General features: G+C 36.4%; 5 protein-coding genes across 6 annotated transcripts; 1 reads left to right on the top strand and 4 right to left on the bottom strand.

Moving 5' to 3' along the window:
* Positions 1-838: 838 nt before the first annotated feature.
* On the bottom strand, positions 839-11,598 carry atp1a1b (ATPase Na+/K+ transporting subunit alpha 1b). Its single transcript, XM_082175229.1, has 22 exons — positions 11,449-11,598; positions 9,262-9,375; positions 9,109-9,168; positions 8,808-9,011; positions 8,158-8,271; positions 7,865-7,999; positions 7,633-7,750; positions 6,359-6,627; positions 5,968-6,276; positions 5,706-5,840; positions 5,179-5,374; positions 4,910-5,085; positions 4,691-4,827; positions 4,454-4,604; positions 3,482-3,650; positions 3,256-3,410; positions 3,031-3,154; positions 2,702-2,847; positions 1,574-1,704; positions 1,365-1,466; positions 1,188-1,279; positions 839-1,074 (listed from the first exon to the last, which is right to left on the bottom strand). Exons 1-22 carry the CDS (start codon positions 11,458-11,460, stop codon positions 1,046-1,048), a joined length of 3,078 nt encoding a protein of 1,025 aa, XP_082031355.1. The 5' UTR covers positions 11,461-11,598; the 3' UTR covers positions 839-1,045.
* Positions 11,599-21,126: 9,528 nt separating this feature from the next.
* Positions 21,127-25,844, bottom strand: mab21l3 (mab-21-like 3). Its single transcript, XM_082175963.1, has 7 exons — positions 25,351-25,844; positions 24,976-25,116; positions 24,800-24,871; positions 24,053-24,344; positions 22,676-22,857; positions 21,932-22,126; positions 21,127-21,789 (listed from the first exon to the last, which is right to left on the bottom strand). Exons 1-7 carry the CDS (start codon positions 25,396-25,398, stop codon positions 21,556-21,558), a joined length of 1,164 nt encoding a protein of 387 aa, XP_082032089.1. The 5' UTR covers positions 25,399-25,844; the 3' UTR covers positions 21,127-21,555.
* Positions 25,845-26,524: 680 nt separating this feature from the next.
* Positions 26,525-29,037, top strand: dnajc28 (DnaJ (Hsp40) homolog, subfamily C, member 28). The gene is made up of 2 exons (XM_082175964.1): positions 26,525-26,952; positions 27,758-29,037. The coding sequence occupies exon 2, from the start codon at positions 27,789-27,791 to the stop codon at positions 28,920-28,922; it is 1,134 nt and encodes a 377-aa protein (XP_082032090.1). The 5' UTR covers positions 26,525-26,952; positions 27,758-27,788; the 3' UTR covers positions 28,923-29,037.
* A 2,352-nt stretch (positions 29,038-31,389) lies between these two features.
* rcan1a (regulator of calcineurin 1a) lies at positions 31,390-47,288 on the bottom strand. 2 transcript variants are annotated; one of them, XM_082175969.1, is made up of 4 exons: positions 46,835-47,288; positions 33,436-33,609; positions 32,725-32,884; positions 31,390-32,588 (listed from the first exon to the last, which is right to left on the bottom strand). In XM_082175969.1, exons 1-4 carry the CDS (start codon positions 46,955-46,957, stop codon positions 32,419-32,421), a joined length of 627 nt encoding a protein of 208 aa, XP_082032095.1. In that variant the 5' UTR covers positions 46,958-47,288; the 3' UTR covers positions 31,390-32,418. The 2 variants fall into 2 exon arrangements, with proteins under 2 accessions (XP_082032095.1, XP_082032096.1); XM_082175970.1 differs by lacking the exon at positions 46,835-47,288 and adding an exon at positions 34,566-35,742.
* A 1,254-nt stretch (positions 47,289-48,542) lies between these two features.
* On the bottom strand, positions 48,543-60,532 carry sona (SON DNA and RNA binding protein a). The gene is made up of 8 exons (XM_082175942.1): positions 60,375-60,532; positions 57,022-57,151; positions 56,533-56,725; positions 56,377-56,435; positions 53,767-56,229; positions 53,209-53,645; positions 50,499-50,582; positions 48,543-50,403 (listed from the first exon to the last, which is right to left on the bottom strand). The coding sequence occupies exons 2-8, from the start codon at positions 57,047-57,049 to the stop codon at positions 50,401-50,403; spliced, it is 3,267 nt and encodes a 1,088-aa protein (XP_082032068.1). The 5' UTR covers positions 57,050-57,151; positions 60,375-60,532; the 3' UTR covers positions 48,543-50,400.
* Positions 60,533-60,948: the final 416 nt, after the last annotated feature.

Below are 60,948 nucleotides of genomic sequence, written 5' to 3'. Positions count from 1 at the left end.
AAATTAATTAGGCTGAAATATGCAGTGCATACCTGCAAAAATATCATTTGCAACCGGCACAAAAACATTGTTGGCACATTTGGTGTATATTAAAGTAATAAGCCCTAAGAAACCGTGTTTTACAGTGAATTTATAACAGCTAAGGGGCGTTGTTAAAACCCCCTTAACTGTTATAAATTCACTGTAAAACACGGCTTCACAGGGCTTATTGCTTTTATAAAATGGTTATTCCATATTTGTAGCAAGGTTTCATAAAATAAAACAAAGCAAATAATATGTAATTATATTAATACAAATATTATTCTTCTGCCAAATGTAGTTCCTCAGAAACAGTTGCGCTTCGCAAGCAGAATGGTTGCCAAGCAACACAGACGTAGCAACATACGAAGAGTTCAGATGCAAAAGCCTCTAAATGCCATCTGAAATTTTCTCATAGAATGATCATTTTTATCAAGTTCGTATATTTAAATTCAATATTTTCACTTAAATGGCAATAAAGATTACCTATTAATTGTCATTTAAGTGAAATTACTGAACTTAAATATACGAGCTTGATAAAAATGATCATTCTATGAGAAAATTTCAAATGGCATTTAGAGGCTTTTGCATCTGAACTCTTCATACACACTCAGTGGCGCAGCGATACTGTATGTTTTCGGGAATTTGAAAACAACTTCAAACACGGCTCAACAAATCAGAATCAAGGACCAGAATGAACCGTTTTATAAATCCATAATGACCATAAGTCCTTCTATGCCAACAAGATAATTACAAAATTAAATACAAAAATCTTACTATCACCTATACAAGACAAGAAGTTATTGAACGAGACCACATCTTTAGTGAAGTCGACACAGTTTATTCAAATTGCACAATTAAAAACTTTTCCAAGTCTATCTTAAGCATGGCATGTAGTGTCAGCAGAATCTCAGTACTACAGTTGTTCTATATAAAAATATTTTTAAATGTACAGGTTAATTTCAGAGCAGAAAAACTACTCTTACGCCACAAAGATAACTCACTAAAGTTGTGCTAACATGATGGTCTAGTAGTATGTCTCTCTTTCCATCCAACCTGCAAAGAAATAAAACAAATACTTTTTTTATTTCCACAGTTGGAAAATAGAAAATGATACGATTGACAATCTACAATACAGTGCAATTGGTTAGAACAAGGGTGCAGATTACCTCCAGGGTTCCTTCTAAGGATAAGCTTTCTGATTTCATCATAAATAAAGATGAGAAGAGAGTATGGGAAGGCACAGAACCACCAACTGAGCCTGTATATAGAGCGCAGAACATAAACCAAAGAAGCAAGCAAGAAATAACTGTATATTTGTTTTATACAAATACATTTTAGCCTACTTGAGTGGGTACATCCTGAGAGCCACATCCATGCCAGGGCAGTAAGACAAGAACGCCGCTAGTGCTGTTTCCTCAAACAATCCAAAGATCAGGATTTTGTTCCTGTAGTTGTAGGCCAAAAATGTGGTAAATAGACAATAAATGAATGAAAATCTCCTCAAGAATGTGGCTTATGCTCATTCAGAGCTCATTTGTTCACCCAGACTCACTTCATTCCCTGCTGGAAGACAGAATTCCGTCTGGTCTTGCAGATAATCAGATCGGCCCACTGCACAATCACAATGCTGGCGAAGAATGCTGTGTGGCAAGTGAACTCCACAATCTTTCTCTGTTCATATGTCTGAGAAAACATAACATTGTGTTGGTAAAATACTAATCTAAAAGTACTGCTTAAGAAGACTTCATGAAATTCAACAAGTTGTATATAGCCCCCAAACCCAAATTTTAGGGGCTCGGCGAGGAGTCGAGGATCGAGGAGTGAGGAGGCTTCCAGAGGCGCTATGAGCGAGGATGCACAGGTGTATCCTATGCGGAAGTGTTTTATCGACTAAACGTGACGCACAGTATCAATTCTCCTCCCCCTTACATAAGTCACAATAATTTTAATTTATACTTTACCTTTGCAGTTTATATAAACCATATATCTCACATATTTCAACAGGGTATCTTGCTTTATTATTATTTATTATAAATTTCTTAAATAACCAAACTTCAATAACAGATCCTTTGAGCGCTGCTGATGACGCAGTGAAGTGACGCTCAAGTGATCAAGTATTCCAATGTATAAAAAAAGCTTTCATTCGTTTCCTCCGCCCTCCTTTTCTTTCCTTGCAGCCTTCCCTCGTGTCCTACAGGGGGTGGAGCTGAGACGTGAGGAAAGGAAGCGAGGAAAGGTAACGAGTTTTCCCGTCAGTCTAATTAGTCATCTCCTTCACCTGTGTCCTGTTAATTATCTAATTTAGTTCCATTTGTTTGCTCTGTGTATTTATACCCTGTGTTCTCCCTCAGTCTTCATCTGTTCTTGTTAATGTTTAGTGTGGTTTTCTCCTGGTTCCTGAGTTTTGTTATTAAAGATCATTATTATCATCTTCGTGCTATTTCCACTACCGTGTGACGTAACACTTTCTTTAATTTTTTTTTCCAAAAAGTCACAACATTTTTACAGTAGTATATACATTATATACAGCCTTACTGTTGTGGGAAAATAGAGCAATACTGTTGACACAAAACACAGACATTTATCCAATTAAATGCTCTCTAGAATGACAATGTTTCTCCCCCTAACTAGCATGTAGCAAATCATGGTTCACAACTGTAACATAATTCATAATACCTACCCACTGTTGCCCGTAGCTGTCCTCCAGGTCATTTAGATATTTGTCATCCCAACCTACACGAATTCCTAGTAGTCTTGATGGTAGAAAGCCATTTTCGGCAAGAATGACAAAGTATGCAAAAAATCCAGCCAGAGCCTGAATCATACCTGTAGAACCAGACAAGATCTTGCATTAAATTCTTGTTTTAATTGTAAAGCAATATTGACGTGATCTAAGGATTTTAAATGGTAGCATGTTAGTCAGCAAAAACTTGGAATGGGATTCTCAACATGCTAACAAAATGCTAACCATTTAGACGACTAGAACAAAACCACAACATGGCCACCTACCTATCTGTCCATATGCAATGCTAATAAGTCTTTCATTAACCAACTTGTCTGTTTTAGGGTTTCTGGGTTGTCTCTTCATGATATCACTCTCAGCAGCCTCATATGCCAGAGAAATAGCAGGGACCTTGAAAACAAAACAAAAAATAATAATTAACTGTCATCTTTTAGTAGAAAGACCAAATGCAAGTGTGAAAAAGAAAATAACCCAGTGTGTTCTGCACTGACCATGTCTGTTCCCAGGTCAATACACAGAATGGTAACAGTTCCTAGAGGTAAGGGAATGTTGGCGATAATGAAGAACAGGAAGGGTGTGATCTCAGGGATGTTACTGGTCAGGGTGTAAGCAATGGACTTCTTCAAGTTGTCAAAGATCAGACGCCCTAGTGTGGAGAGAAAAAATTAATAGAAGAGCCCACAACATTGAGAAGATATGAATAAAGGTCTGCCGTACCTTCTTCTACGCCTGTGACGATTGAGGCAAAGTTGTCATCTAGCAGGATCATGTCAGCAGCCTGTTTGGACACATCTGAGCCCGCAATGCCCATAGCAACACCAATATCAGCCTTCTTCAGTGCAGGAGAATCATTCACACCATCCCCTGTTACAGCCACAATGGCTCCCTTTGGAACAGAAATTATGTTTTAACATTAACTCAAAATTGCAATTTGCTTACTATTTTCTAAGGGGTGAATGGAAAACTTGTATTTGTATATTAGGATAAATTAGAAAAATGTTAAGATATCAGTTAAGTATGCTTAACCCCAAAGTTGATATTAATACTGTTTTGTTTATTTTTCATTCTGCTTTACAAAGTTTCTCCTCGATCCTTCCACCATCTTTTATCTTTTTAGGCAATATTCTTTGTAAAGATGCTTAACAATGTTTAGCAAAAAATAAAAAAGATTATACAAAATAATGGTTTAATTATCTTCAGGTATGTATATCAAATATTAATATTACTATTAAAATAAAACATTTAAATTATAATAGTTTGCAAAAGTAAATTTAGAAAAAGAAAAAAAATGCTTTGGCATCATTAAAGTAACAATATAAAACCCAACCATTTAATTTTGCAAACAACTTATTTTCACTACCAAATAATGCAATTAATTAATATGCTGATTTGGTGTTCAAGAAACATTTATTACTATTAGCAATGTTGAAAAGAGTTGTGATGCTTAATATTTTTGTGGAAACTTTTTTTCGGGATTAAATAAAAATATTAATTTCTTAAAAAAAAAAAAAATCTTACTGACAAAAAATTGTAAATGCACATAATACTTAGTTGCCTTTTTATTTTGAAAAGGGGGTCCCTCACCAAATTTTGGGGTCTATGGAATCAACTGTTCTAAACAAAATGTCTAATTGAAGTATAAAGGTCCAAAACCCATTGTTAAGGTATATTCAGAAGTTCAGTCAGTACCTGTCGCTGACACCCCTCAACAATAATCAGTTTCTGCTGTGGTGACGTTCTGGCGAACACAATTTCTGTGTGGTACTTCAGAATATCATCTAGCTGTTCAGCCGTGAGGTCCTTCAGGTCTCCGCCATGAACCACACAGGCCTTTGCATCTCTGAAAAAAGACATTCACTGAGTTTTGAGATTTATGTCAAGGCAAGTTACAGTAACATTTATTGTAAAACTAACACACTGTGATACCTGGGGTTGACCTCATTGACAGGTATATTCAAGCGAGCTGCAATGTCTTCCACCGTCTCATTTCCCTCCGAAATAATCCCAACACCCTTTGCTATGGCTTTTGCAGTGATTGGATGGTCACCGGTTACCATGATAACCTAATAGTTCAGAAATATTTGTGTAAACTATAATTATGTAATAAATTCAGGCACATGTGCTGGACTCGCATCTCTGCTTTACCTTGATTCCTGCACTTCTGCATTTGCCTACAGCATCAGGTACAGCAGCACGTGGAGGGTCAATCATTGACATGAGACCCACAAAGCACAGATTCTCAGTAGGGAAATTCACATCCTCAGCATCAAACTGGAAACCTTCTGGAAACTGATCATCAGGGAGGAAGAAATGACAGAAGCCTGTTGGAGAAGAACGTGAATGATCAGTCCACAATTTGCTCAGGCGAACTCTCAACCTTTATTTGAAGAAGCAGGGTTTTTTTTCTCTTTTACCCAAAACTCTTTCTCCAAGGCCCCCAAGCTCCAGATAAGCATTCTGAAAGGATTCTTTCATTTCATCATCCAAATGCTGTTCCTTCCCTTGGATCAATATAGTAGCACAGCGTTCCAAGATTCTCTCTGGGGCTCCTTTCATGACCAGCAAGTGTTTAGACTCTGCGCCACCAGTTGGGTTCTTGTGCACCGACAGCTACCAAAGCAAGCATCCGATCATTTCAAATGAGATGTATTTTATTAATAGTATGTGAAAATTCGGGCTGTCGTTTGAACATTTTTATTTAGTGTGATTACTTAAGAAAAAAAACACACAAAAGAATGTTCCTACCATGGTTGAAGTAACAGCTTCATGTTTTTGTAAATTCACAATTCAACACAGACCCAATTAATTATTCATTATTATTTTATAATTTTTAATAATATTGTATTTATTAAAAATATATTCTTTATTTATTTTCATTCCAAATAAAAATCCGTATTGTTTTTGCAATATTTAGAGAGATGTAAGATCCTAAATCCAGTACCTGATATTTGTTTGTAGAGTTGAAAGGGATTTCCGCCGCTTTGTTGTACTTTTCTCTCATTTCTTTCACTGATCCACAGCAAAGCTCAATGCATTTCAGCAGAGCAGATTCAGACGCATCCCCAGCAACATCTCTCTAAACATTTAAACACACAAGTGAGATATTTCATTTAAAATCTTACAGTTTCCACAATGAAGAGGTGACATACATATATCTATCACATCAAATACAAACCTATCTATCCATCACATCAAAAACAAACCTTCAGAATTGGCACATTGGTCTGTTCGGCCAGGAACACAGCCCTGTTGCAGAGCCCAGCAACACGTGCCAATGAGGCCCAGGTGGCCGAGCTGCGGTCAAAAGAGGTCCCGCTCTGATTCTCTGTGGTGTCAGCCTCATGGATCTGGTTATCAAACCACATGTGAGCTACAGTCATGCGATTCTGCGTTAATGTGCCAGTTTTATCGGAACAGATGGTTGAGGTTGAGCCCAGGGTTTCAACGGCCTCAAGGTTCTTAACCAAACAGTTTTTCTTAGCCATACGTTTAGCTGTGAGGGTGAGACAAACCTAAAGAACGAGAAACAGAGAGTAGGTGCCATGCAAATATAAGGGCCTAACCTTCAAACAAAGTAAGTTTGAATGAACTTACTGTGACTGTAGCAAGAAGACCTTCAGGCACATTGGCCACAATGATGCCAATAAGAAAGATAACAGCCTCCAACCAGGAGTAACCAAGAACAAGAGACAGAACAAAGAAAGAGACACCCAGGAAAACAGCCACGCCTGTGATGATGTGGATGAAGTGTTCGATCTCAATGGAGATGGGGGTGCGCCCAACCTCTAGGCCAGACGCAAGTGTTGCAATTCGGCCCATTACAGTACGGTCTCCGGTGCTGATGACGACGCCACGTGCAGTACCTAAAACAAATGAGAAGCAGAGGACACCAAAGTATCAGGCTTGTATTTTAAAAAATAATTAATAAATTAAAACATTTTGAATTCCTATTAAGCAAAAACACATTCAATTGTTCAAAAGTGACAGTAAAGACATTTATAATGTTACAAAAATGTCTATTTCAAATAAATGCTGTTCTTTTGAGCATTTCATTCATCAAAGGATCCTGAATAAAGTGTCATGGTTTCCTAAAAATATTAAGCAGCACAACTATTTTCAACATTTACAATAATAATAATTTAAAAAATATTATATTGAGTGCCAAATCAGCATTTTAGAATGATTTCTGAAGGATCATGTGACACTGAAGACTGGAGTAATGGCTGCTGAAAGTTACATTTTAAAATATATTAAACCTTTTAAACAATTTTTAAAACTATAATAATGTATTATATATATATATATAACTGTATATATATAAATGATCTATAACTGTAATAATATTTCACAATATTTCTGTTTTTACTGTATATTTGATCAAAACTGTAAATGCAGCCTTGGTGAGCATATTACTTCTTTTTGCAAAAAATCTTACAACCCCAAACTTTTTAACAGTAGTGTATGTAAAATAAATCATACTTACATATGATACAATTTAAATATGTGATACTGCTATATTACAACAGTTCAATAAACAAGAAGTTAATATTATGTGAATTATATTTTAGACACAATATCGCCAGCTACTTTGTCTATTTTTGCTTCGACAAAAAAAGTAGTTCCAAATAAAACCACAGGAGAATTAACCACTGGTGTTCCTGAATCACAGTTGTTAAACTAATCGAATCAGGAAAGAAAATGTTTCAATGACTCATCATAAAGACAGTCACTTTTTCACCACCTAATGATATAATGAGTAATAATAAAAGTAAAGTGTATGACTTTATTTACAATGAAATCTTAACAATTATGAAAATAGAAGTGAAACACTTTACTGAACATCTGTAGTGAATGAGAATATAAAATACCTTCTACACAATTGGTGGAGAAGAAAGCAATATTCCTGGTCTCTAGAGGATTATCATTTGAGAAATCCGGGGACCGTGTCTGAGGCTCTGATTCTCCAGTCAGAGAGGAGTTATCCACCTTAAAACATCCAATTTAAAAGATATGCTTACATAATGCCACTGCCACAGAAAGGAAAAATGAAGTTCACACAACACTGATCAGGTAAAGTAAGAAATACAGGCTCATAATAACCTTGCAGCCATGTGAGCCCACGATTCTCAGGTCAGCAGGGATCCTGTCACCACCTTTTACTTCCACCAGATCACCAACCACCACTTCTTCAGCGTTAATTTGCTTCTTCTCACCATCACGGACAACCAACGCTTGCTAGAAAAGAAAAAAAGTTTATAATCTGAACAAAAAACACACAAGAAGACAAAACTACAATGCATTTAATCTTGTAGATTTGTTTATTAGGTTTAAAGACAAAAATGGTCAATTGAATGGCAATAAAATTAGGACTAAAATTAGGAAGAAATATGTACCTGGGGAACCAAATTCTTGAAAGAGTCCATAATTTTTGAGCTCTTAGCATCTTGATAGTACGAGAAACATCCGGTGATGATCACCACAGCTGATAACACAACTCCCAAATAAAGCTGCATTGCACAAAGAGATAGACACGATTAGATATAATACATCCAGGAAAGGAATAGGGATGCACCAATATAAAAATTTGTCTGATACCGATAACCAATAATAACTGATATATTGGCCGATAAATATAAATCCAAATTTTTATATAGCTTTTGAGAGCCTGATTACAAAAACAAAAGTCTCAAGTAAAGCCATGTCCCAAGCACACAATTATGTTCTCATTATAATTTTATGTAGCTTAAATGACAGACCTGCCCTCCACATGTTGCACATTTAACAGTATTTTCCTTTTTTGAAGTGATTCCAATCATATTTCAAGCAATTTAAAAGCATCATGGCAAACAGAACGCATCTGAAGTGTCTCAGCTGTAGGAAATAATCTTTTATTTATCGACTTTAATATATAGACTAAATGTTCTGATCAGGCCAATAACAATAACATTAAAAATTAACATATATTGGCCGATACCGATATGTTGGTCGGTATATCGTGCAACCCTTTAAAGGAACACACATATTTTTCAGCATTGCCTCTCACATTGTCATTGGCAGGCTCATCCTCCATTGCTGCCTGAATGCCATATGCAAGAAAGCATAGAACGGCACCGGTCCACAACAGCATGGAGAAACCTCCAAACATCTGCTTACAGAACTTCACCCATTCTGGGGTAGTTGGAGGTGGAGTGAGGGCATTAGGTCCATCACGGATCAGAATCTCTGCCGCACGGGCGGTTGTAAGACCCTGATGAAGTCACAGAGAAGACAATGTTAGTTATTGTTCACTAGTGATTTATTAAGAGTAATTTTATAAAAGAGAGAATAACACTTGGAAGACTTACTCTGCTCAAGTCTGTACCATATTTACGGTGGAGCTCTTCCAAAGTCAGTTTGTGATCATCCTGAAATAAATATAATTCCAAGATTTTTCAGTCTATTTCAGAAAAATGATCAGAGTGTATTATACTGAAACAAAACTTGAAGTAAAGACTTACCAAATTCACTTCCTTTTTCAGCTCATCCATATCACTCTCCTTCTTCTTGATTTTGTTCTTTTTCTTCCCTCCTTGCTCTGACGTTGCCGCCAGCTCATATTGGTCCCGTCCATCCTGAAATAGATGTTTGAAACATTAAAAAATAACTTTAGGAGTTCTTGGCAGTGACAATTGTTTACTGAGTTAGGTTATAATTCACCCAAGGAATAAATGAAATAAAACGAAATGAAATGACTATCTTTCTTCAGTGGAGCACAAAAAGAGATATTGTGAAGACTGTGCTGGTTGCTCTTTTTCATGCAATTACTTCATGCATGCTTTCTTCAAGCTTCTAAAAAGGATTCACACCATAAAAGTGGTTTGTACGATTGTGTGCTATATTCCAGTTGCCAGAAGTCATACAATATATTTAGGTGAGAAACAGACTGCCATTTACACTGTTTTTCACTGATAATATTCTCCTCCAATAGAATGTTAACTCGACCAGGAAGTTAGCTGCGACCAGATCATTGCATCAGTGAATTGCAATTGAGAACCAAATCAGACTGCTTCTTGTAATTGGACCAACAGATACACTGGAAAGATCTGGCTCAAAAGAATGATTTGTATGGCTTCAGAAAACTTGGAAAGTGGTTGGACAGACTACTTTTGAGACATTTTGGTGCTTTTACATCCTTTTTGAAGCTTGGGCGATTTAGGTCTCGTTCATTTTAACTGTGTCAAAAAGAGGATAGAAAACAGTCTTCAAATGTTCTCTTGAGTTCTGCGGACGTCACATAAGTTTAGAACAACATGAAGGTTGATGAAAATAACAACAGAATTAAACATTTTTGGTCAACTATACCTTTATTAAAAAGAAAATGAAGCAGTCTATAATGCAAACTAATAAATACATGTTTTTCCATTATTATTTATTATATCATATCTCAAGTGGTGAAGATGAGGGCAAGCCCAACTCTCTGATTACTAAAACACATTCAACTTACTGCCAACCTCCCGATTTCTCAAGGGTCTTTGATGTATATCGAAGGGATCAGCTTTCTCTGGACATGATCTAATACATGGAACAAACAAGTCTAAAAATGTTCTGTGGCACAGAGCCAGTCTCAACTAGGGACATCGAAGCAACTATGTCACCTTGGCCTCTATCCAATGAAAATAAATGAGCAGAAGCAACAAAGCCTTTTCCCTCAGTACATTTCCTCTCCAAAAGAGAACATGAGTAGGCAACGGTGGGAGTATCATTAGTTAATCTCAGAATATGTGTGAGGGTCACACATTCACAGATAAACACTAGCACAAGACTTGTACTCATGTTTTATTTAGCTGTGTCCAGTCAACCAAAGTTCACTGCAATTGTTGCTTCAGGCAATAATGTTATGCCACCTTCAAGGTGACAAACAGAGGAGTGTGACAGGAGCAACTGTTTGTGAGAATAAAACATGTTTCATCAGTTGCAATCAATCCCACTTAACACCCAATCAAACACATTTGTTTGGTTGTACAGTGAGAGAACCTATGAGTCTACACTATGAAAATAGGTGCAGCACATCATGAGGCAAGCAGCTACATGTTGACATCTTTTTTCTATTCTTATTAAAAAGGATTAGAATGTTTTGAGGTAATTCTGGTGTACTGACCTAGATAAAGCACACCATGTTCTTAATGGGAGGAGAGAAAACTCCACTCAGAAACAACAGCCTGTGACTGTGAGACTAGTTTTAGGAAGTGCGTACGAACACGTGCAACTATTACATTGCGCAAGAACAATTACAATACATTTGAACAGTCGAAGCACAGTTTTAAATCATGATTCCTCACTGAGTATGCTAATATGGCCGGAAAAAGCGATGAATAGTAATACTTCATGCACTCCACAGGTCATACTACAGCCTACTACACTCCCACAAACTGAAATATACAATGCAGTCATAGAATAAGAAACAATAAACCACTCCACAACCCAACAAAATACATAATGACTACACAGAATCTGACATTTTTATTCCATTAAGTTTTCATTATCTAGTAGCCTATATTCACCAGCAAACTTAAGATATTTAATATAATACTTTTTTTTCTGAAAAGAACTGTCATAAAAGCATCTTGACCTCCATTAATCTAAATATCAAATATGCTTAAAATGAAACGCGTATTATTATTATTATTAAAACATATTTTACTTACCCCAAGTCCCATTTTCGCTTGTGAACGGAGACTGCGCTACTTTATGTTCACTTTCTAATGTCTGGAGCAGAGCATCAGATCAGCAGCGCCTCTGCTGCAACTCAACTCATATGCGAGTCTCGATAACAAGTCTGTGTAAAAACTGAACAACCAATAGGAAGAGAGCAAACTCTGTGTGTACCCCGTGTGTGTGTGTGTGTGTGTGTGTGTGTGTGTGTGTGTGTGTGTGTGTGTGTGTGTGTGTGTGTGTGTGTGTGTGTGTGTGTGTGTGTGTGTGTGTGTGTGTGTGTGTGTGTGTGTGTGTGTGTGTGTGTGTGTGTGTGTGTGTGTGTGTGTGTGTGTGTGTGTGTGTGTGTGTGTGTGTGTGCACAAGTGGAGAGAAGTGGAATATCTAAGGTTTGACTTTGAATCCACCGAGAACGTTTTATATTATTTTTTGCAACTTTTTATATTACTCTAATAATTATTATAAATATGACAAAGCTTGTCACTTCAATAGCTTGTCAGAGATAGGCCTATAATAAATAGAACTGAATAAAATAAACTTTTACTTGAATGGTAAACCATACATTTTACCAATATATTAATTTGTAAGTCAAACAAAACAATGATATACGGTGTCATAATCTTATAATGCACAAAAATAAATCTAAATAACAGGGGAATAAGGAAATGTACACTTAAGAGTATTAACAGTAGCCTATAAATACAGCAAGAATATGATCGCAAACAACTTAAAGGGTTAGTTCACCCACTTTCAAGATGTTCCAAACCTGTATGAGTTGAACACAAAATAAAATATTTTGAAGAATGTTGGTAACTCAACAGTTGACGGTAGTCATTGACTTCCGTAGTAGGCCTTTTTTTTTTTCCTACTATGGAAGTCAATGGGTGCCGTCTACTGTCGGATTGTGGATTTTTATATATATATATATATATATATATATATATATATATATATATATATATATATATATATATATATATATATATATATATATATATATATATATATCTATCTTCTTTTGTGTTCAACAGAATAAAGAAAGTCATACAGGTTTGAAATAACTTAGGAGTGAGTAGCCTAAGTAATTTTTCATGGGGTGAACTAACCCTTTAATACAAAGATGTTCCTGAATCATTAACACATGGAATAATGTATGTGTGTAGGATACATTGGTGTACAAAAACGGCAGATTTTAGAATAAAATATATTTTTTAACCATAAGTCTTTATCTCATCATCATATTGTTCTATTAAATGAATCAGTATTTTGTTAAAAGCAAAGCTAAAAAAAAAATCGGGAAAGAAATTCAAATATACTTTTCATCATTGGTTGCTTTTGCCTCCCTTGCATGTTTTACTCTGCTTGTAAGGAAACCATGACAATGTGGGAAACCAAGAACAACGCCAGGAAACCTACAAGTGGCTAAAAGATAAATATGCTGGTGTTGAGCTGGAGCCAGTGAGTGCAAAGAAGGGTTACCATATAGTTTTGAAGTTATCCTATAACATTATTGGTATTATGCAACATTATAATTGTTAGCTTATGCCTAAATATTAAATTTTAAAGCTGTTGCTCTGTAAATCTGAACGCTTAACATGAGGTCTTAGGACCAATTATGCAAGAGCTTTGGCAGTAGTCTGTGTATATGGCTAAGCCACACTTTTCTGACACCAAACATTCTTAAATGCCTGAGAAATATCCATCACATGGAAAAGAAAGAGCTGCAAATGGTGTGAAGCAAGGCCACTTCAATGGGTTTTCCAATTTCATTTGATGCATTGCTTTTATTTTATGTGTAAGCCTGTCATTACAAACGGTTATATCACTCAAGCACCCGGTGTGTTATCTGTTTATACCAAAGGGACACAGGTGCTACCTTATAACAAATGCATTGTAATTCTCCCCTTTCAATCCCTTTGATCTGATCACAAATCCATTAAAGGCATTTCTCTCATTGGGACATATCAAAGACCAGCTCTTTTTTCTCTTGATCTCCGTCCAGCTTGCATTCACCATCTCCCCATTTCAGATGTCCATAGAAGTCCAAATATAGACCACACATCTTTTTAAACAGGTCAGATACACTGTCTTTTCATGGATCCTATTATAAACAAACACAAACGTGTCACGCTATAGACAAGGTTTCAGATAACACCATCCATACCCTGGACTGAGATACAATGGCCACTGTAACGGTCCTGTCGGTTGATGGAAAAGCCATTACTTCTTTCTAGAAGAGCATTAGTGCTGGTGGGCATTCTGTCTGTGGCTCACTTTACTGATGCCTGTTGATAATGATGTGTCAAAACCTGTTAGACAATGAGAAAATGAATGATTGGGGATGTGATCTTAGGCATGACAGCAAACAGAATAGCACTTCATATTAACATGCATGGCATACTAAACAGCATGTTTGACAAAATCCATCTTTATAAAGGCAAAACAGATGCTTTTATGTGCATAAAGTGGAACTATTTATTTTGCATTTAATATACAATGGGAAATTGACTAAATTGAATCCTAAAAGCATGGGGTAAATAAATGTAATGGCTATGGTGTTGGATCTAAAATGTCAGTGTTGAATTGTATTGGTTAAAGTTTCATTGTAAAAATCCTGTTAAATTTACAGTAGAAAATTGGCAGCTGTTTTTGCCACAAATACACTGTTAAAAATCTGGTGACAATGGCTATTACATACCATATTTTAAAACTATAAATTATATACTAAATTTGGGCTTTTCACACCGTATTTTCTTACTTCTGCAGAACACAAAAGAACATATTTTGAAGAATGTTGGTAACCAAACAAAGTTGGTGACCACTGTATGAAAAAATGTTTTTTAGACATTTCTCAAAATGTCTTATTTTATGTTCCACAGAAGAAAGAAAGTCCACCACGTTTGGATTGACATGAAGTTGAGTAGATGATGACAGAATATTCATTTTTTAGGTAAACTACCCTTTAAGTGTTGACTTTGGATTAGATGTTCTGGCTAAAAATCCTTAGGAAAAAATATAAACAGACACAAATGAGTTGTGTCGAGCTGTAAAAAAAAAATATTGGCATAGGTCTTGTAAAATTCTAATGAGAATGTTTGAGTTCATATTGAATCTCAGACTTTTTATTAGACTTTGGCATCCTGGCATCTAAGGATCGTCTGCTCACAATCCAAGCATGTAAACAAACAAAAAAATATCTTTGGCTTTCTATATTTATCTCTTTCGACATGGGCTGGGTTTCCTAAAGACCCAACTTTGCTGTCATACTCCAGTTATCTTACTCCTCACATACTCTGGGTTTCTATCTCTCTTTGCATATTGTAACTGTCAGTCTATATCTGTGTCAAAGACAGATGGTTCATCTTCATGTCAGTCCCGTTGTCACACCAGCCTTTCTAGCTTCTTTCCTCTGCACCCCATGCATTTCTCGTTTATCAGTGCACCTGTCACCACTGTCTGTCTCTCTCTCAGACTATGCCACTCCATCTTGTCTTGATCCTGAACATCTTCGATTGAAGCCCTTTGATGTTAGCTCTGTCTCCAGCTCTAAAAAGATGCAACAGATGTGAAAGTATATCTCAACACTGAATGTAACAGATGATCCAAATTTGTCACATGAAAGGAATAGTTCCCCAAAACTGAAAATTCATGCTTTACGCAGCCTCACATTTTTTCTAAACCCCCAAATATAATCTGATGTATTTTTAAAAATATATTTAAATATATACAAAATACACAAAAAGGGACAATAAATAAATGAACAAAAATATTAAATATTTAAATATTTCTAATATATATTGATCAATTTCAATACATTAGGAAAATTATTATATTTACATCAATTATTTTTATTTAATTGACTTTATATAGTTGTAAGCTGTACACTTATATTTAAGCCTATAAAATAATAAAATAATTTCCACTCATATATTTTGGATACATTTTAATATATTTTCAATACAGATCGCAATCATGCTGTACATCAAACGCATCCCGCCGTGTATTAAGAATCTACTAAATACAAAATTAGTTGATTTCTTTGGATAATATTCGTATAGAAATCTCTACATGTTGTACATTTTTACTTAAATTTTGACTTAAAAAAATTACTTACATTTTGATCTTTTCATACCACAAATACATCATATGGCTTCAAAAGCTATGGAATGCAGCACACAAGTTGTACAGACTCATTTTATGATATTTCTGTGGTCCTTGTTTGTGCTTTTTGGAGTTTGGCAGCCAACAGTCATTAGAAAAGGTCATGGGTATTTTCTTTTTTTTAAATTGAGATTTATATATTTTCTGAAAGCTGAATAAATAAGATTTCCATTGATGTATGGTTGACAATATTTGACCGAGATACAACTATTTGAAAATCTGGAATCTGAGGGTGCAAAAAAAATCTAAATATTGAGAAAATCGCGTTTAAAGTTCTACATTTCTGTTGACTGCATCCACTCACAAAAATATTTTTTTATATATATTTAAGGTATGAGATTTACAAAATATCTTCATGGATCATGATCTTTACTTAATATCCTAATGATTTTTGGGATAAAAGAAAAATCTATAATTTTGACCCATACAATGTTTTGTTGGCTATTGCCACAAATATACTCGTGCGACATATGACTGGTTTTGTGGTCCAGTGTCACATATATAAAGAAATTACAGGATAAAGGTTTAAAATGACATGAGGGTGATTAAATAATGACAAAATTATCATTTCTGGGCAATCTATTCCTTAGTTCGATAGCTATATCTTGCACTCAATGGTAATATTTATACAACATATGGCTGATAGTAGCAGCAGAAAGTATGTTTGCATTTGACGTTTATGGGAAACGAGTCTATTCCTCAAAGCTCCACATAATAGCTCATGCCACCCAGATGACATAATGTCCAGGGAAAACTGTCTCACACTGAAACCATTATGCCATCGTACCAGCAGGATGTTACGCACAATTGTCCCTTTTCAAAGCCAGCGTGAAAGAAAGCGTGTAACAAAGAGTGAAAGAGAGGGTCACTATGTTTACCGCCATCCAAGGGAATGTTCCCTCAACCATTCACTGAGGCAGTTGCAGGGTTCTCCTCTTTTTGTGTGCACTCACTAAACTCAATCTTCCTCAAGGCCAAGGGTAATTCATCCCTGGACTCATACTTGCATGATGCAAAACATGAGTCGTGCACAATTTTTATTGGATACTAGTCGTAACCAATCTAGTAGAAAAGAGATGAAATAGATAGAATGATAGAGAGAAAAAGAAAGGGTGAAAGAGAGATAGCGGGAGGATGAGGGTCTCCCAGTCAATTGCAATGCATGAGCGTGCGCCTGGCAACCCAAACAAAGAGCCGCTTGTTTCTTGAAATTCACTGAGAGTGGGGAAAAAAACTGCATTAAAACAAATGGCACAACATATAAACAAAACCAGAGGAGCTATAAGCACAAAACAGGCCCAAAGGGCAGAACTTTCCAATGTGTTTGAAAGAGAAGAGTGGGGAAGTTCAGCACTTCCAGAACTGAAGACGAATGTCAAAACTATAATTAACAAAGGTTAATGTTAGTTAATGCATTAAATAATGTTTAACAAATGACTCTAGAGAGAGCCATCTATTGAAACCATTCATTTCAGTAGTTGGTGAGGGACTCGGCGGATGATTTGAAATCTGCCATCTTGCTTGTTGGTGCTCAGTTCTGCTGATGAACACGCTTTTAGCTGGCAGAATTGTGTAGTTATAGCATCTACTGAAGCAGCAGGAGATAACTACGGAAGCTAACAAGCTAAACAACTGACTACCTGAGTAAAACACACAGTAATATCACATATTTTAGCATGTATTTGTTTGTTTTTTTGTTGTTGTATTATTTTAATTTAGCTGGTTAGCATGAGAAGTAAGCCCCGGCTGCAAGCTATTTTGTTTTTAGTCAAGATGGCGTCAATTTGCTAGTCACTCTCAGTTTAAACATCTCAATCACAGAGTCCTTTTGAATGAAAGATTACAGCTAAACTAAAGATGAAAGAGTAGAGATATATGAAAAATATAATGTAACAGACATGATGGAGCTGTTTGATGAAGGAATATAGAAGGAAAACTTGTCTGCTTATTTTAGTTTAGCTAGTTAGCATGAGAAGTAAGCCCCCTGCTGCTAGCTATTTTGTTTTTAGTCAAGATGGTGTCAATTTGCTACTCAGTCACTCACAGCTTAAACATCTCTGTCCCAGAAATGTCCTTATGAATGAAAGATTACAGCAAAGCTAAAGATAAAAGAGATATATGAAAAATAGGATGTAACAGACAGATGATGGAGCTGTTTGATGAAGGAATATTATAGAAGGAAATCTTGTCTGATGTTTAGTTTTCACAAACTCACAGTTCTGGCACCATGCAATCCTGTCACCTCAGGGAGAGAAAACATTCAATTTGTGCTGAGAAAAGCTAGATTACAGACAGTTTTTCACTATAAGAAAGTTTATGGCTCCCGGCCTCAGTTTTCCGCTTATCAACTTCTGCACTGAAGAGCTACAGAGAAAGCAGAGTGGATATTACTCAACACTTCATAAAATGTGGCTGTTGGATATATTGACAGATGTTTTGGACTGTTATTGTCAGATTGAACCTTAAATGAAGGTTAGCTTCTCAAAAATATACACTCATATAGACAAGATAAACAAACTCAAGAAGGCCTGTGTCATAACCATGCAGCATGTCTGGTAATGTAGGGGAGCGCGGGGCACAACCTAACGCGGGGCTAGTTGTAACACGCTTGTTCTAAATACTTCCGCACATGCTTGGATGATGAAACTTTGTGTATTTACTAGTTGCCATATCAACACTATATAGAAAAAAAAATTCCGCCAAATTTTTATTTTTTTTTTGGAAGATATCCATAGACATTTATTAAACCATAGCAAAAGTAAATTTCTTACTTAAGTAAATTTTTCATCTCTATTTTTTGCGTTTATTTAAAATAAGACAAATCTGATATTATTTTAATCTCCAAGATGTTATTTAACAGTTGAGATAGTTATTTAATGCTTCGCTAACTAGCAGAAGAAACTAGCAGGGTTTAAATCCCAGTTGTGCAGGTGGGGCATGTTGTCACACTGCATTACAATGTGCCCCTATTAGAAATATGCTATTATATTCTATACTTTTATTAATTTTATTGAGAAAACGTGAGAGAAAGGCGAATAAAGACTGAGAGTCAATGTTCAGAAATGACTAATTATTTATTTGTTTTGAACTAGCTGTGTTTTTCTGTGTTTGTAGTCAAAACTCAAAAATGAGTTTATATTTAATTATTAAAAATTGTCATTATTTTATATGAAAAAGTTTTTTAATTGTATTTTATTTAGAAAATATTTTAGTTTGTTTTGTATATATTTTTTATTAGATCAGATAACATTTTAAGCTGTCATATGCTATGTTAGAATGTGCCCCTCACATGTTACAATGTACCCCACCTATGGGGCATGTTGTCACATTTCACTTCCATTCCTTCAGGGGTATATCAAGAAAAAAGTATATACTGTATTAATAAAACAAAAACACATAATTGTACTAGACATGTGGGAAATTAATGTGGGAAAAAATAAATACTCTGAACCAGTAGATTAACACAAACTGAGAAAGTCAAAAAGCGTTACTTTGTGCCCCGCTCTCCCCTAAGTACTGACACATTTATGATTGATTAAAAACCAAATACTGTCTTCCCTGACTATTTTTGTTGATTAATTATACACTCCTAAAAACAAAGGTTTTATCACACTTATTCAGTTGTGTTAGCACTTAGTTTCATTTCCATGGACTTTGTTTGTATTCATGAGTCACGTGTGTTCTTTGTCTTTGTTTCCCGCCACTCTTCTGTTTCCATGGACACTAACTATTCCTCTCAGCTGCTCATCATTTAGTTCGTCACCACTGTGTATTTAAGTTCTTTGTTCACTATTCACTTGTCAGTTATTATTTTTGTTGGTGCACGCTGATATGCCTGCTGCCTTCTAGTTTAATAATATTTTATAATCCTGTCGCCCGTCTTCATCAATGGTTCCATGAAGAACCGTTAACATCCACAACCCCATTACTGAAAGGTTCTTTGGGGAACCAACAATGATTCTTTTATGGAAAACCCATTTTTGGAATCTTAATGAATGCCCAACAAATGAAGAAGTTCATTATAATCTAGAGTCTAGAGTAGACTGTGCATTGTCCATTAACCTTATTTACATCAATTCATATCAGTATTTATCTACACTGTAAAAAATGTCTAACCTCTCCAAGTCAACATTTTCTAGTGACTGGTCACATCTAAATTTTTAAATTGCCCCAAGTGCAATTCTTGTTGCAATAGTCTGTTAACATTGGCTCAATGAGAAATAATACGTCAGACTTATTGCAAAATTATCAGTCACTAGAAATTTTTGACTTGGGGATGTAATTTTTTTTTACAGTGTACACTAAATAAAATATTTGACAATCAAGATTTTGCAATTTCTTTTAGCAGAATTCAGCTTTGTAATCTGACTTTTTAATATCGCTGAACTAGAGTGATTGAGATTTGGTGATTGAGATTTGTAAATTACATTTGCTTTGATGTTGTTTTGTGTCAGTTTTGGAGCTTGTCTGGTGTCTAAATGCTATTTTTGTATATAGTGAACATAGTGATATAGAATATAGAATATAATGCTATTTTTGTATATAGTGAACTTCCATTTAAATGGAAGAAAGAAAGTCAAATGGGTTTGAAATGACATAGGGGTGAGTAAATACTGACAGAAATCTTCTTTGGGTGAACTAATCCATGCATGTCAGATCACTATGTCTCAGTTAATCTGGTTTGTTACCGTTTTGTATCAAAATATGTCCTGAAAATTAAAGTAATAGTTCTTTATTACTGACTTTTGCAAATTGCAAATTAACCTGGCTCACCATGTTTAAGATCTAACAAATATTGCTGTAATCACAGTGCCCTCTGCTGGAGAACAGAACTAAGGGTTCCTGTCAGATGTTATGAAAGACCAGCATGTAAAATAATCAATTATCTTATTTGAACAGATCTTCTTCAATGGGCCACATGAGAAGATTTTATTCAGTGCTTTTTCTTTTCTTTTCTTTTTTTTTGAAAAGCATAGGGGACATGATAGGTGGTTTGGAAATAATAAAATGAAACAAAAATAAAATAAAATAATAAAATGGTAACACTTTACAATAATGTTTAATTTCTTAGTATTAGTCAACTACATTAGTTAACATGAACAAACAATGATCAAGACTTCTACAGCATTTAATAATATAATTGTTAATGTTAATGGTATGTTAATTTCAACATTTATTTATAATTTTTTTCAAATCAAAATCTGTATTTGTTAAAATCAGTTAATGCACTGTGAACTAACATGACCAAACAATTAACAACAGTATTTTTATCAACTAACATTAACAAAGATTAATGAATGTTGTAAGAAATGGTAACACTTTACAATAAGGTCTCATTTGTTAACATTAGTTAACAACATTAGTTAACATGAACTAATAATGAACCAAACTTTCACAGCATTTATTAATCTTAGTTAATGCTAAGTTCAACATTTACTAATACATTATTACAATCAAAAGTTGTATTTTTAACATTAGTTAATGCACTGTGAACTAACATGAACAAACAATTAAATGTATTTTTATTAACTAACATTAACAAGATTAATAAATATTGTAACACATGTATTGCTCACTGTTAGTACAAGTTAGTTAATACATGAATTAATGTTAACAAATGAGACTGTAACGTGTCAACAATAAAAATAAATAAAAATAATAATAGTAAAACAAAGTGTGAATTGCTGATGAGAAAAATATTTAATTCAATGATTTAATTCAGTGTCTCTCATGTCATTCATTCACAATGTTGGCCTACTGTAAAAAAGCTGACATCATAATTCTGGTGAAAATTTCAGGATAAGACAGACAAAAGGAGGAAATACATACATACTTACAATAATCACAGCCTATTACCATGATCATCTCATCAATATGATGCAGTCAAAACAGAGCACAGCTAACATAGATCTATGCCATCTAACCCACAGAGGAAGTTTCTAATGAATGTATGTTCCTGGACTGTCCAGGAAATTATTGATCTTCTTTGCCACGTCATCAAGCTCATTAGTATTGCTGTATTTCAGAAGGTTGTGGGATCGTACGAAGTAATGCCGGAGATAATGCTGGCTAACACACTTATGTAGCTTTTGCACCAGCCGTAATACGCATTCCCTGAAGTCTCTCCAGTCCCTGGTGCAGGGGTACTTCTCACATGTCCAGAAAAGCAGTGTCTAGATGATGTAAGGACATTGGGAAAGTGTGTAAACTTCCTTTTGTATACAAGCAGTATGGTGTTTAACCAGCCATATTAACTGAAATCACAGGAAAGATGATAGGAGAAATGTAAAGAGGCTGTTTTGGTTGGGCTGGTACCTGTAGATGGTAGGCAGTGATGACGGGTTTGCTTCCAGGGCACCAGACGTCCTCCTTGAGCTGTCTGACCACCCGATAACACTTCCTGCGGCAACCGCCGTCCTCATCTATATTACTCAACAGCACCTGCTCTGCCCGTGAGAATGACAACAGCCAGTGGTAGTTTGATGTGGCCATTAGATTGAATCCAAACGACTGCAGGGAATTCATTGAGATTAATCAACATTGTATTAAACAGTACCCAGGCAATTTTCTGTTTACTAGTCAGTTAATAACTGATATATAGTTAATAATAAATTAATATTCAAATATACAATATATACAATATATTCAGTATATTATAAATATAAATAAATACATTTATATATATACAGACACAGACATACTAGATAGATAGATAGATGATAGATAGATAGATAGATGATAGATAGATAGATAGATAGATAGACACAAATATAACACAAAATAGCTCAAAATATATCATATAAAAATAAAAACAGGTTAAACTTTATTTTAAGTTGTAATTATGCAATTAAGTACCGAGTAATGTACTTACTATAGGGTTTAGGTTATGAGTAGGGTTTGGTTTAGGGTTAGTTGCTTGTAAATATGTATAATTTTTTACTGTTATTACTGCAGAAAGTAGGCTACATGTAACGTGCAACAAAGACGTAAAATGAAGTGTAACCTAAAAACATATTATATATAAATTATTTATGTAAATTCATATATACATCCACTGACCTTAATACATCGCGCACGCTCCATGGAGGGCCATCTCTGAAAGAGCCGGGGCCACCGAGCCCTCTTTGGCCAGTAGTTCATCAGCTCCACTGTAGGAACCAGTTCCACCTCAATTTGTGCCTCTGATGTTTCCACAGCAACACGTATCACTGATCCAACTGATTCCAGCATACTCACCTTACCTGTGAAAGAAAGGCAAAAGAAAGTTAAAACACAAAAGAAACTAGTCTATGCTGTTACACTTTAGTGCACATTCATGCTTAAAAATGATTTGCTCAAGTGGGATCTATTCCTGGATCCACATACTTATTGACCATTTTAGGATTCATTTTAAGGACAGAACTTGGGTTAAGGGCTTGAACTACATTCTTATCAAACTATCATTTCTCTCTGATCTTGTTTTTTTTTTTTTGGATAGGAATATTCACATTGTGCTATATGGTGTCCATGTGTTTGCAGAAATGTGTTTACCCTCAACACATTGAACCTGTGGGTCAAATGAGAAAACAGTGACTTTAAAAGCCCTGCCTGTCAACTTCACTTCACACTGTTTCATTCTAAAGATTTCCTTTGCTACAACTCATCTGTTATAATAGCTGCATACAAGCTTTTATTGATTGCATTACAAATACTTACAGTGGGATCCAAAAGAAAACACTTACATTTTTCTAATGTAATACAATGGTTTTCATTACAAATTATATTCTAAAAACTGTAAAGAAAAGTTCAATTGAACAATGCCGTTAATGTGGCTAATGTCAGAAATTAACTTAATATAATTATTAAATAAATATTAATTTAGCAAATTCTTCCAAAATCCTAAAACATTTAGTATATTTTCAGGTTTAAATTATATTTTGGATCTCTGATTTTCAATGTGGCTTTAAAAACCCTACTGTATATAAAACATTATAAATTAGTGAGTCAGCAAGTATTGTACCACGTAACAAGATTGTAGGTAGTGTAACAAACAATCAAAACAATAAAACGATGGATGGATGGGTGAGTGGGTGGGAGGATGGATGGATGGATGGATGGATGGATGGATGGATGGATTGATGGCGGATGGATGGATTGATGGCGGGTGGATGGGTGAGTGGGTGGATGAATGGGTGGATGGATTGATGGATGGATGGATGGATGGATGGATTGATGGCGGATGGATGGATGGAGTGAGTGGGTGGGTGGGTGGGTGGATGTGTAATCCCAAAACAGTTGCATATCAATAGAATATTATTAGTTGAGTTTTTTCATCATTCATTAGACAATGTGTGAAAAATTAAAAGTAACCTTGAAAAACGGATAGAAATATAACTAAGAAATCTCTTCTCTCTCTTGCTGTGTGAGTAAACAAGGGGACACTATAAAAACACCAACTTGTTAGTCCACAGGTCTTTATGGATGTCTCCAGATGCTCTTTGAAGATGTTCACCACCTTGGCTGGCACAATATCACCCTCAATGGTCATGCAAGCATCCTGCCACTCCTGACTCGGGTTGACGAAACTCTCCAGCTCCAGCCACTGGTAGAGCTTCTCTGGCTCACGGACCGGTGAGAGGAGACGAGACCCGCTCAGTGAGTAGTAACGCCACTGACGTGTTCGCCTCACCTTATAACCCATCAGGCCCTGTAGAGGCACTGAGATCAGGTACAGAGTTGGAGTGAGCACCTGCCAAAATGAGCCATAAATCTATCAGTATTTACACAAAGCAATGAAAAAGCAGATGTACAATGTCTTACTTGTACATTCATGTTAAAGGGATACTCCACTTTAAAATGAAAATGCTGTCATCATATACTCACCCTCATGTTGTTTCAAACCTGTGTGAATTTCTTTCTTCTGCTGAACAGAAAGGAAGATATTTAGAAGAATGTCAGTAACCAGACAGTTTCTGGTCTCATTGACTTCCATAGTAGGAAAGAAATATACTATGGAAGTCAATGAGACCAGGAACTGTCTGGTTACTGATATTCTTCTAAATATCTTCCTTTCTGTTCAGCAGAAGAAAGAAATTCACACAGGTTTGAAACAACATGAGGGTGAGTATATGATGACAGAATTTTCATTTTAAAGTGGAGTATCCCTTTAAAGTTATACTACAGCGGTTTGGTTTTGTTGCTTACTTGGATGGCGGGGTTGTATGCACATCTTCCCCGGAGTAATGCAGACCATTTTGAAACTAAAGCCGTCTGGTCCTAAATCGGATTGTGGACACCAGAGGAATTATAATGTTACAAAAGCATCCATAATTAAATGTTACTATTTGCATAATAGACAAGAAGTCTACATGAAGTATTACTTTGAGGCTGGCATTACGAACTCCAGAGTTTGCAATGGACTGGAAACGAGCATCCTTTGAGCTGACCTCAGCCGTAAGATCGTTTATGATTTTCTGCACATTTTCTACAGACTTTGAAACCTGCCGATGTCTGAGATCCACCTGACAATAACACATTCGACCGCCATTAATACAGAAGAACAAAATTAGTATCTTGTAAACAAGCCCAAACAGTGTCATTAAAGCTATCTGATTAAATAAAATAAAATGTAAAATTCTTTAAGCTACCCAAAGTTATTTTTTAAGCTATCTAACTGCAGATAAAATAAAATATTAAAATAAGATACATTTAGATCTTAGTGCTTAATAAAACCCATGACAGCGTAAATAGGTCACCTGATTTTGCAAATAGTTGTCCAGATCTTCATCTGTGAAGTTGGTCATTTTACAGTCTATCCTTAGAATCTGTGTTCTCTTCGAATGCTATTTTTAAGTCTTCTTTCCAGCAGCAGAGCTTGACATAAGGTCTTTGTGGTCCTTTTTTTGCAGTTCTTTTGTGTCCCAGTGTACGTGTGACACAGATTGCACGAGGGAAAAGCACTTCAGCAGAGACCCATTGATCTCACAATATTGATTTCTGAGATGCTAAAAAGCTCCCATGTTCCTCTGGGCAAATGAGTTCACCAATTGCTTACTCACATGGCAGATCACACACATAGAGAAATTTGAATGTAAACATTTGTTTCGTTTTAATCTAGCCTTCATTAGATCTAGGTGGTATAAACAAACATACAACTAGACAACGCTTTCTAAAATTTTTGCTTTTATGTCAGTCTGAATATATCAAATATAAGCTAATTTCAGCAATATCATCAAATAGATGTTATATAAATATAATAAAAAATAAAAAATAATCTAAGTCCACTTTTTTTTTAAGCTAGCAAATTAATTTTAGGATTTTTAAAAAATAAAACCAATCCACATTGGGGTCCAATTTATTTTATTTTTTTTTAATTATTTTTTTATTTAGCCTGGAAATAAACAAAGTTTAGGACTTTGAAAAAATTTAAAACAAAGAGGGGTTCTGGCATAAAATGAATAAGAAAAATTCATGAGTTCATGCAGCTTGAGCACTGTTATTATAGTAAAAAAGGGACAAACCAAATATAATGATAAAATGATGATCATTTTTAATGAAATGGACTTTTGGACCCCTCAGTATGTCATTAGCTCATTCACCACAATGCACTACATGTGCATGAATTGGCTGGCTTCTTACACAGTCCAATTTAGTAGAGTTCATGTGATCGCAATATGGAAAAACATTGTTCCAGTCACTTGCACTCCACCCATTAACACACATTAACCTTCTGCTGTCAGTGGTGGAGAGAAAGTGAGCTAATGTCATCTGGGTCTGGCCAATTATTAAGGCAGTGTAATACTAATTCATTAACATCATAAATAGGCCTAACACTTATTTATGCAATTAGATGGAGCAAATGATGAACCCTGCTGGAAAAAAAACACCTCAAACCAGCCTGGAAAAGCAGTCTCTCAAAAGCATTGTAAGCCTATCACAGAACTATTGGCAACAATGGTCTCTATAAGATCAACTTAGCTCACAATCCTTTTGGGAAACACATCCCTGGCCCTGGATTGTTTCCAGAATGGTCACATTTTCTCCAGACTAAATCACTGTGCAAAGAGGACAGCAGTAGGCTAGTCTAGATATATTTTTAATAAATACTTTTTTTAAAGAGAAAGAATTAAGCCTGTTATAATGTCTCTAATAGTCAGCTGTTGATTTTTGTCGCCATCTAAAGGACAAATTAGATCACGCGCTTTACCCTGGAAACAGTGACTACATTTCCCAGCAAGCTGTTCGACATTAATATATAACAACAAACTCCAGTGCATTTTTCTTTCAAAACGGTGTCATATATATAACCTAAATACATGGTGACCTAACTCACGCTGCAGTGGAGAAATCCGAGCTTGGTATGTCCTTGTTATACTGTTTTTAGGCTGAATGACCCAAATGTGTTCATGTTTGATATGTAGTTTTGAGCATACTACAACAAACCTGTCCAATAACACTGGAGTATTTTGTGGACTATAATCAAATAGGTTTATCGTAATCATCTAGAAACACTAGCGCACGAGTTATTGACAACACTATGTAAAATCTGACGTAGCAATAAGCTATTATGCTAACAAGTAATAACACTATATGAAATGTATGCCATTGTGCCCTAATTTCATTGACGGTTTTCCGCCAAAATAAAAGCTCGACGGTTTAACTTTTGAAGATATCAGGAGACATATCATAAATATTAGTGCTGTCATTTTTATTTTTTATACACTAATATTATTATATTTGTCTCAAATCTTAGATTTTTCCAGTGACATATCGTCCCCTTGGAATGATAAGGTTCTATCTGCGTTCTGAGCAGTTTTGAGATATTGAGCTTTAAAGGTTTTGCATTCCATTCGACTGTGTAGAAAGAACTTTTTTATTTTCTAAATAAAAAGTTCCAAAATGTACACAACTTAAAAAAAAAACATCATCACATAATGTAAAGAAGTGGTCACAGAATAAGAATATGTGAATAACTAAATTTTGACAAAAATGTCAGATAGAACCTTATAATTCCAAGGGGACGATATTACAATATTCGTATTTATTTTGTATAACTTTGCATAACTTAGTGTTTGGTTTGATAGTTTATTTCTAAAGCAATGAATGAATACAAAAAATGTAACTCAAATGTTAATTATTTTCAGCTTTATCTTGTAATTTCAGTATATTCCGGTGCTGTTTGCATATTGGCACAATGAACTGCTGGCTATTGTTACGGTTACACAGCGGGGACCTTCGCATTTCTCTCCTGCCTCTGTACTGTTCCCTCAGCCAGCGAGCCCTCAGCTCTAGAGCTAACATCCACAGCTTGAGAGAGAGCTACCGTCTGCTGCAGCTGCCTGACGATGGAGCCAGCGGGCCTGCAGAGGTCAAGGAGGCTTACCTACGCATGGCCAAACTCTACCATCCAGATTCCGGTGCTCCCACGGCAGATGCGGCTCTTTTTTCTCAGATAGAGGAGGCCTATCGGGCTGTGCTTACTCACCTCGGCCGGCAGAAGTCTGTCTCACAGTACAACCAATCGCTGGAGGAAGAAGAGGATGATAAAGTTAAAGGTAATGCCCCTCAACACAGACATTACCTCAGTTTTGAAGGAGTTGGTTCTGGCACTCCCAGTCAAAGAGAACGACAGTACCGGCAGATTCGCGTTGACCGCGCCACCGACCAGGTTCTGGAGTACAGACGCAAGGAGATGGAGAAGGCGGCAGCGGAAGAAGGAGCCATTGTGACCCGGGATGCACGCTTGCGCAGCAAGAAGATCAAAATCACTCAGGCGGTAGAGAGGCTGGTTGAGGACCTCATCCAGGAGTCTATGGCCCGTGGAGACTTCCAGAACCTCAGTGGCACCGGCAAACCGCTCAACAAGTTTGATCATAACCCGTATATGGACCCCATGACTCACAACCTCAACAGAATCCTCATTGACAACGGTTACCAGCCTGAATGGATTGTGGTACAGAAGGAGATCAGGGAAACCATCTCTAAAATGAGGGAAAAGTTGCAGAAGGTCAGGGCCAGGCTGGGGGAACCCATGAGACACTCTGAAACCCTCCAGTGGAAGGAGCACTGCGCTGTGTTTGCTGATGAACTGGGGAAACTCAACAAGAAAGTGGACAATTTCAACCTAATTGTCCCTCTCATGAGCAGGCAGATGGTGCATTATAGCCTGAAGAGAGAGCTGGAGAAAATACTGAAAACTGATCAGCTGCTCAGGCAAGAGAAGGAAAGAGAGAAAGAAATGAAGCAAGATGAGCAGATGGAGACAGCAAGAACATCTCAGCACACCAGACAAGGACTCATCACATGGATGCAGAATCTACTTAAATGAGGCTGCATTCAAAAATGCAGAGTTGTAATTCACCTATTGGCCTATTATTAGTGTGATTCAAATTTATTTGCCCCTTCCATGTTCTTATTATAAGTGTAATAAAGTATGAAACAATTATTGTCTTGCTTATTAAACACTATCAGAAGATTAAAGGCAATAAATAATACCTTGTTGTTGATGAATAAATACTAAATATAAATATGTAACATATTGTTTGAAAATCCTACCAGAAATCTCAAACATTCCATGACCTTACAGATGCCAATTGCACATGTTCATTTTGTTACAACAAATGCCTACAGGAATAACACACTGATCCAACAAAATCCCTCAACTGTTGGAGGCTGGTGTTTGTTGGGATATTGTGCACTAGCCTTAAGACTGCAGTTGAGATGAACCTGTACCATTTATAAAACAAAACTGAATGTTGAATTCAATTAAATGAACATTAACAACAGAGACATATAAATATATATATTTTTCGATTTAATGAAACAGAAAATCAAATTTATACTCTGTATGGAGATAAAAGAAGTCAACAATAGTAATCTAGGCCCACTCCTGGTGTCTTCCACTGTACCCTGGAAGGTGTCCCAGAGCAGACGGGTTGCTGATGACAACAGGAGATGCTATACTACCCCAGTCTTTGGCTATATACTGATGATACGGATCCTGTGAGTTCTCCACCTTCTTTGAGCGGATATAGCTGAACATGATGCCAAAGGTAAAGAAACTGAAGAGTCCCACCATCAGACAGATGTAGATCATGCCGTGACCTTGATCATTTACCGGAGTTCCACTCAGATGCAAAGGTGGATGATGTGGAGGCACGTATGGAGCTGCTCCCATTGCCCATGTCTCATTGAAGTAGTGCTGCAACCAGGATACCAGCAGAGAATGCACAACTGTGTAGTTCTGCTCTAGCATTCTTCCCACTGTTGATTTAGACATCAAACTCAATAAATACAGATAGAATCCATCATTATTATTTTTCATAACTTATTTAATTTATCTGATGGAATACTTATAAATATATTAAACCAGTCAAAAGTTTGAACACACTTGACTGAATTATTTCCTCATCTTACTATTTTGATCTAAATGCTAAAGCCTAAATGTTTGAAAATAATTGTACTTATGTATACACACTAGTTTGAGATCTGTAAGATAAAAAATAAAAAAAATAAAAAAAAACTTTTATTCTGCAATGATGAATTAAAGTGACATTAAAGACATTTTTAATTCGACAAAAGATTTATATTTCAAATAAATGCTGCTCCTTTGATCTTTCTTGTGCTAAAAGAATTGTGGAAAAAAGTATTACGGTTTCCACAATAATGTTAAACAGCATAATGGTTCAATATTATAAATCAGCATTGAACGCTTTCTGAAGGATCATGTGCACTGAAGACTGGAGTACAGCCTGCTGAATAAATTACATTTAGCTATATATTAAAATATAATTAATAACATAAAAATAATACTCAAGCATTGGCGAATGGTATGCAAAATTGATACATAAAAAGTACATATATTTTATTTAAAATTGGAAAATTAAACCTTGTGCAGGCAATGCAGCCAACAAGTGCTCAGTATAAAATATAATCAAATATATATATATATATATATATATATACACACACACACACACATATATATATTTCAGTAAGAAAAGAATATTATATAAAATCATATGATTATAACAAACATACCTTATAGTCTTTGGTGGAAATATGAACTTTTGGTTTACTGCAAGAGAAGCCAAAAATTGTGGTGTGAATATTCCCTGCTAGTCCTTTGTGTCGTACCTTAAAAAAATAGACTAAGGAAGACAGGATAGTATCTGAGATCATGGTTCCACCCCATTATGAACATGGAGAGACTTACTCGATGATCCAACCCTCTTAAAATGTCAACAGCTTTAATGAATCTAACAAGCCAAGGTCATCAGCTTCTTCAGGGAGAAAAGTCTGAGTCTGAAAAAAAAAACTAGCTGACCAATGAAATTCTGAACAGATCAGCCCCATCCCTAATTAACAGTTATGTAGGACAGAGTGATGTTTTTCAATGTATCTTTTTGACTTTAACAAGCTAGTTAAAAGATATGTTGGTGGAGATGGGCATGAGTCACATGGAGACAGTAGATATTTCTATCACCTCTGCCAGCTTGACCTTGATGCTAAATAACTCCACACGCAAGTTGAACAATGGCGTACATTGAGGCAGGCAGGAAGGCATTCGAGACTTTTACAGATTCTATTTCAAGGCAAAAAAAAGAAAGAGAGACATATCCTTGAAAAGTCCTCGACTTGCGTCATGATTGCCATACCAGCATACTGGATGTACGCTGAGTCATCTTTTGAAAATGACTAAATGCATAAAACTCAAGAGGCATGTGGGCTGAAAGTCAGAACACTCACAATATTGCAGACTAAAATACAGTTTTGCTTAAAAAGGCCAGAACAACTTTGTGAAGAAAAACAACTTATTTTAATGACATGTTATGGCTGTTATTTATGACAGGACAAACACCCAAGCCATTTCCAAGTCAGTGACATTTTCAAAACCAAGTAAAATACAAAAAAACAAAACAACATATACCATTATATACAGACATTACAAACAGTAAAAGGCATCAGAAATATATTATTAAGCTTCATGTAATAAAATCAATTGATGTTCATCCTGGTAAGAGTGTAACAGTCCTCAATCAAAACTGATTACAGTGTTATGGTCCTACAAATGACTCAAGTGCATGAAATTGAGGACCATTCCTTTCAGTACATCCTAAAAACGCATCTTAAAGACTATTTTGGGAATTTAAAAAAAAGTATGTTTGGTTAAATACGTTAAAACAATGGACTCTCATATACCCTAACTCACCTTCCCCCAGAAAAAAAGCTGTGGACATCTAGACAAACCAAAATGTTAGTCATACGAGAGCACTAAATTGTGATTCTGTAATTTAGGAACATGCTGAGGCACAAGGTGGAATGAGACTTACAATTGCCATATGAATGGGAAAAATTATTTTACTTCATAGTCAGCATTTACTCTAGTTCAAGTTCCAATAATCTTGTACTTGAGTGTTAATTAAATAAGAGCTTGAAAATATCAAGCTGAACTAAAACGAAATACAAAGTAATCGTATCAACACACCCAATGACTGGGATTCAACATGCTTCCCAAGATCCAAAAAACACTACACAATATGAGACTGATGTTCTCCATGGCCACAGTTACCAATGAAAGCACTCTTGAAAACCCCCAGCCTGCAGAAACATGAGTCACTCTACCATCAAACGAACGCATGCAGTGAACCCCATTGTCCAATGAGACAGTGGACAGATACATCATGTCTCTCTCCACAGGGCTGAGGTTCTGTCTTAAGGCGTCCTCTAGTGGTCAGGAGAACCAACTGTGTGCCTCTGCAGATCCCCAGAGGGTCTTGTGATAGTAAAGCAAAGATTATGGCACAATGAGAGGTTCTCTAGGATCACTGCGTGACAGTATATTCTGGACGACGGGTCTGGATGATTTTTGGACGTGGACGTCTGCCACCATCCATGTCCTCCTCATTTCCTGAGCTTTCTTGATCGTTCTCGCAAACATGAACAACCACGCTGGGAGTGGTGGGAGTTCCTGGCTGGAGCTCATACTTTTCACCTGCCGTACAGAGAGAATTTATTCGTAGAAGCTCAAAGCAGGCCAAATGAAATTAATAATTAAATCGCTGACCTATTTCAGAAGTATGGACCATTCAGAAAAAAAATTAATTGAGAATGTGAGACATGTGTTGTACCTGGCCCTAGTCTGGAGATGGCACACAGAAGGTCATAGTTAATGACAGGTGTGGCGTCCTTTGCCTGCTCCCAACCCACAGGAGGTGACGGAGGAGGGGACAGCAGGAACTGCTTATCTGGTTTAGGAGGCTCCAGGTGTGGACTGCCAATGTGCACAGACTAGGAAAAAGAATGATACATTTTTTTTTGATAATAAGTACACAAAAAGCAGGCAAATAACCAGGTGTGATGCAATAAACAGGAATAATTAAGGAATAATGTACAGTCAGTTGGTCATTATTGCTAAATAAATCCTGACACAAAGTGGAAAGGCATTAAAGTTTAGCAGTCATAACTGTTATATATACACATCACATATATATATATAATAGATAATAATACAAATATTTATTAAATAATATACAATATAATAACAATGTTATTATTTATTTGTTTTGTTTATACAGTTATAGTTAGTTCATTGTTATTGTAAAATAAACCCTGATGCAAAGTCATTTATACAAACATCTGACTGCAGAATGCCAAAACTGACCAATCAGAATCAAGTTGAATTTTTTTTTAATAAAAATAATAAAATTAAAGATAATAAAGATATTTATTGTTATTAAATGATACAATTATATAATAATTTTATTATATTAATATATACAAATAATAATAAAAATATTTTACACACACATATTTTTATAGGCCACTTTTAGGTGACATACCTGGGCAAAATAGAGTCGCACCTCCCTGCCGCTGAAGTCACTTTTGTGGAGTTTTGCTCTTGCCTCCGCAGCGGCCAGAGCATTGGTAAAGTTTATCCTCACCCGACGGAAACTCTTAAAGAACTGGAAGGTGACGTTTCGGTCAAAGGCACGGAACAGATCCTCAAAACTAGCCTGTGGGTGAGAGGAAAACATCTCAAATTAATACATCCGACAATGTATCTTCATGGAAACAGTAGTAAGAAATGAACGTTTTGCTGTTGAAGCAAGAAGAGTACATAAATAAACATTCCCTGTGGTGTAATCTGATGTCAAGTGTTTGAAAGTGTACCTCCAATTAGGCTCAGACTGGCAACCTTTATAAAAAAAAACTTAATCCTAAACCACTAGATTACCAACCACCCTGTGGCGAGACTGCGCTCGTAAGACTTTATGGTGCTGAATCCATTTATCTTGTTTTTGGGGATACTGCCAGATTGTTATTCAGTAAACGCTTCTATATTAAACCTTACTGACGCACATAGTACTAATCTAATACACATCCTAAAAATGACCACGTCTGCCAGTGCTCGACAAGATATTGGTTTCCAAGGTAACAGAGACTTACTGCACAGTGTGAACATGCAGAAGTACTATCCTGATGGACCATTTCAAGCTATGCAGAGATTTAGTAGAGTATGATCCACAAATCCTGGGTTATTCCTATTGGGCAAGTTATAAGTGTAGTGTATGCATGTGTGCGTAAGAGCTTACGTCAGATTCAAAAAACCCAAACTGTCCATACAAACGCTCATTAAATGTTCCAACAGCATCTTATTCCATGATCTAACCACCCCTACCACAACCAACCAACTGATCATTAGCTTAATACATAAATGATACACAAGTAGGTCATTTGGTCAACCCCAAACCACACATAAAGCACAAATCAAATTTAGTCATCATCAATAAAGACAAAAGGTTATATAAGGGTATTCAAACAGCTTTCGGATCTCTTTCTATTATTGTCATTCATTCTGATTAATGGCTGAAACAACTATATTCCAGCAGTTTAATTCATTTTTTCTAGTATTTATTTAAAGTGTAATGCTATTTCCATATTGTAAGGCACCATGTCAATGAAGCCTTACCCTCTCTTCGGGTCTGTTAAACATATCCAGATCCTCTAAGGAAGCGATAAGGCAGAAAGGGTTGCACTTCATGGTTTTCAGGTGCATGACTGAAGCCCGTTGACGGATCCTCCGGAGGACTTGAGAGCTTAGAGAACGTAAAGGGCAGGAGGGGTTGAGACGTGTCCGTTGTGCCTTCCCCAGCGTGAAGACACGAGTGACGCCTGCTTCAGGAAACAAATGCTTTCGAAATCACCCTCTTCGCTCCTGCTTTCCCTGTACTTCTCAGGCGGTCTCAGTCCCGCGGAGAGCCTTGAGCATTTTCAGAAAGGAAATGGGTCAAACTGAGTAATGCACACACAAATATAAGCCCAGCGTCTTTGTAGGCTACTGTGGTCACGTGACGCTTCTTTGCTGAGAAAGAATCTTCTGGAATCGTCAGTGCTCCTGCACTACCGATCAAACGTCTGGAATGCTTGGTAAGACTGCAGCTCACTCATCCGTCTCGTTTTATATAAAGGTCCCTCACAACCGCACAACAACAGGCTCCGCCCACTGCAGACTCCGCCTCACCTTTTCCATTCTGTACTGAAACCAATGGCTCTGCTGACTAATCATAGACAAACACACACACACATACACACACCCTGAGAGTGCAAGTCCTGGAAACTATGTGACACTGCTTTCCATGCGGCTCAGATTCAGTTCGGCCAAACTCTGCTCAATTCAGTCACACTATTTCAGGACACACGGTGTGGTAAAACAATGATCTGTATCGCTCATCTCACTGTATATCTCTTTTACGCTTCCCCTCCCATCTTGATGGAAAATCTAAATCAGCTGAGCTGGGCAGAAGGGCAGCTGTGTTATCAAGCGCTGCCCGCAGCATATTTTCCATGGGTGTTAATTCCTCTCGTTTTCTCCTGTCTGACTCCAGGGGCTGTGGATTTGTCCCGTTATTATTGAAGAGCAGCTTTTCTTTTGCTATCTGTTTAAGTGGCATTCAGCTGTCACATTGTCAGGCTTATTTTTAACACTGATCTGCATGACGTTATTCTCTCCGAGTCTTGCAAGTATTAGAAACACTATCCATATTCTCCCTGTCGATTGTGTAAACATCGAGACTTACTAACTGACGACGGTACAGCTGATGCACAGAGAATATTAACTGTAATCTTCTAAGAAGGTAAACACATTTGGCCTTTTAATTAAAATTGGGAATATTTATTGATAACACTTAAAATGCAGTTCTAAAAAAAATAATAATAATAAAAAATAAATAAACTTGCTGGTCTGTGGACAGCATTGAGAAAAAAATAATGCTAAATGCAAATAAAAATGACACAATGTAATCTTACAAAATATTTCTATTTCAAATAAATTATGTTCTTTTGAACTTTCAATTCATCAAAGAATCCTGAAAAAAAGTGGTCACGGTTTCCGCAAAACTATTAAAAAGCACTACCATTTTTATATGACATAATTAAAAATGTTTCTTGCACACGAAATCTCATATTCTAATGATTTCTGTAATATCATGTGACACTGAGGACTGGAGTAACAATGCTGCAAATTCAGCTTTGCAGTTAACAGGAATAAACTACATTTTAAAATACATTTAACAGAAAACAGTTATTTTAAATTGTAACAATATTTCACAATATTGCCGGTTTACTTTTTTTTTTTTTTATAAATCAAATAAACACAGCCTTCTATAAGAGTATAAGAGACTACTTTCTAAAACATTTTTTTTAATATTTTTTTTTATAATTATTGCCATTTTATTACAGAGGAGAGTAGAGAGTACAGAAGAGGGGAAAACTGCACTGGAAAAAGTTGTGGGATGCTGGAGACGGATTTCGAATGGATTTTAACATCCAAAACAGAACAGAACTAAATTCTTCAGTCCATGCACATAATCACAAGCACATTTCTTTTATCTCTGACTAATTATATCTCTCAAATTATATAAAACCTTGAAGTGAACATTCTTCCCATTCTTTCCACACAAACTTTCCACCTCTCAATCTGGTAAAGAGATAAGAGATACGATCTACACTAGCCATAGGCATCTGTCAGTCATGTGTGCAGATGTTTTAGTCAAAAGCTGGGATTCCAGTGGAACAAAGCCTCTTATTAGAGAATGGAAAAGCAAAAAAAAAAAAAAAAAAAAAAAAAACATGAAACCAAATAACAATGAGGAAGAAACACAGGGTGGAAAATGGTGAACAGAGCAGCATTGTGTTGCTGTATTTTGTGTATGCTTTTATACGGGTGGAAAGCATCTGACAGGTGTTATTATGAAAAACATTATACATTAAAAACATTTCTTTCCAGTCAGAAGCGTAAAACAAGTTGAATGGCTAGATCCAAAATATTAGCTAAGTCCATCAACGTTATGACAAATATTATAATCTACTGTAATTACAAATTTAGGTTCTTATATACTGTTTAAGTTACAGCAAATAAAAGGATTATCAAACATAAAAGTTACAGCAAGAAAAATATCATCTACTGCAAATAACGTTTTTAAAAGTATTTAATAATAATAATAATAATAATAATAATTAATATTATTTTTTTACAACTGAATTTGCCTTAAATTGATGTTACTTAATTATTATTAATAATAATAATAATAATAATTATCAAAGTAAAAGCAAATTAAATTATCTACCGTCAATGTAAAGGAAATTAAATTCTTATATTTACCATTTATGTATTGGCAAATTAAGAACTTAAAAATAACTTTATGTGGATAAAATAATTACGTATTACGCAAGTAACAGGTCATTATTTAGTCAAATGGCTAAATAAATTCTTGTCTACCCCCAGAGGAAATTATTAAGTATTATTTTCTGTCGTTGTAATGAATTTATTATCTGCAATCAATGTAATGGAAAATAAAATTATCTGCTTTCTATTTCTTAGCAAATGAACTCATCATATATAAATGTGTGTAAAGGTGGAAAGTGGGCCATGGCACAAGGTGTAGAGAGCACATATTATTAGCCTACCTAAAAATAATAGCCGGAACTGACCCGAGGTTAAGGACTTTGCTCCATTTCAAGCTTTCAGAAACTATGAGCATGACTTAGCCTACAGGCTGATGTCACTCATTTGTCCACTTAAATGGCACATTTCATGTTTAGAAGCACCAATTCAGGAAGTGGGTTCGAACTTCCAAGAAAGTTTGAGTCAAATGAGTCAGTGTTTTGCTTATAAGACCCTAGCTGTGGTTTTGATATCAGAATAGGTTTGCTCAGGGAATGTGAATTCATCTGACACATTTAAAAAGAACAGCTTATATTTTCCACTGAGACACCCAGCTGAGTTTATGACAGCTCGAGGACCCATGTCGCTCAGAGCAAGCGTCAAAACTCCATCCAGACTTTCCACAGAAAGCAGCAACCAAAGTGGATTTTTTCATCATGAGAAACTCAGCTGACTGTGAATAACCACACACACAAAAAAAGCCACATATATCCCAGAAAAGTGTTTCTTAACTAGTTAAACTAAAGCAGCAAAGATCAATAAAGCCTTGGAAATTAGGCTTTTGATTTATGTTTCAATTTACAATGGCCTAAACTACACAACACTTTCACATGAAAACAATAGACAAGCATTTCTTTGTTTGCAACACATAGTCATAAAAACAGAAGATGATCCTCATGTATATTGTGAATATAGGTTGTACATGTGGAAACTTGAACAAAATTCATATTATAAGCAAATGGTGAATGTGGCAGGAGAACGATTTTTGGCTGTTGAGAGCAATTAAGATGAACAAAAACGCGACATGAAATACCATCCATGTACCTTCCCATCCTTCTCTGAGTAAGAGAAGGTAGAGGTAAATATATGCGTTGTGTTCGTCGTAACGAAGTTAACGCGTTCACATCTGTCAACTGTCATTCTGACTGTGACTCCGGTCCGGAGATATTGAACTCAGTGAAGAAAGTACTCGGATGTTTTTTCGGGGATTTCTAGGCGTTTTATTTCTTGTTGAGTTTTATTAAATCTTGATTTCTCACAACGTGTACTTTTTCTGGGTGAGTACCAGAGCACTTGGAATATACGACGTGTCGCATGGGATCAGACTTTTTTTTAAAAGATTGATGCTGGTTGAAATAAAGAAAGAAGGGCATACAGCATTAGAACAACACCAGAGTGAGTAATTTATGACTTAATTTTCATTTTAGGGTGAACTGTCCCTTTAAGACTTTAGACCTCCCACGCTGTTAAATGGTCATTAGCTTGAGTTGAAAGCAGATGGAAAACAGCATACAGGTGGATCACAAAACTGCATGTATTGCACTAGTTTGTTTACAACTGTTCCACTGTAAATAGGCAAGTTCAAAGAACTGAGGGTGGAAGATGATACTACAATGATAGGTTCTGAAATTAGGTTTGTTTTCTGGGGCGGAGATGATGATCATCTGCATTATGGAGGTAAAAAAAGAAAGAAAGAAGCAAAGTCAAAATACGAGCTAAGAACTGGTGAAAAAGCAAAAAGAAACTGTTTATTCCAGTGAAACTTGTGCATGAAAACATGCACCCAATTAAAGTTTGTGTGGCTTTAGGCTTACCACATTTAAATTGACCGTTCTACAAAAAATTTAAATTCTGTCATTATCATCTTCTCTTAAATTCCCTGTGAAATCAAAATGGAAGTTATTTTGGCTTTTAATATGAATATGTTAGCCTTAAGTTTATTTATAAACTAGTGTGCTCCAAAACAATGACAAAATTTGCATTTAGAAGACATAAGCGTCTCTCACTTCAGCCAATATGGATCAACGATTTTGATGACATCACTCTGCACTTCAGCTTCTCATTCGATTTTCTGTCCAATCTCCCTACATTAAATAGATAAATAGATACATAGACACAGACGCTTAAGCTGCGTCTAAAATCAGTCACTTCTTCACACATTTAGTATTTTCTACATGGTGAATGGCACATAGTGCACTATAAAGAGGATAGGGAACGATTCAGACAGTGTAAATATGCTTTCTATAGGGGCGATTGAAGTCTAATGTCACACTGGCAGCATAATTGTATAGAATATGTTTTCAACCTAAAGGATGATGTTAGACAAACTGCAGTAGTAACTTTACCCATTAACGCAGAATTCAATTTATTATCCAATAACAAGTGTATATCAGCTATTTTACAACAGTTTCATACAAGGCTCCTCCGCAAGAATGTAGGCTAAATAATTAATTTTTTTTAACTCAAGATAACCAAAATGTTTCTGCCATTGAAAAACTCATACTGATTGATCACTAACTGAATTTTTGGGAGGCTGTGTCCCTCTCAGTATCTGCGTTTACAGTAGGCCTACCCTAATCCATCTGTAATCGGACTAGTAGCACAGTCAAAATAAGAAAGTCACATGATGTAACCATCAATCAGAATTAATTGGCCAAATTCTATTTAAATTTCATTCAGAATGTAAGGGGTGGTTTAAGACCTTTTCTAATTCGTTTGATAGGCCATGTGAACACTTGATCGGATTGAAAACTGAAACTGGAGAGTTCTGCGCATGTGCAACGACGCAGAACTATAAGGTAATGACGTATGATGGAACAAGCTGTTGTTGTTGAATATGTATAAGGGATAATCCTCGGCTAGCTATGCATTAAACCATTTTAATGCAGAACGTTGAGGCAAGGAAGGAACCACACGAAGCAGAGTGTGGTTGCCTCCACTAGCTGTGGATAATCCCGCTTAGCCTATACCATGGTCATTAGCCAGCATTGACAACATAAAGCTGTTATTGATGTTTGCAGCGCAATATTTGAGGGAAGGGTAAAGTTGACCGTTATTCTCGTCAGTTATGGCTTGTCAGATCTAGCACTCTGCCCGCTTGAAATAAGACACAGAAATAAAGTAGTGAGTAAGATTACATTTGTTTCAATAAATGAATTATAGCATTTATTTGAATTAATTATATCTATCGATCGAGAGAGAGAGAGAGAGAGAGAGAGAGAGATGCATGAGCATCTCTATCTATTAACAACGAAGCAGTGAGTTTAATTGCTTAAAAATAGCGATGTAACCCCCTCGTTGCTGAGGAATAGGCCTATAATGTAGCGATTCAGTAGCGAAACGAATTCATTACTAGAAGCATAGACTGTAAAAAAAGATGGACGACGCCCCTTCGCTCTCTTCCATTGATGAGAACTGAAGCCGCCAGTGTCCCGATATGGTGCTGACATATTGGAACTTGAGTCTGCGCAGTAGCGATCTCGGGACCAGACCTGCGCAGTAGTGAGCAGGAAGTAAAGCCGCGAAATCAACGCTCCGCCCTCACTCTCGCAGAATGCACTCAGGGAGAGTGCATTCTGCACACTTTTTTAAAAATTGATTGCAGTACGACAAGAGGCTTGTTAAAATAAAGTAAACACAATCTCCTCAGTCCTCCGAAGATCCCGAAAAAATGTCCGTTGGTGCTTCAGTGACTACTTCGCTCAGAGAACCTGTCAATCACAGCTGTCAATCATGACGTTACACCACTGCATCACGTAACTAACTAAAAACCAACTTATTTTTGAAACAGACACTTGAACTTACATCAGCGTGATAAAAACGACAGCAAATGAAAGAAACCACCTTTGGAAAAAAGGTATTTGAAGTGTAATTTAAGTGTTTAGTTGGTCTCACGTCCCCTTGAATAACACGGGGAGGCGGGGCTTATGACCTATACTAGGACCAGTCACCGGGGGGCGATCGAGACGTTTTGGCTTCACTTTTCAGGGCTTGTGCGGCACGCTTGACTAGAAGTCGCGGTCAGCATTGATACGTTTTTGTGCTCCTAAATGTTTCTGTACGTGCGCACCGCGATCTCCGCTCTCTGTGTGTGCGAGTAAGGTATGTGTGTGTGCAATTCAATGAAAACAATGCATTAATATAGAACGGATATTAAAGGGGTGGTTGATTATGATTTCACTTTTTTAACTTTAGTTAGTGTGTAATGTTGCTGTTTGAGCATAAACAACATCTGCAAAGTTACAATTCTCAAAGTTCAAAGCAAAGGGAGATAATTTGCTTTTAAAGAAGTAGCTTTTTAAAGCTGCAGTCCGCAGTTTTCCTCTTTGTCGCCATCTCTGTTCGAAATCTGCAATTGCAGTTCTTCGCGGAATTATCAACTTTACGTGCGTTGTGCCTCGGCAGTCGGCATGGCACAGCGCGGATGAATCCAATGTTTTGAGGAGAATGTGCGGCTGTCAATCAACGCGCTGGTGGTATGGATACTGTCATTCGCAATCACAGATTCTACTTTTTGGAAATATGAACATCATAAGAATTTTCACCGGAAAATGTCGTCTGAACAAGTAAGTAACATCCACTTTTGTTCTGACCAACTAAGGGGAAAAGCGCATTGCAGTAAATCGCACCGATTAAATCTAACGATCGCTTATCATATCACGTCAAACCATGCAAATTATACTTTGTTCTCAAATTGTTAATGTTAACAACATCAGCATTGCGTGACTACATTTAATGCCCTTCTGATATTTGTCCTTGTTTTCGCATGGGCCGGTTGCAGTCTCTTTTTTTCTCCCAAGTCTTTCGCGTTTTACAACGGGTGAATCTCCAGTTGTCACTGGTGATTGTCGTTTGAACCTTTCTGGATCCGCCATCAAATTGATAAGTTTAATTATATCAAGTGCTGCGAGAAAAGGCTATAAATCTCCACCTCCAACATCCTCATACGCAATATAGCCTACTAGCTGAGACTCCTTCTTTATGTGTACAGATCAGAGCATATGAGCGGAGTGGAGCGGTGAGAATCTCCGCTCATCGCTCACGGAACTGTTCACCCCTCCGCTTCCCCGCTCAAAGCTACATCAGGCCGCTCCGCTCATTTTCGCTCAGCGCTCAACGCAGTTTGCTTCGCGCTCCACTCAAATCGCCCCCTGCTCGCTCCAAAAAAGGAAAAAAATCTACATGTATATCACTTGTAGCGGTCCCCAACCTTTTTTGCGTCACGGACCGGTTTAATATCAGACAAAATTTTCACGGACCGGCCAAGGTGTGGCGGATAAATACAACAAAATAAAATGATACGAACGGCATAAAAAAATGGGGTATTTTTTTTAAATAGCCTATAATAATAAACGTGAATCCAATATGTGTAGGCCATACTAGCAATTTTATTAGCAGCGTCCTCTAACATCGCGCCTAAAGACAACTGAGAAAGTCTGAACACAAACAAAATGCCCCCAAAAGAAAAAAATCTCCATGTTTTCGGTGCTGATGCATTCATGTAACATGTAAGGGTGGCGCTGCCAATAACGCACCTAAAAGCTGTCACAACGAACCGGCAAAATTAATGATTAGCCTATGTATATGTAAAATATAGCAGGAGAAATTTTAATTGTTTACTAATAAACCATTTTTTTTATGTCTGTGTCGGCTGGAAAGATGCTGACTCTCGATCTTCGCAGTATTGAACGCCCCAGAGAGAAATGCACATTTATACGGATTACATAAGAGAGCAGTCTGTTTTCTTTCGTTTTGAATTGTTCTGTTTAAAAGTAGACATTTCAGGCTTTATATGTCTCAGGTCTGTCAGGCAAGTAGGCTATACGCTGAGTTTCGGTTCATTTATGAGACAAACTCCAGGTTCACCCGCCGGCGCCTTCGTGTAGTGATTATCTATTTTCTAATATATTTACTTATTTATTAAATCCAGAAAATTGGTTGATGAAACACTGATCAAAATTAAGATACAATTAATACAAAACGAAATTAAATTTAAAGACAGCCTTTGTGCTTTCTGTTTGAGGTCTCAGTGAAAGTTTTAAAGCAGTCTTTTAGTGCCGCTGTCAGAGCGCTCACGTCCGTAACGGAGAACTGTCCCATCTGTAACATTGTTTTTTTTGTTTTTTTTTGTGAAATAAATTTCTAAATAAATGCGACTTATAGTCCAGTGCGACTTAGGCTATGCCTATATGTTTTTTCTTCTTCATGGCGCATTTTTTGACTGATGCGTGGCGTGAGCGGAGCAGAATTGGAGCGGGAAATAGGGCGACGCTCCGTCCTTTTGAATTTGCCGCTCTGCGCTCTGTCCAAGATCCGCCCGCTCGCGCTCCCCGCTCGCTCCCGCTCCACTCCGCTCACATGCTCTGGTACAGATGTGACATAATGATGCAAAGATGCCCGCGGAAATCCACCAGTACCACTGGAATTAAAAACATTATTACAAGCTTACCATTTTGAATTGAGCTACGGCAAGCAGAGAGTGTTGAACACTGGCTGGTTATGTACTTGCTCAAAATTATTTAGGATAATTTACGATTTATAGATTATCAAGACAGAATATGCTAATCAATGACTAGAAGATAACTACACATAAGCTACATAAATTCATCAACTAACCATTCAGAAATGTCCTGTTGCTTCTACATGTTGTCACTTCTTGAGTCTCTCCATCTTTCTGAATCCGGTTTGAAAATAAATGGCTAAACGTGTTTGAAATTTTCAGTGCATGTCCGACCGTGTGAGGTAATCGGAGCTGCTAACACACACACACACACACACACACACACACACACACACACACACACACACACACACACACACACACACACACACACACACACAAGCTGTTGAATCTCCGCCCTCTGTGTCACGAGCAGCAGCTCATTTGCATTTAAAGGAACAGACACAGAACGGTGCGTTTTTGCTCACCCTCAAAAAGTGACAATTTTAACATGCTATATAAAAATATCTGTGGGGTATTTTGAGCTAAAACTTCACATACAGACTCTGGGGACATCAGAGACTTAGTTTACATCTTGTGAAAAGGGCATTATACCACCCCTTTAAACGGACTAGGAATTAAACGGTGTGGAATGACCTGTGCATTAACCTGTTTAATTCCTTCCAGCCAATCAGAATCAAGTATTCAGACAGACCATGGTATAAAGTTTTATAAATGTCATGTCATTCTAAAATTGTCCCTCCACTCATCGTCTGTGAAGAGGTGCAGGACAACATTGTCTTATCAGCAGGGCCGTCCCAAGCATGGGGCAGGGACCAGTGGAAGGTAGCGGAAGCGGGGCCCTCCGTCGGTCTATTCGCGATCGCGTTCTGGGGGGCAGGAGTCCTTCCTTCAGACTCTCATCTGCAGACGCCTTGTTTTGGGCGCGGGAAGGGGTGTTTTTACGGCTTGAAATATATAAGCAGCATGGCGCAAAGCTTCATGTGCTCGTTGTCTCCTAATTAGGACCTGAAATAGATAATATTAAGACATTTTTTATTTTTAAAACAAAGAAAAGGAGGATGGCTAGTATGTGCCAACAGCAGGAAACTCTGCTCAAAGATCAAATTCGATTTGAAACTTGTGACACACCTAGACGTGCACATCAACCCGATCATTTTATTTAGCGTTCATGTAAACTTCGTTCAGATTCATCAATCGGAATGATTTCATTATGGCAACAAAAGGTGTCCATGTAAACATAGCTAATGTCTATGGTGGTTACATGTCCTGCTCCTTCAATCATATTTTAGAACCGGAACCATCAGCATTGTAATACATGTTGCTTCCTGTTTCCGTATTGCAAAACACAATGGAACAGATTTTCCATTTTATCCATTCTCAACAGCTGACTATTTTCTATCTCTAGTATGCTCTCATCCCATTTCCATTCAACTCAAGGTTTCCACATTTGGAAAATTGCACACACCAGAAACATGTTGCCTGGACTCAAATATAACCTACTTGTGCTATAGGCCTAGACAACTTATAGTCTTTGGATATCAATGCTTGCATTATTGTGTAATACACCCCAATGCTAATTTATCACCAGGCATGACAAACTGACAAAAACTCTGTAGTGCGTCACTGTGGTAAATTAATCTCTGAACTGGACTGTATAAAAAAGGGTAGTTGAAACAAGTAATTTCTCTAGTACATTATAATAACAATGTCTACAACTTGACTTAAGGCTGTCTGATGACTAGGATTTGTGTAACAGCTCAACAAAAGTGACGTCAAGTGGAAAATTTCTTCAGCCATAACAAACACACACCTATTCACCACTCCAATGTCATAATAATCTTGTAGGGAAAAAAAGCAAACAAATGAGTCCATTATGGGTTGTTATTTATTGTTTTTGTTTATTCACTCAGCTACTTGACTTGTAAATTACTCCAATATTTCAGACCTAAACTCAAAGGACGCAGAGGAATATAATAAATCTCCATTTCTTGAAAGCACTGGCTACTACTTCAATACATCATAAGCTGCCATTAAACAAATTATGGTGGAAGTATAAGACACCTTTAAAACACAGAGTGTACTGATAAATGGTTGAAATGTTTCATTTTGATAAACCATATGGAATTAAACCACACACAAATTCTGGATTGACTCAAAAACTTTTACAATGAGAATGTTATTTCCCCAAGTTCCTATTTTCCTTTTTACAATGAGGAACAAAGAAGCTGTCAGGGAAATTAAAGTCACACCAATGATGTCCAAATCTCCATAAATATTCCCAAAACTCCATCAGTCAAAAGGTTAACTAGCCGTTGAAACACTTTATACCAACAAAAAAGCCAGTCTTTTCCAAGTTACAGGCATTCAACGGAAAATTTTAATCTGACCAGTTACACAACAACTTATACAACCATATCTCAACTGCTTAATCATCAAATGATGCTTGCATTATATCATTAGGCGAAAGATTATATCTGCTTATGGCTCATTAAATAAGATTACGGTGAAGATTAGTTCACAATCACCAGAGCTCAATTCAATAGAGCATGACACATTCACAGCATAAATGTGCAGCCAGCAACTCTATAACTGCATGGTGCTATCATGTCAATGTGGACCATTAACTTTTGCATTTGATAACAAATGTCAAACCAAGAAAACATCTGATGCCTTGAACTACAGAAAAATTGTTTTTTTGTTTGTTTTTGTTTTTACAATAAAAATGGTCATGTCTGCTATGTTTGACAAGGTGTCCAAATATAGTCTATATAGTTTATCTATTGCTTTGTAATCTCAAATCTAAAACACATTTTTTTTATTTTTTTTATGTAAAGTGTTTTGTTTGAAAATTGAGCTGGTGCTATCTTCCTTGAAAATGCCACTTGGTTTGATATTTTGATGTTCAATGCAATGGCATTGTCCAAGAATATATGAACATAGTCCATCCATAAATGCATCTTTGGTCTACTTATTTAGGTCATAGCCTATATGCATGCCAGTCTACATAAGATTCATGAGAGGGATACAGGAGTATGAATTCAATATTACTCACTCTTAAAGGGCTTTCAATGGCAAAAACATCCACAGGAACTTTCCAGGCCACAAGTGAATCAGTCAGGTCGGTAAAATGTACGTCCACGGTGGCCTCACTGTCCTCATTATTTGACTGCTGCATAATGTAAATATGAAACGGATAGGAAACTACTGTCTAGGTCGTTAAATAGTTTTAATTCCTACTTTTTTTGTTTATGTAAATCTTATGGCTTGCGAGGCAAGCTAAGCTATCTGTCTACTGTATGACAATGTCATCACCCTTAAACGACTCACGCATGCTTTGGGGACCGATTTTTCAATCGGCATTGACGTGTTCAGTTGATCTTTTTTAAACTATAAACTATGTGTTTGTCTCTTAAGCTGGAAGTTATAAGCAACCTCGATTTAACCATCATTTGCGGAAAACAGTCAGCTTCGTCGACATACCTACTCGACAACTTCCCGTTTCCTTTTTCATATATCATTAAATGTAATGATTCCAGCAGGGGGCGGTATAAGACATCCCTGAAAATGACAGTAAAGAAATATGTTGTATGGTTTAAGCACTGAGCGGTAAATTTTTTTACTAACTTATTGTTTGCCCATTTAATGTATTTCTTCAGATTGCAAAATATCAAAATAAACGACTTGCAAACATTTGCCATTAAAGTCAGACTCTACATTTAATGTGCATAAAAAGAGATTAGTAGAGTCATATAGGCCTACAAGCAGCCGGATATATGCTGTCCTTGCATTAGTTCATCTCTGGCAGAGCCGTATATCACTGCTACTCTTTGACATTATAAAGAGAACAAACTGTTAAATGACGTGTCATGTTGATATCATTATCTGATATTATTTAATTAAATCCAAATGACATTTTCTGGCCAAAATACAAAATATATGAAAGCATTGGCAATATTGTAATGCCTTGTTTTATATATAGAGTGCTGTTGATGCAATATGCCACATGGACGTTTTACATTTTCTAATTCGTTCACATTTTGTAGGTGTCGCATGTAGCATATATATATATATATATATATATATATATATGTAATTTTATTTTATTTTACACAACAAAATGACACGTTTGTAAACTTTACACCTGTGCATTTAAATTATACTCTATTGTTTGACAGACAAGGCTTAAGGCTAGTCCCAGACTAAAATGCAAGTTTGAGCTGTTTTAACTGGAAGCAACTTGCACTGACATATTTTAAAATGTCAGTAGGCCTACCATTGTTATGTCTCAAGATGCACACTGTTTTTTTCTAAGGCACATTTATAAAAGCTACTTAAATGCCCTAATTGAACTAATCCTGGCTTAATCTATGCCCCATCTGTGAAACCAGGCCTTTTTTGACACTGCAGATGTCAAAACAAACCCAGATTAAACCAAATACATAACAAAATGGCAAGATATATAGCCATGTAAATTATTTTCCCAAAGATTTAATAAGTGACTATTTTCCCAAAATGAGGGGTTAGAGGCCTCAACTTGCCTTCAACATTACTAATCTAAATGATTACTTTAATACTGATTAGTTTAGTAATGATATGTTTACATTGTAAAAAAGTCTATCATGTACCGTCACTGAAAAAAATTCTAGAGAAAACTGAACACTATTCCTACGACTTCTGACATGGACAATTCTTACTTTATTATTATTATTATTATGAAGGGTCACATATGAAATGAGAATAAAATGAACACATTTTCAAAGTCAATTAGATTGTTTCCTTTAATATTTGATGTTGCATTATATACAAAGTCATTATGTTTCACAATGTGATGAAAAACATGTATATAAAAAAAAAAGTTTTGTCAAAACTGAGGATGTTGTAAGGAATGTGGGCTTGTACCTAGATGCAGAACTTTTCCAGACTAACCTCAAGGAGACCTCAACATGGCCATACTCTTTTCATAAATGTAATAGTTAAAAAATTATGTCCTCATTTACTCACCCTCATGTCATTCCAAATCTTCAAAATATTTTGCAGAAGTCATAGATGTTTTTAAAGACATGAGGGTGAGTGAATGACAGATTTTATTTTTGGGGCTTAATTATCCCTTTGAGTAAACAATGGCAAAATGAAAAAAAATTTCCACATTTCCAGATTGAAATCTGTTAGCTAATATTAATGAATTTTAAACTTAATTCACAATCACTATATCATCTATCCAAGGTGTCAGAAGCTCTGGACAGAAGTTTGTGTTTCTGTGGACAACAATACAGTGCCAAATCTAAAGCTAACATAGTGTTGCTCATCCCTTTATGTTGAACAATGTTAACCTTTTTGTGTCTACCGTAAGATTTAAACATTTCCTGTGTGTATTAGTAGGAGCAGTGCCATCATCACATTTCTTCTTAGATAAATTGGGAAAGTGATCTCCACTATAGCAAAAAACAGTGTAGAGGAGAGGTGTTAAAAAAAAAAAAAAACTGACAAAACACACCTACACAGTATACAGTACATCTTAAAGTACATGTGTCTAAACAATAATCTTATTTAAATCATATGCATTTTCATCACCCCCATCTAGAATGGTGATGGGTGATGTTCTCACTACTGAAAATTCAGCATCCCACCCTGCAGTTTCTGCTGGGTCAAATATTTCAATCACAAAGATAAAACAGCATTGTATACCACACAACTGCATCATGAACTGTTGTTTACAACGATGCACTGTATGATAAAGAATAAAAATGAGGAAAAAAAAAAACTCACTCTCATCAATGAGTGTCATTCTCTGTGATAATTCTTTTAGATAAAGCCAGACCACAATCAGTCACCAGAAATCAGCACAGCAAGGTTTAACCGATGAAACTAAAAGAAAGTTTGTGGTCAGAACCCTTACAATGCAAATATCATCCATTAATATAGCACTCAAGTATAGCCACAGCTCTGAACCTCAACATTTAATTTGCTTTAAAAGTTCACAAAAGTGTTAAGGAACAAAAACAAATTATCTTTACCATTAATGTATTTAAACAAGTGAATAACAATGAATTTTAAAACACAGGGAAAAAATACTCATAAAATGATCACGTCTCTTAACATGTTAAGCGTGGACCAACAGACCTGAACACACCTGATCTGTGATCTAAGCTGCACCCCAAAATCTGTTTTTTTTTTTCTCTTCTCTTCTCTTCCCCACCCCCCACCCTCACTTACTCACAGGTACACCTATACATCTGAGTTTAATCTACCAGAGGTCCTTCTTTATGGTATCAAGAGGCACCATATGTAGTGAAGGTAAAAAGTCTGAAAGCGAAATGTTTCACTGTCAGTCTGGGCAGGTAGACATATTGAATGGCCTAATCTGGTAGTCTATGGTAAAAAAAGGTTCCTGTAGCTTGCAGTTGCTCCAACAACTGACAATTTAAAGATAACGGTCGAAATAAACCACTGAAATGAATGTAGCTTCAAGTGTCCAAATGCTCAAACTCCTGCGAATAAACGCAGTTTCATTTACATGACAGAAACAAGCCTATGGCAGAGTTCATCCTTCATCCTAAATAGGGGCCACAGGTGTCTATCATCAGGATTGTATACAAGATGAAGTAGAAGGACAGCGGGTTACTGCAAAATAGTTCAAATAAAACACAAACAAGAGGTAAATACAAGCAACCAAGATAGAAAACGTTTAAATCAGTTCAAAATGACGGAACATTTACCCGTGTCTCATCATCTTCATCATCTGAAACATGTGGTCGTGCAATACGCATCTCCTCCTTGCTCTCTGCAATCTGTTTACATTTCTAAAAAAGATGATTTGCAAAAAATGAGTACTTGGTTATATATCATATAGTGCTTACAACATATACAAATGTTTATGTTAAAGAGGCTATATGCAACTTTTTCCCCAAAATATAGCCTTTTTATTTGACCATTTATGACTCAAACATCTCCTGATGAGCATACTGACACCTTGTCCGCTCACAGTGGGTGCACCTATAAGCCTGTATCCTATTTTTCCTATTTTCTGTCGGGTCGGATTTTTCCCGCGCTGTCTGCGGATGTGACGTCAAGCGCGTTCATGTTAAACGTTTCAGATCACTCTGCCACCACCGCTAGTCAGCAAACAAACTTAGTTTCTCAAACAATATATGTATTTGACTGTTCTTACCTCTGTAAACATAATGTTGACTTCTTTGCAGCGGATGACTTGTGAAGTGTGCACGTACGAGAGCGAGCAGAAAGGAAGAGCAGTTCCGTTTTTTTGGCCACAGGTGTCAGTCGCGAGTTTAAATTTCAGAAAATCGCATGTAGCCTCTTTAAGAGTTGATTAATCGATTTGTTTACACTAATACAATAACATTCAACAATCTGGGGTCAGTACGATTTTAAAAAAAAAGTTTTAATAGAAGACTTAAGGCCCGTGCACACCGGGATGATTATCGCGTGTGCTTATTCGGCGCGTCTTTGTGTTCATACACAAGCTATTTTCACTGGCAATATGTGTGTAGATAGTTAGATAGATAGATAGACAATATTGTGTGCAATATAATATAGGCTAACAATATTATATTTTCTGCACTTTTTTTGTCATTATAAAAAACATATATATATATATATATATAATAATAAATAATAAATAATATATATATATAAAATGTATTTATTGATAATATCCATTTCTGATAATCCCAGGTTGCTATGGTCACGCCAACGTTTTTAGAGACGTTTTTCGGCGCGTCTTTGTGTTCATACACAAGCTATTTTCACTGGCAATATACTATAATTTCAGCAGCTCCAGGCACGTGAACAAAAACGCTAATCTCATTGGTCGGCCAGTTATTAACGGCGTGCGGCAAACCAAAAAAACTAAACCGAGGGTTTTTTTTTTAAATGACGCTTTTACTCCTTCGCACGTCGGTGTGCATACTTGCATTGGCGCCCTTTGTTTAGTCAAAAGCGTGCGCGATAATCATCCCGGCGTGCACAGCCTTTTATGCTCACCATGGCTGCATTTATTTGATCAAAAATTGTAAAAACAGAAATATTGCAAAATATTATAACAAATAAAACATTTTATTATTATTTTAAAATATAATTCATAAAAAAAAAAAAAAATTTTAACAATGCAATTTCTATCAATTAAATATGCTGACTGGGAGGGGACATGTTCAGTTCACTTAGTTTTGTTATGGCCATGAGATATTAATTTGTGGAAGCGTGATGTCGTGGCCACAAAATAATTTTGTTAAGGTAACGACATATGTCATGGCCACATGAACTGAATCTCGTGGCCTCGAGATCCTATGTTGAGCGAACAACATCTATTTCTCGTGGCCACAAGTTTGTGTAAACATGGGAACCCACAATATTGTCTATGTGTATGTATGTATGTATGTATATATGTGTATATATATATATATATATATATATATATATATATGGAAACATTATCTATCCCACCCCACAGATTTTTTAATCCATTCACTGATTTTATTTTTTATTTCATATTTGTCAATTATTATTTTTATTATTATTGGTTATTTTAATTCATTCTTATGTATTTGCTTTATTTTCCCCTTCATTTCATGTATCTCTTTACCCAATTAATGTTCTGTATAGTATGTTACTTAAAGTTAAGTTTGTAAATGCCCGATCATGCCAAAAACATTTTAATTTACAAATGTATAGATAGGCTACCTTGTGCCCGTGACAATATTCGAATGAAGTTTGAATAATTTGTTATTATTTATAGGGTATATGTTAAAAGAATATTAAGCTAAAAATAATAATAATAAAAAATAAAATAAAAAAAAGTTCTAATCCAAAAGTCTTTTAAATCTATTGACTAATATGTAGACTATTTTCTTTTTGTTTAATATTTATATTTCTATTAATTTTAACACTTGATCTCATCTATTTACCCAATTAATTTTCTGTGTTATCCAATAGTCCTACTTTCAGTACCATATAGCCTATGTTTTGTAAATATTGTAAATGACCGTCAGTCATGCCAATGAATATTTGATTCTATATGAACATTTCTGTAGACGTACTTCTGGGAACGGGAAGTTCACTTAACTGGAATTTAACATATTAGGCTATATATTTCATTTTATTTCAGCTAGTAACCGAGTGGGTGGAGAGTGGGTATATGTATATATTATGCGTGTGTATATATATATATATATATATATATATATATATATATATAAAAAGATCAGTGAACGAATTTAAAAGGCAGTCTTCTCTTAGTGTCGTCAACTAAGTGAAACAAACTACTCCACCCACCCGGTCACAGTAATTAAATGGACTCATGCTGAATAAAAGTATTAATTTAATTAAAAAATACAAATAAAATCTTACTGACCCCAATATACATGCATGCATACATAATCTGATTCACTGAGCAACAAAAACAAATCTCACCTCTGTGAACTCCTTGATGCTAATGCTGTTTGCTTGTTGAGCTACTTTCCTCTTCACCTCCTCGATACTTGCCAGATTAGGTGTGGGTGCTGGAGGGGGCTTGTTGGTAATGGTAGGAAGGGGAGGCATCGGGGGCATAGAGGCCAGGGCACCCATGTTTGACAGAGCAGCGGTCATGGTTGCTGCAGTCATACTTGCCACGGCAGCGTTCATCGTCATGTTTGGCATTGCAGGCATACCTGGTATACCCATGGGCAGATTCATAGGTAAATTGGGCATGGGCAGTGGCAGAGGCAAAGACAAGGGGGTTGGAGCTGGGGTTGGCAGGGGTAACTGTAGAATTGCCTTCGGCTTGAGACTTTCAGGTATGGGCATTCCAGCTTTAGCACACATTGCAGCGGCATTAGCCTTCGCAATCTCCAACAGTTGATCTTTATCTGAAGGGAGAGGTAATTAAAGTTATTTTGATGTAGACAGACATTTCTTGCTATTAATTTGAAGTTAATATATTTTATTCATGCTAACAAGAAGGGGGAGCCAAGCAAAAAGCATATTTACCTAGGTCAGTGAGACGCGGTGGCGTCTTGCTAGAACTGCGCCGAGATCTTGAGTTGGACCTCCTCTTACGGAGAATCAAAATTGGGGAATGGCTTGGTTCACGTTTCCATCGATCTCGTCTGTCAAAAGATCGCCCTCTAAATGCTGGTCTCCTCCGGCGTGACACAGATCGTGACCTTCTGGATCGTGACTGACGGGCCCTTGACCGTGAACGAGATCTTCTTTTTCTAGCAGGGGAACGTGACTTGGACCTCCTTTTTCGAGCTGGTGATCTAGATTTTGACCGTTTCCGCTTGGGGGATTTTGATTTCGAGCGCTTTGTCCTTGTGTGAGATTTAGACCTTGATTTTGCCCTTCGATTGGCTGATCTTGATCGTGATCTCCTTTTCCGAACAGGTGACCGAGACTTTGTCCTTTTTTTACGACTATGTGAGGGAGACCTGGACTTGTGTTTTCTTGCAGGAGACCTTGACCTCCTCTTGCTGACAGATTTTGACTTGGACCGCCTCTTCTTGGTGGAAGAAGCTGATCTAGAGCGCTTTCTTTGAACAGGTGACGTTCTGTTGGAGGACTTCGATTCTTTCACTGTATTTGGTGAAGGTGATCGTGAGCTCTCTGATCGATCATCTTCATCTGATCCTGCAGTGCCATGTTGAGGAACTGGCTCTGAGGACAATGATCTAGATCGGTTTAGTCTTCCTTCACATTCAGAGGGATTTTCGGGCTCCACTATTATTTTACATTGTGTGTCACATTCTGATGATGTTACGTCTTCATTTGATGGCTTTTGCACAGATGTACATTCAGTAGTCACTGGTTTCCATCCACCTACTGTCCCTTTTACTTCTAATTTTTCCTCCACAGCATCCAAAACTTGAAGTCTAGTCTCTGAGGTTTCTTTTAAACTCTGATCCTTTAAGGACTCATCTTCTTTAGTGGGAGATTTAGAGTGTGCACTCTTAGTAGGGGACATACTTCTATCTGATGTTTGTCGCTCCCTGGAAATGGATCTAGATCTTGATGTGTTTCGCTGTGAAACTGACCTTGACCGTTTACCTTTTTGCTTTTTATCCATTCTTAATTTTGGGGATTCAGACTTTGAATTATGTGAGGATGACCGTGACTTTGATCTTTTACGTCGCTGAGGAGATACTGATTCTGACTTTGTGCTATGAGGGCTCCTAGATTTTGACCTCCTTTGAGGGACTGCAGGAGAACGTGACACAGAGGACCTGGAGCGTTGAGGGGACCGAGACTTAGTTCGACGTTTTGGGCTTCTTGAACCTGATCTTTTACGAATGGATCTTGATCTGGATCTTCTGTTTCTTCTCATTTGGGATCTAGATCGTTTAAGGATCACAACGGATCTTGAGCGTGCTCGCCTTGCTTTTCTGACAGATCTAGACCTGGACCGCCTCGTCCGAGAAACAGGTGTCCTCTTTCGAGAGCGAGACCTTGAGTGTCTTCCTCTCCGTAGAGATCTAGACCGTGATCTTGAGCGTCGATTCTTCCGTCGAGAAACAGATTGTTTTGATCTTGAGCGTGAATGTCTTGTTCTTCCAGTTGACCTAGATCTTGAGCGATGACCACGCCGTGGGGACCTGGTCCTAGATCTTCTTGTCTTTGTGCGAGACCTGGAGTCAGAGCGATACCCTCTTCTTCCAGAGAGCGACCTTGACCTGCGTCCAGCTTTCTTTGTCACTTTAGATGGGGACCGTCCTGATGGAGACCTTGAGATTCTTCGTTTTGTTCGATCCTTCCCACCAGAGGCAGACACAGACCTGTCCCTTGAAGATGATCTGTCATTATGACGTCCTGATTTACCCGTTGATTTCTTTGGGGTTCTGGAGCGACTATGTTTGGATTTCTTCCCTTTACTGTCTGAAAGCGATCGTGACCTTGACCTGGAGAGGGACTTTTTTTTCTTTTCTTTCTGATTCCCATTTGCTTCCTTTAAGATGTCCTTCTGCACAGCTTGCTCTTTGTGCACATTCTCTTGCTTAGGGATGATATCAGGAAGTTCTTGAGCTTTACCAAAACTTTCATGTTCGCCAACAGCTTCCACTGTTATGTCCCTCTCTGGAATTAGTGCATTTGCAGGCTCAGGAGACATCTTTTTTCTCCCTCCTAGTTTGAAACTTTCTTCTTCACTGTGATCAGAAGTCATATCTCTCTTTTTATCTTCCAGTTGGAGTGTGCCATCTTTAAATTTGTCACTTGGGACTTTAGCTGCAGTAATAGGTGCCTTCTTGTCCAATTTTAAAGACTCCACCTGCATTTTTTGTGATTGTTTGGAGTCTAATTCCGATTCTGACCCTGACGCTGAGCTACTCCCCGATCTTGAGCGAGAGGAGGACTTTTTCTCTTGCTTTTCCTCCTCTTTCCGCTTTCTTTTTTTCTTCTTTTTCCCAACACGGTGTTTTTGCTTTTTAACCTTGGCATCAGCTTCCACATCACTTAGGTCTGTAAGGACATATAATTGTAATTTTACTCTTCAGATTAAAAGTCTCATTTAATTCACAGTAAATTGGTTTAAATTTGAGCATACATATGTAATAATTTGCCAGATTGTCTGTTACTCATTGTACTGACGAGAACATATGCATATACCTTCTGTACAGTTTTTTGTAGCATCAGTCTCAGGGTTAGATAAGCCATCTTTTTTAACACTGTAACAAAAGAAAATACTTAATTTAATATAAAAGAAACAAAGTATCAAGGGGAAAAAAACACACAATGTTGCCAAGCAACCAAACAAAATCTCACCTTGTTCTTGTTCGGGAATCTCCATCTGACTCTACTCCAGATTCAGAGCTACTGTCTTTTTCCCCCTTACGCTTCTTACGTTTCTTCTTACTTTTGTGTTTCTTATGTTTCTTGTTTTTCTTTTTGGGGGTCTCACTCCCATCCTTAACATTAATGGCTTCATTTGGAACAGCAGTCTCAGATGGCTCATCATCTGTGTGGTAAGACACAATGTTTACAAACATATTTATTTGAACATAACTACAGTATGAAATAAGTTATATAATATTCTAACAGTTTTAAGGAAAGTTATATTTAAAAGTTATATGACAATTCAGACTTTACCATCTCTCTTCGTCAGATAAATCACATATGGTACTACTGAAAATGTTTGAATATATGAAGACATGGAAAGCTCTCACAATCTTTTACTAACAATCATTTCGCCATGATCAACTTTCCACGTTTTAACACTGCGACGCTATAAAGGGCTAAAACTTAGTAACATACCAGGACCAGTGTTCACTGCACTCTCCATTTCAAAAACTGGTTTAACTGATTCCCAATCTCAATTTCGGTAACAATTTGTTGTCTTTGCACCGTAAATCAGGACAAAACGCGTTGACCCTCAGTTTTCACTCTGAAAGGAAAAACAAATACATAACCAACTTTAAGGGATAGTTCATACTTAAATTGTTCCAAACCTGTTTGCATTTCTTTCTTCTGCTGACCATAAAAGATGATGTTTTGAAGAATGTACAGTTAATGGGTAGGCTATGGGAGAAAAATACTATGGAAGTTAATGGCTACCATCAACTGTTTGGTTACCCATATTCTTCAAAATATATTTTTTTGCCTTCAGCAGAAGAAAGAAATTCATTCAGGTTTAGAACAACTTGAGGGTGAGTAAATGACAGATTTTTCATTTTTGGGTTAACTCTCTCTTTTACCTTACTCATAGCTTACTGTTCAGTCTAATGTAAGCTATAAACATGCATTGTCATTAAATATAGCTTTATTAAGGTAACAGGGATTTGATGCATCTGAGAAGCCTGCACAACTTTAACAAATATATAAATAAAAAAATAAAAAAAATAAAAAAATTGCATGGCTCAAGAAAAAAGATGACTGATCATAAACATGTTTTATGCAAACTTTTTGTTTACTGTGATACATTGTTGTGAATATTTCTTATGTCACCAAAGGAGTGTGATGAGATTGTCACCACAGCAAAAATGATTTCTTATAGTCTTGGGAGGCATCAGTTTGAAAATTAATCAAATCACCATGTGCCATTATTTATAAGTGTTAACACTTATAAGTGTTAATAAAGTTATAGCGTCATAAATATACAGATTTTTTTAAATGCACCCAGAGAAAATATTGGAAGTACAAGTACAAATTTGAATGGCTGGGCCAAAAACCTTAAAAAAAAAACATATGTGACTAATATAAAGACTGAAAGTATTTATTGGACCCACTAGGCTGAATACATAGAGCTTCTTTGCACTCAATCAGGGCTGTTGCATAATAACATAAGCCTGGCTGGCAAATCACTTTTTGAATCACAATTTAAAAAAAGACGGCTTTTGAACCATGCAGTGAATCAGGTCTAATTCTTTATATAATTTATGATGTTGCAGGAGGGTACTGAAACAGCATAATGGATGTGACTAGGATAGTAACTATGATAATAGTGAATTAAATGCATCTCTCAACTGAGGGTCAACTTAATATCACTAGCATTGTCTTTCAAACAAATTACCTCCAAGCATTACACACATTTACCACGGTACCACCATTTTATTTAACCACAGTTTCACCCAAACTAACATAAATACTAGGCCTATAGTTATGTTACTGTAAAATCACAAGGGGAATTTTTATTTTAATTATTTTTTATCTGTAATATATCTGTTTGACTTGTGGCTAGAAGTATATTCCCCATGAAAGTGTCCAATTTTAATTGTATTACATACAAACTATGGCTTTTGTGGCAAATTTAAGTGGACTATGTTACCACACTCAATTACGACCCATAACAAAATCTAAAATCTTACCATCGTAACCATAGTTTGGCCCCAATATACTACTGTAAAAATCACAATAAATTAAATTAATCTAATGTAAATGTGTAAAGTGCCTTATCCTTAATTTTAGATTAGCAAATATTGCATTTTACTACATTAAAAGAGTGCTAGAGTTAAGCATGCTGACTAGCTTAGTGTTTGTTTGTTTTTTAACGCCATGCCAGGTTTTGTGGATATTTTCATGGTTAGAAATTTATGGTAAAACTATCAGGTTTATAGAATTTATTTTTTGCTAAAAACTATAAGGCCTGCTGGTTTCACAGACAGGGCTTAGATAAGCCAAGATTAGGCATTAGATCAATTTAGGACATTTATAATTGTGCCTTAGAAGAAAAAAACATTACTGGTGTGATGTGCATCTTGAGACAAAACAATGGCACTGACATTTTAAGTTGCTTTCAGTTACAACAGCTCAAACATGCATTTTAGTTTGGGTCCAGGCTTAAGCCTTGTCTGTGCATTTAAAACCTTGTGTCATCCAGGAAAGGCATATTCTGAAACGGGTTTAAAAAATCTGGTCCCATTGGTTTGAGAATTACTAGCTTAGTGAAGAGATTGAATGAATTAGGCATTTATATTTATTGATTATATTTACATATATTGTTTTGATATTATTCACCTCATGAAGAGACAACAGTTTTATGAACGTTTAACTATATAATATATAGATATATAAATAGGTTATAATACATGGAAAACCGAATCGATGCAGGACATACAATATTCTTACTATTCTAGAATAGCGACAATAAAGGCATTGGCGGTATACAGTATACGTACGGTATACAGATCTGGATCTTAAGACATTGCAATAGCGAAATATTGCAATTAAGACAACAATCTTGGAAACAATGAGAAGTTCAAATATAGCCTATATATAGGCACACACACACACACGTATATATATATATATATATATATATATATATATATATACACATAATACATATATATGTGTGTGTGTATTATATGTGTGTATATACACACACACATATATATATATAAAATATTTTGTTAACGGGATGTAAACATACAACCGACAGCAGTAACTAGCAGCAATTTAGAATAGAGAATTCCCAGTATAATATAGTTTGGTATTCCCATAATATAGATACCCAGTCGGTGGTGTTTTTACAAACAGTTAACGTTACTCAGTAATTATTCAAATAGTAAACGTTACTACATTAAAACAGTGCTATTAAAAGAGACGCAGATAAGCACGCCGACTAGTACGGTGCACGAGACATGACGATTGGTTGTTTTGATATTAATCACCTCATGATTAAAAGACACAGTTGTAAGTACGTTTTAATATAGACACAAGATAAACATGCTTACTGTTAAATGTATACGCCTATACTATTTCTTACGTGATTGTTTTCGCGTCGTTTCAATCAGAAGAGACTCAGAATGGAGACTCGTCACCCGCGCGGCTAACTCGGCACGCGCATCCTACAAAGGGTAACCCAACATGCGTGTTCTGCAAACTGCGTAGGCTGCTCATTTACAGGTACTGTATAATTCATCTGTTTGGTTGGATACTATTACATTACGTGTGCGCAGAAAGTAGTTACGCGTCGAAAAATGCTGTTGGTTGAGCGTTTCGCGGAACACGCGGACAAAGGCTCGTTAGCTTGTATTAGCTTAGCATCACACTCGCAACAAGCTTTACAACAAACAAACCACGCGCGTCTGTATAACAGCTCAGTCATTTCCGTCATATTCTTAAAGCAGACATTATTTTTGAGAAATATTTCACCCACTAACACTCACCTGTGTTGTTGACTTCTTGATAGGTTTCAGTTACGAAACCACGAGAAAGTTGCTCGCTGTTGGTCGCCATGACATTTACAGCACAGTCAGTCCGCCAGTATCCCAGAAACGCATGAAACAGCAGGAACCCCAAGACTTCTTCGCTTGTCTGTTGCTTAATCTACAAGCATAGAGCGGCATCTAGTGTCATTTTACTGAATTCACATTCACACCAGATTTCCTACAGATTTTGACCAGTTACCGTAGCGATAGATAGATAGATAGATAGATAGATAGATAGATGTAGGTGAAACGAGAAAAATTAGTATATCGTGCAAAAGTTCATATATTTCAGTAATTCAACTTAAAAGGTGAAACTAATATATTATATAGACTCATTACATGCAAAGTGAGACAAATTTCAAGCCTTTATTTGTTATAATTTTGATGATTATGGCTTACAGCTTATGAAAACCCCAAATTAAAAATCTCAGAAAATGAGAATATTGTGAAAAGGTTCAGTATTGTAGGCTCAAAGTGTCACACTCTAATCCAGCGTTTCCCAACCGGGGTGCCGCGGCTGATTTTATTCCCG

This window comes from Leuciscus leuciscus, assembly GCF_965113295.1.
Source record: "Leuciscus leuciscus genome assembly, chromosome: 7".
In the NCBI taxonomy this organism is placed as follows: domain Eukaryota; kingdom Metazoa; phylum Chordata; class Actinopteri; order Cypriniformes; family Leuciscidae; genus Leuciscus; species Leuciscus leuciscus.
This window is presented reverse-complemented; position numbering and strand designations above follow the sequence as displayed.

Bases quoted from the DNA above. Each gene is read 5' to 3' on its own strand.
- rcan1a (XM_082175969.1), bottom strand. From the start codon at position 46,957: ATGCAGCAGTCAAATAATGAGGACAGTGAGGCCACCGTGGACGTACAT. The intron at 33,610-46,834 runs GTGAGTAATATT...TCTCACCCACAG, and splicing joins CCATTGAAAGCCCTTTAAGA to GCTAGTTTTGAGGATCTGTT. The intron at 32,885-33,435 runs GTATGTCACCTA...TCTTTTTCCTAG, and splicing joins TGCGACTCTATTTTGCCCAG to TCTGTGCACATTGGCAGTCC.
- mab21l3 (XM_082175963.1), bottom strand. From the start codon at position 25,398: ATGACCAACTTCACAGATGAAGATCTGGACAACTATTTGCAAAATCAG. The intron at 25,117-25,350 runs GTGACCTATTTA...TGTTATTGTCAG, and splicing joins ACAACTATTTGCAAAATCAG to GTGGATCTCAGACATCGGCA. The intron at 24,872-24,975 runs GTAATACTTCAT...AATCCGATTTAG, and splicing joins TTCGTAATGCCAGCCTCAAA to GACCAGACGGCTTTAGTTTC.
- sona (XM_082175942.1), bottom strand. From the start codon at position 57,049: ATGGAGAGTGCAGTGAACACTGGTCCTG. The intron at 56,436-56,532 runs GTGAGATTTTGT...CTTTTGTTACAG, and splicing joins GATTCCCGAACAAGAACAAG to TGTTAAAAAAGATGGCTTAT. The intron at 56,230-56,376 runs GTATATGCATAT...ATGTCCTTACAG, and splicing joins TACAAAAAACTGTACAGAAG to ACCTAAGTGATGTGGAAGCT.
- atp1a1b (XM_082175229.1), bottom strand. The intron at 1,467-1,573 runs GTGAGTCTGGGT...CTACAACTACAG, and splicing joins GTCTTCCAGCAGGGAATGAA to GAACAAAATCCTGATCTTTG. The intron at 1,075-1,187 runs GTAATCTGCACC...ATTTCTTTGCAG, and splicing joins CCTTAGAAGGAACCCTGGAG to GTTGGATGGAAAGAGAGACA.
- dnajc28 (XM_082175964.1), top strand. From the start codon at position 27,789: ATGAACTGCTGGCTATTGTTACGGTTACACAGCGGGGACCTTCGCATT.